Source organism: Petromyzon marinus, chromosome 21 (genome assembly GCF_048934315.1).
Source record: "Petromyzon marinus isolate PM22_M1 ecotype Great Lakes invasive population chromosome 21, UKy_Petmar_22M1.pri1.0, whole genome shotgun sequence".
NCBI lineage: Eukaryota > Metazoa > Chordata > Hyperoartia > Petromyzontiformes > Petromyzontidae > Petromyzon > Petromyzon marinus.
Genome location: NC_133687.1, coordinates 8,829,409 through 8,901,497, shown reverse-complemented (window position 1 = coordinate 8,901,497; position 72,089 = coordinate 8,829,409). Strand labels below are relative to the sequence as shown.

The 72,089-nt window shown below is 48.7% G+C and overlaps 2 protein-coding genes across 5 annotated transcripts in view; one reads left to right on the top strand and one right to left on the bottom strand.

Annotated features, from left to right (window-relative positions):
- Nucleotides 1-18,289: 18,289 nt before the first annotated feature.
- LOC116944463 (tumor protein p53-inducible protein 11-like) lies at nucleotides 18,290-54,192 on the bottom strand. Its single transcript, XM_032958090.2, has 7 exons — nucleotides 53,845-54,192; nucleotides 34,548-34,737; nucleotides 29,485-29,543; nucleotides 28,265-28,313; nucleotides 24,803-24,899; nucleotides 23,928-24,029; nucleotides 18,290-20,299 (listed from the first exon to the last, which is right to left on the bottom strand). Exons 2-7 carry the CDS (start codon nucleotides 34,734-34,736, stop codon nucleotides 20,163-20,165), a joined length of 633 nt encoding a protein of 210 aa, XP_032813981.1. The 5' UTR covers nucleotide 34,737; nucleotides 53,845-54,192; the 3' UTR covers nucleotides 18,290-20,162.
- Nucleotides 54,193-68,241: 14,049 nt separating this feature from the next.
- Nucleotides 68,242-72,089, top strand: part of LOC116944438 (CUGBP Elav-like family member 2) — a 56,786-nt gene continuing 52,938 nt past the window's right edge. For 3 of the 4 annotated variants that reach the window (XM_032958053.2, XM_032958052.2, XM_032958049.2), the window contains exon 1: nucleotides 68,242-68,683. The gene's annotated coding sequence lies outside the window, so the exon portion shown is untranslated. Of the gene's footprint in view, nucleotides 68,684-69,595; nucleotides 69,724-72,089 lie in introns of all 4 variants that reach the window. The other variant, XM_032958050.2, reaches the window with a different exon arrangement.

Below are 72,089 nucleotides of genomic sequence, written 5' to 3'. Positions count from 1 at the left end.
TGAGCTGTCGCTTGTGATGGCCAGGTCGCTTCTGAAAAAAAGAGCCATATAGCTCAGTGGGCCTTCCCTGGTAAAATAAAGAATAGTTTTAGCAGGAGTGGGATGACCTCCACGCACGGCCCACGGCGATGTGGTGGAGGCACACTCGAACTGTGTTGAACGGATACTCTTATTTCCATGTCCTGCTTCAGAAGTTAAGTCACGTTAAGTTACTGAGAAGCGGTGAATTCCGGCAGAATGAACGCCAGAACGCAATCGTGTAAATCGTTTATAGTTTTCGATTGGCCCGGGGCGATTCGACAAAACTTCCATTCATCCCGCAGCCACGTGGCGGCGGATTTGGTCGTGCAAGCGGTGTAGGGCCCAGGATGGTAATGTGGAATGGGAGGTAGTAGCTCTTACTGCTAGAACGTCGGACGTACCGGCACAGTGGAGCTGGCCTGTGCACTTGAGAGGGCCAGCGTCCTTCCCATTCATTTATCGGTCCATGCATTCATTAATGCACTCACAAATTCATTAATTCGTGCATTTATACATTCATCAACGTATCGATGCATTTATTCATGAGTTAATTAATCCAGTCGTGCGTGCATTGATGTATGAATTAGTAAGCAAGCTATATAATTCATACATGCATTAATGCATCGATGCACCAATGCATTGTAGCAATGTAGAAACGCGTGATAATTGTTCAACTTACCGGGGGAGTTGAAACGACAAAAAACGGCGTGCTAATGTTTGACGCGTGTATACCGCGTGACAATTTGATTCGTGTGGCTGTGTCGGGTGGCGGAGGCTTCTTAAACGACACCAGCTCATAACGGTGGCCCAACCCAAAACACATCAATTGGAATTGCAACATTGGCTGCGAAAAACCTACGTGTTAAGTTAGCGTGATGGTGGGTAACCATGATGGTGATGATAGCAGCGAGGGTGGTGATGGCACAGTAGGGGGCGCTGCTGGTTGCATCTGCCGGTGATCTCAGTCAAGTCAACCCATGGCACCTGGGTCTGCCCCGTGACCTCCTGCCAGCAGAGAGCCTTTGACACTTTTCACGTGGCCTCAACGTGCACCTGGTCCGGCACAGGCGATTGTCGGTTGTTGTTGAGGGTGGTGATGGTGGTGGGTGCTACGGTGGCGAAATGTTAACTCCCTCCTCTGACATACAGGAGGTTGTGGGTTCCATCCTCACCATGACGCCGGTATATTTGGAGTTTGGCTTGTCTCTCTCGCCGTGGTCACGTGGATTTTTCTCCGGGTCCTCCGGTTTTCTCCCTCCACGTTTAGAATCAACATCGTGCGTTGGCAGCATTTGGCTGCTTGTAAATTTCCACACAATGCCATTTTGTTGAGCTATCATTTGCGACAGCCAGGCCGCTTCTGAGAAAGGTTTATGAAGCTCAGTGGGCATTACCTGGTATAATAATAATTTAAAAAAAGTTTTCGTTGAAAGTTTAGATGGCACCGATGGTAATAATGGTGGACAGCAACAGGAATCACCTCTCGTTGGGAAAGGGCTCACCTCACATCCCGGACACACGGGTAGATACTAACTGACACGCAATACAAGACTCAAACCAACTTTTACTGGCACAAATCACTTTCCAATAAACAAGAACAGGACTGGCGATTTTTTTAAGTAGTTTTTTTTTTCTTGGGTAAACACACAACTCGCACAGTGAAATTTCACCAATTTGTCATCAAACATCTTTGAAAGAGACCCCCATTCTTTTCGTTGTCAAGCAGGCGAAGAGGTCACACGAAGGGCAGTCACATCGTTTTGAGAAACCGCTAATGTCGTTGTCGCCGTTGTTTGACGGTGCCTACAGCGAGTCTGTACGATTAGAAGCACGTGAGATGTCTTCTTCAGCTCGTGTTCGGGATCCACCCCCGAGCCTGAGCCCGTTCTGCAACAGACTCCAAAAGCGGCGTCGTCGTCGTTTCAGGGAGCCTACTTCGGACGTACCGTTGATGCCACACTCGCGATGGACTGCTACTCATACGGGCGCGCAATGACAGACGTCTTTACTTACTAACTTAGCTTGTCAAACAAATGTACCTTCACCGCCGCGTGCTATGAGTGGCGACAGCCTGTTTTTTTTTGTGCTCAAATCGATCGCCAACATTTTCCTCAACTTGAAATGCAACCTGATGGCAAAACTGCGTGACGATGACTGTCGCAAGTTAGCCATGTTCCACCATGTTCCATCATGTTCCATCGTCGTTTCTTCATTTGCAAAAAAAAAACCCCACAGGAACGCCCGAACTATCAGCAGACTCTCGCTTGATTTAAGGGACCCAAAACGACAACAACAACAACACGACACAGTGAATAATGATAATTGGGTTTGTTCGTTAAATCGAACATCTGGCGAGATGTGACGGTTCAAGGATTTGTCGCGTCCAGCTCTCAAAGCCCTTTTTTGACCGGTTCGTAATTCTCTCTGGTGAAAATGTTTTTTTTGGACAAAGCTATAAATGCGAACCTTGTAGCCTTACGTCCCACCGGGGATGAAGAGGAGTCCCTTAAAGCGTTACAAATGCGCCCGGGAGCTGCTGTCAATTATACTGCACGCACATGAATGGAGCACAATATTGTGTGTGTGTCTCTCTCTCTCTCTCTTCGTCGTTGTAACGGCCATTCCTGTCAACCCATATGGTTTACCCCGTATTCTTGTACAGGGGAATTTAGTTGTCAGGTCCATACGGCGTACAGCCGTTTCAATACGGGCACAAAAATGTCTTTGTGTTTCTCCCTTGTGATGGGACTTTGTAGGATGAACGTTGAGATGTATAAGGGCACGGGGGTGGCCAATAAGGTCTTAATTGGTCTGTAATAAGGTAGGGCACTGATAAGGGGTTGACAGGTATGTTACGGTACAATGACGATTCGCGGCACGTCCCAAAAACAGGCGCGAATCTTTCCCCTCCCTATACCCGACACTCGAAATAAGTAAAGTCTACAAATGCACGTGCTAAAATGTAAATAAAAAAATAAGGTGGACAGAGTTTGAGCCTCAAGTGACATTGGGATTTTTTTTAAATGGAACGCAAACGTCGAGTGGAATAAACCGGTTCGCGGTGGCTCGGTGATTGTCACCGTCTTGAAAAATCACCGAGCCACTTAGCGGGCGACGGTTGGGGTTTGATTTCTGCCAATGCCCTCCACTGATTTATTGTCAAGCGATACCAAATAAAAAAACACGTTGCCATCTGCTGTAAAGAGAGAGAGAGGGCGCGTTCGTGACACCGTAACGTTACACCGTCGCAATCACGATGTACCGTGCGTGCCGGTGTCCACGGCAGGGAGGCTGGGTGGATGCGGAGGTGATGCTTCGTGGCCCGCAGCAAAAAAAAAAGGGCCCTGGGTTTTATTCCCGGCATGGATATTCTCTCCCCTGTTATGCACGAGGTCTCACTTGGGTTCTCCGGGCTCTGCTCCCATCGCTAACCTCCCCTCCCCCATACATTGCAAACTGGCATTGGTCAAAACATCCCCAAATATGAAAAATGAAAACGCAGATTACTAAGTTGGGATTGAACGTCGCAGACTTGGCAAGCCGCTCCTGCGCTTCACTGGGGTTCTCCTGGGTCAATAATTGTCAGAATGAATATTTGCCCGCAAGTTTATTTCTGGAGGACAGACGTATGACATTTAGCGTTCTATATTCGCACAAAACCATCGATCGAGAAACACACTGTCATAACAGCCTCTTCCTTGGGTGAAGGTAACCTGCTTAAATATTGGACCCATTAATGAAACAAAGAGTACCCTCATGATAGGTTACCGGGCCTGTACTATTCCCTGGGCAGATGAAACCCACCCTAACCTAACCCCCACGATTGTTCTGAGGCCTAGGGCACAGCCTTCAAACAAACAAAAAAAATACTGGGCACGTCCGCTGAACGCAAATGAACGTGCGGAAGAAGATTTTTTTGTTGTTGTTGTTGTCGTCGACAAAAGCCCCCTCTGATTCAACCTGCACAGCAGCCAGTACAGCCAAGCAGTCAGCGTGTGCGCTACAGGCAACCAACAGCAGTTCGCAGACTCGCGGACGCAATGCGGCAGCGTGGCAAGACGGCAAGTTTTTCTGCAACACCGCTGCGCCGTCTCTCGCCTCTGGCCCTCTCTCTCAAACACACACACACACGCGCGCCCCGCAGCGCAGGCACGCGGGCTAATCTCCTTTGTTCTGCCACCTGTGCTCAAAATGCGACACCAGGGGGTGTAGGCCACATAGGCACCATCGCAACAACAACAATAACAATACGGTCACCGCATCGCGCACTTTCAGATGCGCCTTCTGTGACCGCTCGCAACGTCGCTCATCCTTCGCATGCGAGGAAGCCACTGGAGCTATGCACTTTCCAATCTAAATGGAAAACTCATTTCCTTAGAACTGCCGTTTTGCGTTCAGTTTGTTGTACTTCCACCCCCCCCACCACCACCCCTCACCTCCGATTAGCAACCGTTGGCTACGTACGGTGAGAAAGGAGTGCAAAATACATGCGTACCGTGTGTCGTGGTGTGTGCAGGACGGCCCATCTTACCATCTATCTCCCACGTACACCCACCATCCCACACCCACCCCCCACTGGTGTTAATGCATTTAAAATGTTGTTGTTGTTTGGGTAGGGGGGGGGGATATCTGCTGCTCAAGCTAATTATCTGCAACAGCAGTCCCATCCTTTCATCCAAAACCGCAGATAGCAGAAGTGTCAACGGCATTTGTTCCATTAGATGCAAATTGAAAACGAGAGACATTGGATCTGTTGCTCGTGAGAAATCTCACGTCGGCGAGATTTGCTTTTTTTTTTGTTTAAACGCGAGATGGAAATGCACTTTACTTTAACTTAATTTCCTATGGTCCCACGAAGCAGCAACAGGATGACCTAAAACCAAATATCACAACATCTGAAACCCACCACCACCGTTTGCAAAAAAAAAACAACAACTAAGGTGTGGCTTCTTTTTTGTTGTTTCAAACGTTGGAATAGTTCTGTTGTATTCCTGCGTGCGGCGGCAATGTGGTTCCGAAGCTGAATGCCCACTGTCGAAGTCTGCTTCTGCTGCTGCTGCTGGCCCCGTTTGCTATCGCGCCTACTCCTCCTCCTCCTCCAGCGCAGACCACGGTGGGTTTGCGATACGGTCCAATAGTGTGTGTTGCATGGCCACACGCTGTGGTAAAACGCAAGATGCTTAAAAGTTGCGCCAGTTTTTGTTTTTGCCTTCGTTAGGTCTCCTGCTCGCACTGCCGCAAGGTCAGGCCACTACGCCACAATTCGCTCGCACATCGAGGGGCGTATGATTTGTGGAGGTCAAATCGTGCGTCGATCCTGTCGCACGGAACGGCCTTAGCCCACAACAGCTTGAGCGCTGTGAGAACGGGAGCCGATTTTTTTTTTGTTGCGTCGCGAGACAACACCAACAACGTCTTCCGCCAAATTTCTTCACGCGGTAAAATAAAAAGGAGAGGGGAGGTCACTCACGACACTGGGGGGGGGGTCACAAAGCCCGCTGAGTCTCACGCGAGCTGCGGAAAGTTGGTGAGAGGGGCGGGGGGGGGGGGCCGTCAGGGCGCCTACAATATAGGGAATAAATATTGGACAACGAAAGCAATAATTGTGGATACGCATCTTGATTACACGTCAGTAAAAAAAGAAAATACACATTGGTTGGTCACGTGTGTGGTAAGGCTGGCTTGGATTAACATACGTTTATTGTAGTTTTGTACTGTAACCTAAGCAAGGTCTGAAAGAAAAACAATGTACAGTATGATACAAGAAAGGGCTTTTTTATCTGTCGTACTTCCGCCTCTAATAACCCGTTAAGCAAATTATAAAAAAATTGCCAGTGAAGTAAACATTGTAAACGTGCTGCTGCCATGGCCTTTGACGCAAGCAACGGTGACAGTATAAATAACAGCAGTATCTTACACTGTTATATGCAATTCCCATTCTGTTACGTATTTTTTAAGGGGGGGGGGGGAGAAATGAAAGCCCCGTTCCAATTTATATATGACGCATAAGCAGGCTTAAACTACTGTTCGCGAAACGTATTAAAATGCGATTAAACGGGCGTAGAAACGGCTTCATATTGTTGTACGTTTTAAGAACGGGATTCTAGCCGCAGTGAATTGTCAACTCAGATCTTCTTGGTTCGCTCGTCTTAAAAACAAAAATGTTCTACACTTCCGAATTGATCAACTTTTAGCGAATTCAGTAAACGGCTTTCAGCAAATATTTTACCGTGTCGAGTGGCCTGTTGCTGCCCTGTCGCGTACCCTCTGCTTTGAGATCCCTGATTCAAGGCGCTTTATAAATGTTGAATTACAAGTATCCCTCGATTGACGAAAGGGGGGACGCGTTCTTCAATAAACGGGCGTAAAACGAAAATGTCGTAAATGGGAATGCCCTTTCCCATTGAGTTAATGCAAATAAATAAGGGATATGTTCTTTCGGACGAGTCGTTGCAACTCTACACCCAAAAATATACACACACCTAGATCGCTTAAGCGCGACACCGAAACGAATTTTAAAATAGAAAACATGAATATTCAAACGATCGAATACTAATTGATTTAAAACAAACAGACGCATTGACCTTTTCCAAACAACGGCACCAAAGATCCTTCTGCTGCTGCTGCTGAATGTTGGAATGGCTGGCGAGGTGACGTGGAGAGGCTTTGACTCTGCTGCCTCTGCATGGACAACACCGCGACGCGGATCTTATCTTGTCTTGGATTTAGTTTTCAAATATATATAAAGCGCTTTTGTGAAAGCGCTTTACAAGAATTATAAATTGTGCATTGGTTGATAGGGAAAAGGGATGATGGGCCTTGAGTGTCGGGGAGGGTGAAGTGATGCCAAGGGACGGTGATGGTAGGGAGAGGGAAGGGCTGGTAAGGTTATGAAGGGGAAGGTGGATGATGGTTAAGGTTTTAAGGATGCGGACAGCAAGTAGGAGAGCGAAGTTCCCTGTTTGATGTGGGGTGGGAGTTTATTCCAATGAAGAGCAGCCAGGGAGGGAAAGGAGCTGAAAAGTGATAGAGCACAGGGAGGGCGGGGGTGGGGGGTGGAGTGAAATTTCGTTCGATTTCGTTCACCGAAAAAGTGTCCGTAATTTGTCAACTTGCGTTAACGGGAACGTCCGTAAATCGAGGCGCGCCTGTCTTATTGTTATTACTGTGCCAAGAGCCAGCGACCGGTTCCGTCGTCACGTTTGACTCAATTGCCCTTCCTCCACCTCCTCCTCCTGGCGTGTCCACAATAGCCACGTCCCTAAAGAAGGGATGGAGATTTCGATTTAAAGCTTTCGTGACTGCAAGGATTCATCTTCTTTGGTTCTTTCGGTAAAGTCACGTAGAATGAGAATAAAATAAAATTTTTTATAAAATAAAATATTATTGCCTTATTTTATTTTATCAATTTCTTATTTTATTCTCATTCTACGTGACTTCACCGAAAGAACCAAAGAAGAAGGGATGGAGAGTTCAGACAACATCTTTCCCGATGAAGATCTTGAGCTGGGCACTCAGATATGTGTGTGTCTATTCCCACGTGGCGGGAAACAGACACGGAAATGTAAGTGCGACTTCTGAGAGGGCGTGTTTATTGTTCGCGTAGCGTGAGCGGGACCACGTTTATCTTTCACACAAAAGAATGACCCGTGGCTTATTTCGCAACGTGAACGTCGTAAGCCGTAATTGTTGCAGAGCGTGTGGCTAACTCGCGCAGGTTTCCCCGTTGTGTGGTTTGCCACTAGCTCGCCGTGTGTGCGATATAAAACGAACTCCACACAAGAGGGTTTTGGGTTAAGATCGCGTGAACATGAATGTGTCGTTAAACCCGCCACCACCTGACACAACCCAATCAGTAAGGTTTGTGACGTGAACCAGAACGTGCCGGATTCGTTATTAGCACAGCACACCGGTGCGTTGGAGAGTAAACCCCACAACATTTACACCCCAAAAAACCTCGTATTATGGATATTGGTCGCGAAAGCCTACGTGATAAAAATGAATTGTTATCGCGCCAGTTCCAATGAGGAACCGCGTTAGCGTCCACCGACTAAAATAACAAGGTTGTCCTTTACACTCTCTAGCCGTCTAGCGGATATAAAATCGACTGCGCCAACCCACTCCCCTGCATCTAGAATGCAACAAACAAGAGGGGTTGGTGGAGACTCGGGGGGGGGGGGTGGATGGGGGGGTGGGGGTTATGGCCGTCTATCCCACCACGTTTTGAGCAGTTAGTCAGCCGATTTTAAACACACAATCTGGACCAACGTCCAGATTGCTGGCCACATTTATTTCCCTCCAACCGAAGACCCGCGTACAAGCCTTGTGGCCTCATCCTCCTGGCCGATTCGGTCCGAGTGCAGGTGGTGCTAGGGCGGGATGGGGGGGTTGAGGTGGGTGGGGGGTGGGGGTGGGGTGAATCTGGGATGGAGTATTTCAGAACGTGGCCTCTCGTACTGTGGCGCGCTCGTGGCGCAAGGAAGGTGCCGGGAACTCCACCTTGACGGCAGCTACACAACCTGCCGGAATTCGTCTCTCCTCTGTGCGGGTGGCAGCGTGGTGAGAACATCCCAACAATTGTTTTAGTTTTATATTTTTGGCGGGATAGTTCTGCGCGTTTCCTGCAAAGTGCAGAGTGGTGCTGTAGGCCACCCACCCCCTCGTGCACCGTGCCGGCCTTCAAAGGCGCTACCCGCTAACAGCACTTGCCCCAACAGTCTGTTAAGGCTAGACGGGGGATCTTTGTCTTTACAGTCGACACACGCACACACTTGTATATATGCACTCATAGCATACATGCACACTCCAACCCAAACACAAGTAACCCCCGTATAGCCCTAACAGACTGTAGGGGCAAGTGCTGTTAGCGAGCACCTATAAAGGCCGGCACGGCACACGAAGGGGGTGGGTGGCCAGCACCACGGCCGGCCGCCTTTGTCTCCCTAGTGGCGATGTTTACACACCGCACCGGGTACTCATTTGAGGCTGAGTAGACCTAGAGGAGGCCCAGGACCGGTTCAGATATTCATCACTGGTGTTGGCCGTGAGCAAGACTCAAACTTGGGTCGCCGGGTTTGTAGGGCAATGCGCCAACCGCTGCACCACCGCTCCCCACGCACACTACAAAAGACAAAAATCTCTCGTAATAGCCTGTAACAGACTGCTGGGGCAAGTGCTGTTAGCGAGCAGCACCTACGAAGGCCGGCACGGCACACGAGAGGGTGGGTGGCCAGCACCATGCACGCTGCACCACACACACACACATCTACACAATCCATATTACATACAACGCATACATAAAACACACTCGTACACACAGGCACACACAAATTCTCACAAAGTGGCTTTTTTTCGCGAGCATCTGCTACAGCCAGAAAGACACGCGTGATAGAAGGGAATGGCAGGGCCAGCGACATTTCTGACCGTCCACCGATGATGGTTCATGACTACCACCACCATCACCCACCACTACCACCATCGCGACACGGGGCTCACAATGATGATGATCGTGTTGGAGTGCACCGAGCCAACACCGCAAGCGTCCTGGGTTCCAAGCCCTAAGCTGTCCACTCTCCTGGTACAATAATTCCCCACTCCAGCGCTGTCCTCCAGACAGTCTCGTCCCTTCACCTGATGAAGGCCGCTTGTGTTGTGGCCGAAACGTCGTGATTTTTTGTTATTTTATTTTCACCTACGTGACTTTACCCAATAGAACCAAAGAGTAATAATTCCCCTGTTTTGCGTGGGGGTTTCTCCAGAAACTCGCGGTGTCTCTCACAGCCGAACATTTACAAACGTACCAAGCGTGACCCCCGTGACATGCGAGTGTCGAGACTCGTCGGGACAGGCTTTCCTGGCCGGACATGGAAGGCCCAATTGGTTATTGTATTTTGCAGTGTGGTCAGAGTGCTTCACTTAAAACAAAAACTGTTTGTGTTACCAGGCAAGGCCCACGAAGCTGTGTAGCTCTTTTTCAGAAGGGACCTGGCCACAAATGATAGCTCAACGAAGTGGCTGTAGTAGAGTATTATAATATCCGAATACTCGAAGCGCGCGATGTTGACTCTAAATGTTGTGGGGAAAAAAACCGGAGGGGCCGGAGAAGAATTCCAAACTCAATTGTACAGGCGTCAGGGTCGGGATCGAACCCACGACCTCCTGTATACCGGGCGAGCTAGTTAACATCTCCTAGCCACCGTGGCGAGATGTTAACTTGCAAACACAATCCCGTGTCGGGCCAAATTGCGCGAGAGCGGCACAATCCGGCAGAAGAAACGAGGGAATGTTGAGGAGTGGTGGCATTTGGCTGTGTTTACCTCTTAACTGTGATACGTACACACCACGTGTGTGCGCGCGCACATCTTTCTCTGTGTATACGGTTGCCATACATGGTGTGTGGTGACCGGCTCGTGAGCGACGGCTCCCCGGAGGCAGTCACCCTCCAACGACGACGACAACAACTGTTGGAGGGTGCAGGTGCGATGCTCGCAACAACAACAACAACAGCAAAACCGCGGCAAGACAGCACAGTGGGCAGCAACAGCTGGTGGGTATCTGCCAGTCATCATCTCAAGTCGGTCAACCCGCAACACCCGGGTCTGTCCCGCGACCTCCTGCCCGCAGCGAGCCTTCGGCACTTCGCGTGGCCTCGAGGTGCACCTAGCCTGGCACAAACGCCGTGGTGATGTCACCCCGACTTAGTGGTGGATTGGTGGCTATTGTTATTGTTGGGCGTGCATGATAGCAGGGTACCTGCGGCACCCCAGACCTCTCATGCACAATGTGCAGAAGTGTTTTTTTTTGGCAACGTTTAAAAAGCCACACAGAGCGCAGGAGATTGGCCCAGCACATTAAATAACAGCTCCACAGGGGGAGGCAAAAAAAAACATTTATTACGATTCATTTCTAATTTTAAATATAGCATCATTCATGCCAATTGAAACCCACACCTGTCAACCCCTTATCAGTGCCCTACCTTATTACAGTCCAATTCAGACCTTATTGGTCACACCGTGCCCTTATTAATCTCAACGTTCATCCTACAAAGTCACGTTCACAAGGGAAAAATACAAACAAATTGACAAAAAAATGTTGCCCGTTTTGAAACGGCTGTACGCCGTATGGACTTAAAAACTCAATTTCCCTATCGAAGAATAGGGGTAAACCGTATGGTTTGACAGGTATAGAAACCTCAAAACCACTGTCGCATTTGTAAACGTGCACTGTTTATTTCTTCTTCCTGGAGGCGTGGGATCACCACAAATATCCAGAACCGGTGCTACCAACAATTCCCAAAGTTCTGGTGGTCCTATATCGTGTCAAATGGCTCAGGTCCGCTTGCTTGGGCCGGTCGGTGGGGCGGAGATCACACCGCTGTGTCCGTTGCACCGCGGAGGAATTTCTGGACACCCCCAACAACCCTAAACTTGTGATCGGCTGCCGTCTGGAGGGCAGATACGCTGGCTCCACTGATTCCTCCCCCTGGCAAATCGGTGGCACAACTCGCAATGAATCAACATCTGAACGCGTCGAGCACATTTTGGAACCTCGCGCCTGCGGATGGATTTGGGGCTGTATTGCCACTGGCTGTGCGAGCCACCGAGTTTGTGGTTGAAAGAGCATGAACGTCGCCTTTGCTAAGAGGTCAAAAAGCAGCCCCCCCTCGCGCAAATCGTCGAAGCTTCCTTTACAGTTCGCCGGATAAATATTCACAAAAATATTTTCTTTTACAAACCCAATACAGAGGTAGTTTAGTACGAGTACAAATGACTTACGCAAAAACGTACACACGTACACACGCACGCACGCGCACAACCTGTTTACTTAAAAAATATTTTCACTCGAGATGTGAACTCAGGTGAGGTAGGCGAGGAGGAGGAGGCAGGTGTTACCTGACAGCGGGGTGGCATTGCCCAACAACCGAACAAAGTAAACCCCTAACCCCACCTGGGCCCAAGCACGGCTTATGCCACTTGGAGAGGGAAACGCTCTCATCTCTCCGCAACACGCACACACACACACAAAAAGCATTTTTTTCACATTACTAGGCTTCTTTTGAGGCCTTGACGACATTGGCATTTGGGCCGACGGCCCGCAACGCATTGGACCGCGGTTACACCAAAAGGATCGTTGCTCTGGCAGAGGCTCGTCGGATTCCTCCCGTCGAAATGAAAGATGAAGATAATAAAGACTCTGAATCACATTTCGCTGATAGCGTTCCATGCGCGCGCGCGCACACACACACACACACAATGGTGCCTTTTCACATTACTAGGCTTCGTTTGAGGCCTTGGCGCCATTGGCATTTTGGGCTGACGGCCTCGTGTAGTGAAATCACGGTTAGACTGAAAGGATTATCGCTCTGGCAGAAGCAGAAGCAGCAGCAGCAGGAGCAAATTGATAATGGGGTTACCAGATCTAATAGTTCAACGTTAATGTGCCATTTTATCGAGGGACTGCTTTGTGTTATCTTGAGGTGGTCTGGGATTGTTTTTGCTTCTGCTGCCCAAGCTTGGGAATTGGTGTACTTACTGACAATTTGAACTTAAATACTTTATCTATTTTACATGTTTTTGTGATTTGCTTACCTTTCCTATACTTTGCACTCCTATCGTGTTTTTTGTACTGTTGTTGTAACGTTCTGACCCACCCCTGCATTGAACAAAGTTTTTTCAAGACCTTGGGAAAAAGAGATGCTGGAAGGAAATTCCGAAGTGGAGCAGGGTGGTAAAGATGCCCAGCCAGCAGCCAGCCAGGAAACTCGAGACATTGATTATGTTTTAATAGTAGTGTGATTAATCCACCACCACTGCACGTGGATAAATACCTGCCTGGGGTTCTGTCATCTTGCTTAAATGACGTGGCTTAATCATCCAGAACGCATCTGATCTCGGATGCATTCGACTGCTGGAGAGACTCAAATATATTATGTAAGAAATTATAATGGGATTACAGAACCAGAATAATAATAATAATAACACAGATAATGCAGGGAGTTTAAGATGGCAGGCAGCCTTCCCGCGGCCCAATACCGACAGGTGAGAAATCACGGCCGATGCCATCGTTACCATGATCGCCCCGGCGAGCGAACGTCGATCATCGATCGACGTTCTGCCGCTCTCCAGAGCGCCAACTACCCGGGCCACCATGACGCCCCCCCCCCCCCGCTTCCCCAGGGCCAAAAACAACACCCACTCGGACAATGCAATAATGACAATAATTACCGCACAAGTCTTGTTTCTAATTAAAAGAATAACAAAGCCAAAAAAAAACCCACATTAATGTTGCCATTCGTCATTATAATACTATACCACTTTTTTATTTTATAGGTGCCTTCACTACACTAACTCAATGAATGCCAAAGTGTTGGCAGAAGGAGCGGTCCCGGGTTGTTGTTGTTATTGTTGTTATTGTTAACCCTTTATCCATTTCGATGAAGTACATATACGTCATCAATCAGTGTTTCGTCTAAAAGGCCACGCCGGTGGGCGTGTGGCACAGTTTGTGCACCAGCTGTTGTGGAGTGGCAGTCGTGTTGCGGTGAGTAACAAAGTCTTTTTTAAAAACAAGCGGCGCTGCTGCGTCTCTCTAAATAAAATTAACGCCGAGCCGTTTTCGCCTTCCGTGATTCGGCGGTGAACGGAACCACCCCCCCCACCCCCCGCCACCACCACCCTGAAAACTTGCAGACGCATCACGGAACGGGAAAGGGGTTAACTGAATGACGTGCGGTGCTCACTGACGGTTACGAAACAAGTTCAACATAGAGACAAAAACATTGTCATAGCGGCCGGCGCTATGACAAGAACAAGGACAACGACACATCCCGTAGCCCAACAGAGGAAGCAATGACTGGCCTCACCGTGAAGTGAACTGAACTCGGTACATGGACGTGCCAATGCCTGCGATTCCTATCCAAAAGATCTCGCCCACCTCCCTCCTCGTACGCCGCTCTTCCAATGCCGCGAGAAATATTGATTTCGGCTACAAATTTGATTCTTTGACTTTGAAAACGCGTGACGGCCACCGGTGTACGTGGCAGGCGATTGACCAATTTAACTCCGGCTTGGCGAATGAATGGTAGCCATGACAACTTGGGACTCGTGAGCCTGAGCACTCTGCTGGTCAGGCGGTGCACCGCGTCTCTACCATCCTCCTTCCCAGCTCTCCCTCTCTCTTGCCATGATTGCACCGAGCACACGCTGTGATTGGGCCCCATGTAATCTCGCTCTGCGATGGGGCCTCACTGTTCCAAACAATCCCTACGATGCCATTTAAATCCAGGGGAAAAAATAACTGAGTTCGTCGCTTTGCAGCGGCGATTGAAGGGCGCAGTAAAGAGGGCACCGAAAGGGGGGCACCACGTAATTTGAGGGGGGGGGGGAGGGGGGGTGGTGGTAGATGGGAGTCGGGTCGCCGCCTATTCCACCGCAGACCGAACCCGGACATCTTTCTCAAGTCAGCCTCGGTCTCTTTCGCACCTCCGACGAGCACGGTTGGCTACGTACGGCGCGAAAGAAGTTCAGCGTACGTACGTACACACGTACACACGTTCGCACGTACGTACGTACACACGTACACACGTTCGCACGTACGTACACACGTACACACGTTCGCACGTACGTACGTACACACGTACGTACGTTCGCACGTACGTACACACACGTAACGTGCGTACACACGGGCATTGTGAAAACTGTGGAGTGAAACTGAAATGAAGTTCAACAACAAACGACGGCCGCAGATCTCGGGGACAATTCAATTCCTGCCACCTGAAGGCCCGGCGACAGGTCTCCCGGACTGCTCACGTCAAGTTTGGACAGGGCACGATCCTGGACAGGAAACCAGTAATAATTTGCCTGCATTTCAAAATCAATAACTCGAATATGTTTACCGTTAGGTCCCGTTAGCCTGTTAGGAAGTGACTATACTGACCACCGACTGATGGCGAAGACAAAAATTGACAATATTTTGGATGAGTTTTTGACAAGGAACATTCATAATTAGAATATGAGAGATATATACAAGGATAGTAGATACAACTAAAGCTGTACTTAACTAGGATACATGCTGTAAGTGGTGTTTGTGGAATAAATATCTAAAGTATGTCATGAATGCGGACGATTTAATGGAACAAATGAGATAAGGGGTCGCCGCCAAAATACGGAAATGGATCATTTTACTCGCATCGTGTAAGCTGAATTTTTAATATCCAATTTTTTATATATAGAGGATGCAATTCGGTGGAAATAATAATGCACTTATACAAAATAAAGAGATTACAATTGAATTGTTGCTATCTTGTTTCACTGACAAAGGTGGGGTTCTGGAAGCCAAGAGCAAGTTGGGGGGGGGGGGAGATGTGAATCAATGCCCATAGATTGCCGCGGGAAGCCAGCCAGCTTCGTTTGGGAAACGTGCAACGATAATTATTACGTGGAATTTGAAAGTTAGTTAGTTTTTTTTTCTTGCACTGCAGGTTCACGGTGATATCTTCACCGCTGTTCGGTGGTGAATGGCGGATGCACATGCGCGTGTTATTATTGCTGAGTTTTTTTTCCTGTAATTGTTGCTCGTGGTGCAAGAGCTCTATGCGTGGACTTGCACGAAGGCAATTGTTGAGCGTGTTAACGGTGTCCTGCACTTGCATCTCGCGCGAATTTGTTTTTGGGCGAAAGTCAGCTGTTCTGGGATTTTTGTTCCTTGATAACCTTCACGGGCAGTCCTCAAAGAAATCAACGTTGCCGTTCAGCACGCACGGCCGACAGCTCTGGCGGTGAGAAAAAAAATTCACAAACATCTCGTGGTGTCTCGGCGCTGGTGGAAATGTTGTCGGTGTCTCCTGCAGGCAAAATTGGTCGCTCTTCTCGAGCGCACACGTTATTGCATGTAAACAATCATGCGATTCATAAGTTTTGGCAGAAGGCGATTGAAACATGGCAGAGTGCTTTGTTTGGGCACAATATAACAACAAAAAGCAGGATTGGCATTGGGACTAGATTCCCACGAGGTCGATTTAAGCCCCAAATCGCACGGTGGGGTCCTATAATTAAGCCACATTCACACAACTGGACAAAGCCACCAGTGGAGGCAAGATTTGTGATCTGCCAGACGAAAGCAAAGCATGAGAACGCGTCTTCAATACGCCCATTTCGTGTTCCCAAGTTGACACTCATAAATCTGTGGGTTTTTTTTTTGGAATGCAAAAAGCATCGCGATGCTAAATAATTGGCACCTCCCTATGCAGGGCGATGGAACGTTGTGATTCACAACCTGAAAATCTGCCAGCCAAAAGCTGACAGATCCAGGGGTGGAGGACTGAATTCCCGCTTAATTAGTGGGGCATAGCTCACTATTCGGAAGAAGAGAGGCCAAGTTAGACTATAGTAGGCAAGAGGAGAGCAGAGAAGGCGCTGAACGTTTGTTGCCGGCGTAAGCAAAATAAAATCAATCGCAAGAGAGGACGGAGCACAGAGGGAGACCCAGCGGGTAAGCGTGCACACTGAAAACAGTGAGATCAGAGAGAGAGCAAGGGGAGAGAGAGAGAGAGCAGTAGCTCCGGAATCAGAGTGACAGCAGACCGGAACAGAGGCTGAGAGAATACAGAGACAACTGTTACCAAGAAATAGAGAAGCAGAGAAGTTGTTAAGGGTGTGGAGACGAAATTCACGATGGTCACATTAGTAATAGTAATAATGCCTTTTCCTTGTTGAGTCTCATAGAGCCAAACTAAGGCACCATTAGGATCCGTAGGATAATATGCAAAACATTTCATAAAAAGGAATTGGCCAAACATCCCAATGTTGGACTCTCCTTGAGACTCGGCAAGGTTTTCCTGGACAAACGCGAACTCCGGGTCATCCCCGCAGCAGCGGCTTTGGGCTAACGGATCGAGCAAAGACGGTCACCTTGCATCGAGCGCTTTCAAATGGCGCTTCTGCGGCCGTCTGGAACGCTCTTCTCTTCCAATATTAGGAAGCCACTGGGAGCTCTGCACTTTTAAATCATCATCTAGATTAAAAATCTATTTCTTTAGAAGGGCTTTTTGCGCTTAGTTCGTTGTCCTTCCGCCGCACCTCCGATTAGCACGGTTGGCTACGTACGGTGCGAAAGAAGTTCTACATACGTACATACATTATTATTATTATTATTACTACTGCGACTAATCAGGAAGCTTCCGGGGTGCAGTGGACTCCCAGAAGTCGCCGGTCTGGTGCAAGTTTACGATATCCCCCCCCCACCCCCACCGTTTCGCCTGCGTCCACCCAACAGACAAAGACAAAGATCCCCCATATAGCCTTAACAGACTGTAGGGGCAAGTGCTGTTAGCGAGCACCTATGAAGGCCGGAACGGTACACGAGGGGGTGGGTGGCCAGCACCACGCCCGACCGCCTTTGTCTCCCTAGTGGCAATGTTTATACACCGCACCAGGTACTCATTTGAGGCTGAGTCGACCTAGGGGAGGCCCGGGACCGGTTCAGATAATCGTCACTGGTGTTGGCCGTGAGCGGGAATCGAACCCGGGTCGCCAGGTTCATAGCGCAGCGCGCTAACCGCTACACTATCGCACCCCATTAGAGTAAATGGGTACACACACAACGCAGTCAGTCGATCGCCAGGCACGCCCGCCCGCTCTTTATCCTCCAACACGTCTGGTTCCGCGTGGAAGAGCAGGCCAAGTGCCCCCCTCCCCCCCCACCCCACACCCCCCCCCCCCCCCCCCGAGAATTCGCTCCCACTTCACATTTTAAAACCGTTCTGATAATATTCGTGCCAAGTGACACTGGGCCCTGCTGGGACCGTGGGAACCTCTCTGGATGCGTCGCTGCGCTGTGATTGGCTCACGGCACAGGGACGTGCCGGCGTCAAACGACGCTGACAAGTGGCCACGGTCCCCCGAAAATTGTTCTTGCGCCGATTTATCTTTTCCGTTTCATGTAATGGCACTTTGACTTTTTTTCGTAGCTTTTGGCATTTCCGTGACCCGGGGTTTTAGTCTCGTGAAATGAGGCTCCCTATCCTGGACGTCTGCGAAAAAAAAAAAGCTCTTCATAGCTCGTCGGATTCCTCCAGTCGAAGTAAAGTTTACCGATTCTTCGGGGGGGTTCTCACTAGGTTGAACAACATTTAACTGGAGGCATGAACGTGGTCCCTAGGTTTGGTTTACAGACACCCGGGCGGGTACCTCCAGTTGGATCGGCTAAAGTTTGGCCCCTAGACGCGCGATGTGCTTGGAAGGAAGCAACAGACCTGGCAGAAGTCCCCCACTTTATGGCCGGCATTATTATTAATAACGAAGGTTTTATTGTTGGGTTAGATCCCGTCAGTTGAAATGTGTCGTTAAACCCGCCACTGCTCCGACACACAGCCAATTCGTAAGGTTTGTCACGTAAACAAAAGGTGCCAAAACGTTACTAGTTCAGCACACCGGTGTGCTGGAGGGTAAACCCGCAACAATAACAATTCGAGTACGGTGTTTCGCTGGTGATTACAACATCCAGCTCCATCAGGCGATCGCCAGTATTGTGAAAGAAAGTCCTCGTAATTCAGTGGGCGGATTTAACGGCACATTTATATTTACGCGATCGAACCTAAAATGACATTTATGTTATGTATATTATTGGTCGCGAAAGCCTACGTGTGAAACCGGCATTATTATTATTATTAAGAAATCTGCAAAAAATCCACCCAAAGATATGAGCCGTCTGAATCGCAATATATCTTTGTGTTTTCAGGTTGGCAAATAAATAACGGAATACACCATTACTTTGTGTAATTACCGGTCAACCAAAACGAGTCGTTTCTGTTTTCGTGCAGAGGAATAGTTTTGTGATAGCTAAGTTAGTTTTAATGTAAAGGTCATGATATCATGGCCAGGAAGAACGTAGCCTCTATCTCATTTGTGTTGAGTCTCAAAAAAAAAAAACAGAGGCAGGTTAAAACTGGTTAGTGCAGTCGATTGTACAACAAATTTCAGCGTATTAACGACGTCGCGAAGAACGGAACGTAACCTTTTTTTTACGTTGTTGCGAATTTTATCCAACGTGCGCTGGACCTAACGTGTGCATGGAACCCCCAAACACGTGCGTGCGTGCCTGCGTGTGTGCTCCCACGTGAAACCAGACTGGAGTGGCGGCTACAGCAGACCAAAGCACAACGGTGACTTCAAAACTCAAAACGGACTTTCGTAAAAAAAGAAAAGTAATATAAAATCGTGGGGCAGGATTGCGGTCGTTTTTGTGGTTTGTGTGCACGAGCTTGCGACCTGCGGTCGATCCTATCGATGCACGCACGCACGTGTGCGTGCGTGCGCACAGTCTTACGGATTCACGTCTGTGTGCGCGTCCTAGCGTGCGAGTGTGTGTGTGGTGCGTGTGTGTGTGGTGCGTGTGTGTGGTGTGCGTGTGTGTGTGTGTGGTGCGTGTGTGTGTGTGTGGTGCGTGTGTGTGTGTGTGTGGTGCGTGTGTGTGTGTGTGGTGCGTGTGTGTGTGTGTGGTGCGTGTGTGTGGTGCGTGCGAGTGTGTGTGTGGTGCGTGCGTGTGTGTGTGGTGCGAGTGTGTGTGTGTGGTGCGTGTGTGTGTGGTGCGTGTGTGTGTGTGTGTGGTGCGTGTGTGTGTGTGGTGCGTGTGTGTGTGTGTGTGGTGCGTGTGTGTGTGTGGTGCGTGTGTGTGTGTGGTGCGTGTGTGTGTGTGTGTGGTGCGTGTGTGTGTGTGGTGCGTGTGTGTGTGTGGTGCGTGTGTGTGTGTGTGTGGTGGGTGTGTGTGTGTGTGTGGTGCGTGTGTGTGTGTGTGTGGTGCGTGTGTGTGTGTGGTGCGTGTGTGTGTGTGTGTGGTGCGTGTGTGTGTGTGGTGCGTGTGTGTGTGTGGTGCGTGCATTTCCCTAGCAGTGCGTGTCCGTGTGCGCGTCCTCCTCTGCTGGCCCTATCCGACGCACGAGCTGCGTCGCTCGACGTGGACTTCCCCACTCGGGGGGGGGGGGGGGGGCTGGGGGGGGCTGGGGGGGGGCGTGAAGCTCGCGTGATGCTGCTGCTGCTGGCTGCGTGAGGGGTCCGTGTGTTCGTGCGTGCGCGTGTACGCCGTCATACGCGTGCGTCGCCGTCGCGGGTCCGTGCACGCGCTCGCCCCGAGGAGCCGCCCCGCCCCTAGTGCTGCTTCTTGGTGCGCCGCCCGACGCTGCGGTGGTAGAAGCAGGCGACGAGCGTGAAGAGGGCGCGCGAGGTCAGCAGCAGGGCCAGGTTTTCCGGAGCGGTGCCCCGCTCCCACACGGCAAACACCGTCACTGCCCGGGTGGGACGACGACGGCGGCGGCGGCGGCGGCGAGAGAGAGCGGGAGAGAGAGAGCGGGAGAGAGAGAGCGGGAGAGAGAGGGGGAGAGAGAGTGGGAGAGAGAGAAGGGGAGAGAGAGGGGGAGAGCGGGAGAGAGAGGGGGAGAGAGAGCGGGAGAGAGAGTGGGAGAGAGGGGGAGAGAGAGAGCGGGAGAGAGAGCGGGAGAGAGAGGGGGAGAGAGAGGGGGAGAGAGAGCGGGAGAGAGAGGCGAGAGAGAGGGGGAGAGAGGGGGGAGAGAGAAGGGGAGAGATAGCGGGAGAGAGAGCGGGAGAGAGAGTGGGAGAGAGAGCGGGAGAGAGAGGGGGAGAGAGAGGGGGAGAGTGAGTGGGAGAGTGAGCGGGAGAGAGAGCGGGAGAGAGAGGGGAGAGAGAGGGGGAGAGAGAGAGAGCGGGAGAGAGAGGGGAGAGAGAGGGGGAGAGAGTGGAAGAGAGGGGGGAGAGAGAGTGGGAGAGAGAGGGGGAGAGAGAGCGGGAGAGAGAGGGGGAGAGAGAGGGGGAGAGAGAGCGGGAGAGAGAGGCGAGAGAGAGGGGGAGAGAGAGGGGGAGAGAGAAGGGGAGAGATAGCGGGAGAGAGAGCGGGAGAGAGAGTGGGAGAGAGAGCGGGAGAGAGAGGGGGAGAGAGAGGGGGAGAGTGAGTGGGAGAGTGAGCGGGAGAGAGAGCGGGAGAGAGAGGGGAGAGAGAGGGGGAGAGAGAGAGAGCGGGAGAGAGAGGGGAGAGAGAGGGGGAGAGAGAGTGGAAGAGAGGGGGGAGAGAGAGTGGGAGAGAGAGGGGGAGAGAGAGCGGGAGAGAGAGGGGGAGAGAGAGGGGGAGAGAGAGCGGGAGAGAGAGGCGAGAGAGAGGGGGAGAGAGAGGGGGAGAGAGAAGGGGAGAGATAGCGGGAGAGAGAGCGGGAGAGAGAGTGGGAGAGAGAGCGGGAGAGAGAGGGGGAGAGAGAGGGGGAGAGTGAGTGGGAGAGTGAGCGGGAGAGAGAGCGGGAGAGAGAGGGGAGAGAGAGGGGGAGAGAGAGAGAGCGGGAGAGAGAGGGGAGAGAGAGGGGGAGAGAGAGTGGAAGAGAGGGGGGAGAGAGAGTGGGAGAGAGAGGGGGAGAGAGAGCGGGAGAGAGAGGGGGAGAGAGAGCGGGAGAGAGAGCGGGAGAGATAGTGGGAGAGAGAGGGGGAGAGAGAGCGGGAGTGAGAGTGGGAGAGAGAGGGGGAGAGAGAGCGGGAGAGAGAGCGGGAGAGTGAGCGGGAGAGAGAGGGGGAGAGAGAGCGGGAGAGAGAGGGGGAGAGAGAGCGGGAGAGAGAGGGGGAGAGAGAGCGGGAGAGAGAGCGGGAGAGAGAGCGGGAGAGAGAGGGGGAGAGAGAGCGGGAGAGAGAGGGGGAGAGAGAGGGGGAGAGAGAGAGCGGGAGAGAGAGGGGAGAGAGAGGGGGAGAGAGAGAGCGGGAGAGAGAGGGGAGAGAGAGGGGGAGAGAGAGAGCGGGAGAGAGAGGGGAGAGAGAGGGGGAGAGAGAGCGGGAGAGAGGGCGGGAGAGAGGGCGGGAGAGAGAGGCGAGAGAGAGTGGGAGAGAGAGTGGGAGAGAGAGCGGGAGAGAGAGCGGGAGAGGGCGTGATACACGCACAACCCAAATATACAGTGTGCTTCAAAAAAATGTTTTCAATAGTAACAATAAACGGATAATAATACACTACTCATTGGTTTTTTCGGTAAAGTCACATATGTAGAAATACAATAAAATTATATTAAAACAAAAAACAATCACGACGTTTCGATCACAACGCAAGCGATCTTCATCAGGTGTCAAGAACAAATCACAGAGGCAAATACAACAAAAAGATGAGAGACGAGAATTCAACAAACCTGAAAAAACATTACGTGAAGCACATCCAGTCAGCCCAACAACACAGTTAGACACCCCCCAGGTGAGGGGCTAGGGCACCCAGCCCCCCCGCACTTCTCTGGCCGCCCGTTTGCACGCAGCGAGGTGCGCACGCAGCGAGCTGTGCACGCAGCGAGCTGTGCACGCAGCGAGGTGCGCACGCAGCGAGCTGCGCACGCAGCGAGCTGTGCACGCAGCGAGCTGTGCACGCAGCGAGCTGTGCACGCAGCGAGGTGCGCACGCAGCGAGGTGCGCACGCAGCGAGCTGTGCACGCAGCGAGCTGTGCACGCAGCGAGGCGCGCACGCAGCGAGCTGTGCACGCAGCAAGCTGTGCACACAGCGAGCTGTGCACACAGCGAGCTGTGCACGCAGCGAGCTGTGCACGCAGCGAGGCGCGCACGCAGCGAGCTGTGCACGCAGCGAGGTGCGCACGCAGGGTGAACACAGCCAGAGGCCCTCGCGCGTTTTGCCAGTGAGATGTCAGAGTCACATCTCGTTTTTGTTTCAGTGTAAAACAACCGAGTTGAAGGTTATTTCGTCTCAATTCTTTACGTCATGGAGGGTTTCACGTAGCGCTTTACAAGAATTATAAATGGTACATTCGTGTCGGCTGATGGGGGAAAGGGATGGGGTTTTGAGTGTTGGGGAGGGGGATGGCAAGGGAGGGTGATGGTAGGGAAAGTGAGGGGCTGGTGAGGTTATGAAGTGCACGGTTAAATTTTGATTTAAAGCTTTCGTGACTGCAGTGATTCATATGTTTGGTTCTTTCGGTAAAGTCACGTTGAAGGGAAGCAATAAAATAATAAAATATATTTCATTGTTTCCCTTCAACGTGACTTTACCGAAAGAACCAAAAATATAAGTGTAAGGTTGTTTTAAGGTTTTAATGATGAGGGAAGGAAGCGGTCGAGCGATACGCCGTTGAGCAGAGCCTTAAATGTTCACGTCTGGCTTCGAGAGCCCCGCGTTCTTCGACACTTGGCAAGCGCGAGGAAGCTCCAGCAAGCCTTCTGACCCGCCGTCAAAAGGGGATGCCTGCATGCTCCTGCGAGGTTAAATACACCTGACTGACCGTGAGCTCCACTTAAAAATAAAAGTTACTTTTTAAACGTGCCCCCATCGGCCCCGCCGGCATCCCCCGTGAGTGCGTCAACCTCGGTGAGCAAACTCTGCGTCGGCTTCCTCGGCAGAGTCCGCCTCGACCCGAATCGATGCCGGCGAACCTGTCAGACGCGTGAACGTGCACACGCGCTTTGGAACTTCTTTCGCACCGTACGCAGCCAACCGTGCTGATCGAGGGCTGCGGGTGGAAGGACATCAAACTCGAGGCGAGCTGGCGGGAGGCCCCGGACGCTTCGGGTGCGATTTCGCTTCGCGTCCAGCCCTGGATTGCCACGCATCGCTACCGTACCGCACGTTCGTACGGTACCGCGCGTTCGTACGGTACCGCGCGTTCGTACGGTACCGCGCGTTGAACTTCTTCCGCACCGTACGTAGCCAATCGGTCGGAGGCGGTGGGCGGGCGGTTGCAGTTTCTAGAACAAATGCTTTCTTTTTTCGATCCACATTTAACCGCCTGGGGTTAGGGGGGCCTGCCCCGACTCACTACTCCGTCCGCCCAGCGACGGCGTCAAGAGGCCGAACGGCGACGGCGATCCCGGCCGGCCACGAACGCCGAGCGGTGGTTGGGGGCCCGAGAAATGTCACGACGGAGTTCTCCTCACCTCCCATCTGCACGATAAAGTAAGATGCCTGCAGGGCCAGGCTCCATCGGATGATGGCCTTGTCTGCCGTGTAGAAGGCGTTCCACAGCACCAGCGAGATGCCTGCAGCAAAGGGGGGGGGGGGTGGGGGGGGGCGTGGACGTGGGGACAAGGCAAGCGACGGCCAATGCTGTGACCGTGGATTTGCGTATGCACATGTACACACATGTCTGTACATGTATGTGGGGAGCGGTGGTGTAGCAGTTCGCGCGCTGCGCTACGCACCCGGCGACCCTAGTTCGATTCCCGCTCACGGCCAACACCGGTGTGACGATTATCTGAACCGGTCCTGGACCTCCCCTAGGTCGGCTCAAATTAGTACCTGGTGCGGTGTGTAAAAACATCGCCACTGGGGAGACAAAGGCGGCCGGGCGTGGTGCTGGCCACCCACCCCCTCGTGTGCCGTGCCAGCTTTCATAGGTGCTCACTAACAGCACTTGCCCCAACAGTCTGTTAAGACTATACAGGGGATCTTCGTCTGCATATGTACACGTATGTACCGTGTGTTTGTGTGTGTGGGGCACGGCAGCACAATGGCCAGCGCGCTGCGTTACGAAACCCGGCGACCCGAGTTCGATTCCCGCTCATGGCCAACAACAGCGGCGAATATTTGAACCGGCCCTGGGGGTCTACCCCTAGGTCGACTCAGCCTCAAGTGAGTACCTCGCGCGATGTGTAAACGAAGGCGACCGGGCGTGGTGCTGACCACGTGCCGGCCTTCACAGGCGCTGCTACTCGCTGACGGCACTTCCCAGCAACAGTCCGTTGAAGGCTACACGGGAGATCTTTTAACGCGCGTGTGTGTGTGTATGAGTGTGTGCATGCCTGTGACTCACACAGCAAAGTTCCTCCATACAGCCTCATGGACAGAGAGCCCTGGGTGCTCCTTTCCTCGAACAGCACTTCGTAAAGCTTGTCCGGGATTACCAGCGCCTGGAAAACGTAACCCACCCCCCCCTCACTCACATCGTCGTCGTCACGTTCCGCAGTTACATCACTCCGCATGAGTCCCTGCCCCACTAGGTCGTTGCCCACACTGGCTGCAGGGAAATTTCGGAAAACTCAGAACACATTCAAGGGATTCGCCAAACTCAGGCGGCGGTGCGTACCGGTTCAACCAAGTATTTTGTTTAACAGAATATTTTGATTAAATCGGATAATCCGCGTGGGAATGGCTCTAAACTACGAGATGGATTTGAACATTTTAATCACGGTTTGCTTTGGACCAGGTGACACACACTCGTTCAAGTTTTCTTTAATTCTTTCAGATGCTAAATTTTGATTTAAAGCTTTCGTGACTGCAGGGATTCATATTCTTGGTTCTTTCGGTAAAGTCACGTAGAAGGGATTATTTCGATTTGATGTGTCGGAATCAGAGTCGTTATTCATCCCGGAGGTGGAATCCGATGAGCCATAAAGCTCCTTCTCTAAAAGATGCCCAGAAGGGGCACGTGGGTCAGAAAAGTTACAACGAGAAACGATACAGAAACATGACACGAGTGCAAAGTGTAGGGACCAAGTGAGAATTCAATGAGACCGGGGTGGTTCTCATTTGCACGGGAACTGGGTTGCACAAAGACTCTGCAAAATGACGTTTTTGCCAAATTCTATTTAGGGTTCTTCTTCTTTTTAATCTTATTCTTCTTAATCTTCTTCTTCTTAATCTTCTTCTTAATCTTCTTCTTCTTAATCTTCTTCTTAATCTTCTTCTTTCTTCTTCTTCTTCTTCTTTTTCTTCTTCTTCTTCTTAATCTTCTTCTTAATCTTCTTCTTCTTTCTTCTTCTTCTTCTTCTTAATCTTCTTCTTCTTAATCTTCTTCTTCTTAATCTTCTTCTTCTTCTTTCTTCTTCTTAATCTTCTTCTTCTTAATCTTCTTCTTCTCTTTAATCTTCTTCTTTCGTATGGCTGGTTGTAGATGCAGAGCCATACACTATGAGACCTCCTTTGCCAGTAGCAAGATATAGTAATAGGTTTTTACCCTTTTATCTGGCACCAAAACTGACAGATAAAGGCGTACGCCTTTTGGCGTCATTTGGTCCAACACCAGTGGAGACTAAAGGGCTCTAAGAATAGCCGTCTCGGGTGTGGACCAATCAATTTCAAGGACAGTGCATATTATTATCAGTGGTCTCTTTTTGCTTGCATTTTGACTGCTTGTGTTGTGGTTGTTGCAATCATTATCCCTTGTATAAAGGTGTCAGTTTTGGTGCCAGATAAAAGGGTAAAAACCTATTACTATATGCAGAGAAATAACCACAATTTCACGTCCAAGTGGATCAAGCTGGATAATTAACTGCGTCAGGAGCAGCGGAGTGCATCATCATCATCATCGCCGCCGTGTCTCCTTCGTCGTTATACGTTGCATGGGTCTGTTCTTGATGACCACAGTCGCACACTACTGGAGAGTTTTTTTTTCCATTTGTGCATCAGGTATCTGCATCTGCCATGATGCGTTTTAGGGTGGACCATGAGCTTTGTGGAAGATCAAATCCAGGGATCTTGTGCGTTGCGTCTTTCACGAGGTGTTTTGTTTGTGAGTTCATTTGTGCGTGGGAGGAAACGGCGTGGCCTGGACTAGGGCTTGCGTGCAAAGATAGAATGCTCAAATTTCACAAAAAAACAACCCATCAGAAATATTACTGCATGGCAACATAAAGGTAACTAGTTTGCTCAGATCATCACGGTTCCCTCACTGTTTGATACACCAAGCCTGCCTCCAAGTTGCCAGGTTAACCAGATGCAGAGCAATACACTATGAGACCTCCTTTGCCAGTAGCAAGATATAGTAATAGGTTTTTACCCTTTTATCTGGCACCAAAACTGACAGATAAAGGCGTACGCCTTTTGGCGTCATTTGGTCCAACACCAGTGGAGACTAAAGGGCTCTAAGAATAGCCGTCTCGGGTGTGGACCAATCAATTTCAAGGACAGTGCATATTATTATCAGTGGTCTCTTTTTGCTTGCATTTTGACTGCTTGTGTTGTGGTTGTTGCAATCATTATCCCTTGTATAAAGGTGTCAGTTTTGGTGCCAGATAAAAGGGTAAAAACCTATTACTATATGCAGAGAAATAACCACAATTTCACGTCCAAGTGGATCAAGCTGGATAATTAACTGCGTCAGGAGCAGCGGAGTGCATCATCATCATCATCGCCGCCGTGTCTCCTTCGTCGTTATACGTTGCATGGGTCTGTTCTTGATGACCACAGTCGCACACTACTGGAGAGTTTTTTTTCCATTTGTGCATCAGGTATCTGCATCTGCCATGATGCGTTTTAGGGTGGACCATGAGCTTTGTGGAAGATCAAATCCAGGGATCTTGTGCGTTGCGTCTTTCACGAGGTGTTTTGTTTGTGAGTTCATTTGTGCGTGGGAGGAAACGGCGTGGCCTGGACTAGGGCTTGCGTGCAAAGATAGAATGCTCAAATTTCACAAAAAAACAACCCATCAGAAATATTACTGCATGGCAACATAAAGGTAACTAGTTTGCTCAGATCATCACGGTTCCCTCACTGTTTGATACACCAAGCCTGCCTCCAAGTTGCCAGGTTAACCAGGACATTTGCTAGGCCCGGGGTTAATCGCGGCCAAGAGATGGGACATGTGTGACGCTATGCCACTGTGTCCTGACCCCAGGACAATGGGTAAGTTCGATTGCGATAATTCTTCTCAAACTCGCCGTTGAGCTGAAAATTATAACAATAATCGTGACGTTAAACGCTTAAACTGTACATGCCATGATTTAATTCATATGGATATTAACTATTTTAACTTACTATTTTTACTTTTACAGGTAAGGCCCACTGAGCTATATAAGCTCTTTTTCAGAAGTGACCTGGCCACAAAATGATAGCTCAACGAAGTGGCTTATCATCATGTGGAAATTTACAGCAGCCAAATACTCTAAAGGCGTGATGTTGATTCTAACTGTGGAGGGAAAAACAGGAGAACCCAGATAAAAATCCAGGTAACCACGGAGAGGGAGACATGCAAACTCTAAATAAGCAACAGCCGTCAGGGTTGGGATTGAACCCACGACCTCCTGCATACCAGGCGAGGGAGTTAACATCTCACCACCGCGGTGGCCCATGTTGGGTGGTGGAGGGCTCTTAACGACACAAATGTGCCCAAGTAAAATTAGGTGGCCTAACCCAAAAAAATAAATACATGAATCGGATTGTTCCAATCGTTGGCAGAACGGAGAAATCATTGCACGCTGCTTCTGCGCAAAGGGAGGAAAAGTGAATAATTCCGTCGAAATCGCTTTCTCAAAGACACTGAAAATCGAAAACTCACCATGCCCGCGATGACTGTGAACATCGTGGCCGATACGAGTTGCCACAACCTGCGGTGGGGGCAGAGGTGCGTCACAACGGGGTATCGTTAAAACGGATGATCAGCGAGGAAATGGCTCAAAACTACGAGGTGGATTTAAAATTTGTAAAAGCAAGGTTTGCTCTGCACAGACCCCCCTAACGCCAAAGGCCAAAACATTTTCTTAGTCAATATATAATCTTCTTTGGTTCATGGTCCAGGTGATATCCACTCATTAAAAGTTTTCTTTCATTCTTTCGGGCGCGTTGAGTTTCGAGATTATTCGATTCGATGAGCCAGAACGTTTATTTTGTACTGCAGGAGGAATCCGATGAGCTATGAAGCTCTTTGTTCACAGATATCCAGCAGGGACATGGCGTCAGAACGTTACGACAACGAACAGTGACAAAAACACGATATGAGTGCAAAGTAGATGATAGGAAATGGAAGGCAAACCACAAAACAAACACAAAAACTAAACGTATTTTTTTTTATTTTACCGGCAAAGCCCACTGAGCTATGAGCTTCTTTTTCAGAAGCGACCCGGCCACATGATTGCCCAACGAATAAATATTCAATTGGAATCGACTACAGGGAGCGCTGGTGCACAGCGATGATCCAGTGATTTGGAGGCAAAAGAGGGAACTGTGGAGGGTATTTGGCCTACTCGTCCACGTTGACCTGAGCCGCCAAATGAAGTGTGGTGAACACGTTTATCCCGTCGTCTAGACGTTCCCGTTCGTTTAGACGTTCCCGTTCGTTTAGACGTTCCAGGAGATGGAATCGAATCCCTGCGCACTTAACCAGTTCGACACACGGGAGTCTGTTTATTTTCAATTGAAATAGTTTCTTTTTTGCAACAAAACAAGAGCCCAGTACAAGGCACAGCCTGCAACAAGGGGGGGGGGGCGGGGGGTGGTGCACGGGGGGGGGGGGGGTTTACAAAAAACTCCGCGGACTGAGGCCCTGGCCTCAATACTCCTGGGCCCGTAGATGGGGCAACTCGGGAGTGCGTTGCCGGACCGTGCGTCACACAACGCAAGGTCATTCCGACCGCATGCCGCGCGATCAAGAATTGCCATGGGCGCCGTCGCTGTGCGAAGGTGTCGCACGGCGGGAACATAAGTGTTGGGTCACGTTGAGGTTCGTGTGAATGAGAGCACGCACGCGCGGCGGTGAACGAGAGACGTGTGGCAACTTGCCTGAGCCCCAGCGGTTCCCGTAGCCCAAACTTTGACTCGTTCCCCAACACCTGGCTTATCTGAGGGAGCGGGAATGTAAAGGTGGGGGGGGGGGGGGAAAGCAGCAACAACGACAACAACAACAATCTGAAAATTCAAATCAACTTGCAAAAAAAATAACAACAACGTACGGACGGGTGAAAGTGCGACGCGTTAACATTTTTTTTTTGTTTTCATGGCTTGCCGCAACCACGAATGCAAGTCCACGGAACGCTCGATACGGAATCGCGATCCTCCGCTGGCAGTGGCGTACAAGCACGAAGAACGACGATGAGTAATAAAGAGCAGTAATAATGATACCACAAAATGCGACACGTTCGACAGAAACGCCGCCCTAAATGGATGCGCATCGATTGTGACGGGCGTCGCTTCGCGGCAATGGCCCTCCCGCATGGTGGTGACATCGCCCGAAACGTTGCCGATTGCATTCGCGTCATTTCTGTTTTTTGCGCGGTGAGAAGGGTGCGGCGAATCGTGCGGAACGTAAGCGCAAGACACAACGTAAACACACGCAGAAGGGGAGGCGCACACAATGTCCCAGCGGGGCAGAAGAAGCAACACAAAACGCCGAAAACACACAACGAATCGATTACACTTCCTACAATTCATTCTAACCGTTTGTTGATTATCCGAGTGGTTATTGGGAAATATCTTCTTTGGTTCTTTCGGTAAAGTCACGTAGAATGAGAATAAAATAATAAATTGATAAAATAAAATAACACAATATTATTGTGTTATTATTGTGTATTATTGTGTTATTTTATTTTATCAATTTATTATTTTATTCTCATTCCACGTGACTTTACCGAAAGAACCAAAGAAGATGAATCATTGCAGTCACGAAAGCTTTAAATCGAAAAAATATTGGGAAATAATTAGACATGACCGGTGGGTCGCCACTGTGTGTAATCCAACCACCACCGTACAGGTACGCAATATTCCGTCGTGCTATCTGCTATGGAGAATTAACCCCCGCTCTTGTCTTCACATCTGATGGGCTCACAACGATGACATCACCTTTACTCTGTTTAAAGACCGAAACAGGATGGACTTTAAATTTTGATTTAAAGCTTTCGTGACTGCAGTAATTCATATTCTTAGTTTTTTTTCGGTAAAGTCACGTTGAAGAGAAACAACAAAATAATATAATATATATAAAACAATAAAAATTCTCACGACGTTTCGACCATAACTCAAACGGTCACCTGAAGATAACCCCACCATGCTAATGGGTTTCACTCAAACGGTCACCTGAAGATGACCGTTTGAGTTATGGTCGAAACGTCGTGAGAATTTTTATTGTTTTATATATATTATATTATTTTGTTGTTTCTCTTCAACGTGACTTTACCGAAAAAAAAACTAAGAATAGGATGGACTTTCTTCAGAGTTCTGGCTAATTCGCCTGACGAAGCTGGTTGTTGTATTCAATTCGTACTCGAATTGTAAATGCTGTGGGTTTACTCTCCAACGCACCGGTGCGCTAAAGCAGTCGCTAATTGGCAAGTTTTGTTTACGTGACAAACCTTATTCTCATTCCACGTGACTTTACCGAAAGAACCAAAGAAGATGAATCATTGCAGTCACGAAAGCTTTAAATCGAAAAAATATTGGGAAATAATTAGACATGACCGGTGGGTCGCCACTGTGTGTAATCCAACCACCACCGTACAGGTACGCAATATTCCGTCGTGCTATCTGCTATGGAGAATTAACCCCCGCTCTTGTCTTCACATCTGATGGGCTCACAACGATGACATCACCTTTACTCTGTTTAAAGACCGAAACAGGATGGACTTTAAATTTTGATTTAAAGCTTTCGTGACTGCAGTAATTCATATTCTTAGTTTTTTTCGGTAAAGTCACGTTGAAGAGAAACAACAAAATAATATAATATATAAAACAATAAAAATTCTCACGACGTTTCGACCATAACTCAAACGGTCACCTGAAGATAACCCCACCATGCTAATGGGTTTCACTCAAACGGTCACCTGAAGATGACCGTTTGAGTTATGGTCGAAACGTCGTGAGAATTTTTATTGTTTTATATATATTATATTATTTTGTTGTTTCTCTTCAACGTGACTTTACCGAAAAAAAAACTAAGAATAGGATGGACTTTCTTCAGAGTTCTGGCTAATTCGCCTGACGAAGCTGGTTGTTGTATTCAATTCGTACTCGAATTGTAAATGCTGTGGGTTTACTCTCCAACGCACCGGTGCGCTAAAGCAGTCGCTAATTGGCAAGTTTTGTTTACGTGACAAACCTTGCTATTTTGACACGATATAACCCCCCCCCAAAAAACCCTCTATTATACTCTAGAGAATGTGCGTCGCTGAAAATGTCCTTCGGCTTTTGTGGTGGTTGTTGTCGTTGTTGTTGTTGCCGGCTACTAATACGACGGCGGTGCTGGTGGTTGTCACTGAAGTATTTCCAGCCTGTGGTGCCTTCATTCTTCCCTTCATCAACGAACGACAGTGCGGCCCTGCAGCTTACGGACAGCCGGGGGACACGGTCTTAGGACAAACAACACAAACACTAAAAAAAAACCCCACCATGCTAATGGGTTTCACAACCCGCTCTCATCTCTGGGTTGAAATTACGGCTCATTGAAAACACGTTCGATTTTTTTGTTGCCGTGCTGCACTCAAAATCCTTTAATTCAACGGGCTATTTACACTTCTGAGAGAGGTACACACGTGGGTGGGCGGGCGGGTGGGCGGGCACCTGCGTGGGTGCGTGTCGGGGGTCCACGTGCACTCGTCTATTGAGCGAGGCCGTGAATAGGCGACGTTCATGGAACGGATGGAAACCCGTTCTAGCGGGGCCGTGGAGGTCGTGGTGAGGTCGTGGAGGGTGAGGACGTGGAGGGTGAGGACGTGGAGGGTGAGGACGTGGAGGAAGTGGTGAGGACGTGGAGGGTGAGGACGTGGAGCGTGAAAACGTGGAGGGTGAGGATGTGGATGTAGTGGTGAGGACGTGGAGGGTGACGACGTGGAGCGTGAGGACGTGGAGGGTGAGGACATGGAGGAAGTGGTGAGGACGTGGAGGGTGAGGACGTGGAAGGGTGAGGATGTGGAGGTAGTGGTTGAGGATGTGGAGGGCGAGGACGTGGAGCGTGAGGACGTGGAGGGTGAGGATGTGGTTGTAGTGGTGAGGACGTGGACGTTGTGTGGAGGAAGTGGAGGGTGAGGACGTGTAGGGTGAGGACGTGGAGGGTGAGGACGTGGAGGTAGTGGTGAGGACGTGGACGTTGTGTGGAGGAAGTGGAGGGTGAGGACGTGGAGGTAGTGGTGAGGATGTAGAGGTAGTGGCGAGGGCTTGGAGAGTGAGGATGTGGAGGGTGAGGATTTGAAATCAATGTTAATCAATAAATACCCTGCAGCTTGGACAGAATTTTTTTTCGACTGACGACAGTACAATTACACCACCGCTGTCGGCTCGTGGAGGGCCTCAACAACACATGCGGCCCAACCCCACGATTGATCACGAATCATACTATTGGCTGCATTTCATTCCCTGAACGTGAACGCAGTGAATCTATGAAAAAGGAAGCGAAGCATCAATCCGAAAACTTAAAACCCCCCAAAAAAAACAACTGAAAACGGTCAAAGTAAACGCGAGGCCCCCCTTTTTTTTCTCTTTCAAAAAATGGAAATAATAAAATAAAATGTTCCCCCGTTTCGCTGCGGCATTGAGCAACAAACGGAGAAGTCGCCGATCCTTTGAAGTGCCCTTTGATCCAATTCCCCCCACTCGACGTCTCACGACGTTCTTCCCCACTCACATGGGAGACGTACGCACCCGCGTTCGGGACTGTACGGGCCCGCTAACGGGAACGTAACAATCCTTGCATTGAACGTTACATTGCGACTGTGGTGGAACGAAAACGTCTCAAAGGGGACATTTTGTCGTTGTTGTTGTTGTTGCTCGGCCTAGGGGACCCACCGATAGCAAGCTTGTCGCTCGATGTGTCCCACAAAGTAAACGCGGCGCTCGCCTGCAACTGGGCATTTCGGTTGTCCTTCCCACACGCCCCTCCGCACCTTTCACAGATGTTCAGCGTGGGCGGATCAGCAAGTTACAACAGCAAAACAAAACAAGAACAACAACAACAACGACAACAGAAAAAAAACCCCATTGGGAGTGCAAAATAGAGAAAAAGCTAAGCAAATCACTGAAATATAAATAAGTAATACGTTAATGCTATGAATCCGATTTATCGAGATGAGGCAAGGCAGGAAGAAAAAAAACAACAACGAAAACCAGTCACAGGCCACACCAAGATAACGCCACGTAGACAGTCCCACAATAGAATGGCACCTGATGGCAAAGTCATCGATGCGAGTGAACGACGGAAGCGGTGCAAAACATTTGAGAGGAGAAAAAAAAAACACCTGAACAGCTCACGAAAATAAACGACGGGCGCTTCGTCGCGTCCCATCCATCGAGCTGGGCCACGGGCCTTGCTCACCTGCCTGTCTCCGTGCCCTTAACTGGCTACCCCCCATCGCCAGCAGGGTCACATACAAGATCGCCTGCCTCTGCCACCGCGCCCTCACATCTGCCTGCCCGCCGTGCCTCTCTTCACTATTGACGACTTGCAGCTCGGCACACGGCAGACAGATGCCTGCGTCGCGCGACTCACGACCTCCTCTTGATACCAAGATCCGGGATGGTCATTGTCTACGCGCCGCTTCTCGGTGGCAGCCCCAACAGTCTGGAACGCCGTCCCTCTGCACATTCGCAGCATCACCTCAATCGTCTCCTTCAAGAGACACTTTAGAACTCACCTCTACAACCACGCTTTCGAGTGACTCTGAGCTTCGCTCCGGGGCCTCTGAGTTGCGGCCGTTAACGCCTGCAAATTTGCGCGTGTTATAAATTGCATTATTGTTGTTGTTATTATTATTATTATTGGTACGCACGCATGTTGAACTTGTTTCGCGCCGTACATTAGCCAAACCCGTGCTTGACCCCGGGGGGGCTGGGGGCGCGCGCCGAGCCCCATCGCCGCTCACCTTGGAGCGGTGCGCCTCTCCCTCGTCGTCCTCGCCGCCGACGCCCAGCACCTTGCGCGTCTTGAGGCGGCTCAGCAGGTCCGTTTGGCTGTTCTTCTTGAGCAGGGGGCACGGCGCCTTGGGGGGGGTGGGGCTCGAGCCCGTCGCCTCGATGCAGCCTCCTCCGCCATTGCTGTCCGAGTCGGCCATCCTGGCGGGTGGTGGTGGTGGTGGTGGTGGCGGAAGGAAGATGGGGAAGCGTCGGGACGAGACGCGGGTCGTTAATAACAAAAGTTAGAATTAATGCGGTTGATGATGAGGATGGCGGCGGCGGCGGCGGCGGCAATGACGGTGCAATTTCGTAAACGCGCTGCAAATATTTCGCGAGCGTAAAATGACCGCGATGCCGAGGCACGGCGAGCTGAGGTCGGTGGTCCCTCGAAAGCCACGGCGAGAGAGGTCGTGGGGGCCTTCAAGCGTCTCCTGGAAGGAGTGGGTGTGGCTGAAACCGCCGCTCCGAATGTGCCTCGGGGCGATGAAGGCTGCGTTCCAGGTGGAGGTAGCGTCCACCATGGATGAAAATCTTCACGTACATGCCCTCTGCTTTCATAGGCACTCCTACCTACTTATTTCATATTCCGTGGATGGTTCATTGCACGTTCGTTTTTTTTTTGCCCCCAACAAAATCATATTCTCCATCATAATACATAATACGTACCGCCTCCAACGACATTATTCTCATAAGCAGCTACCAGTGTGAGCTTGCTAATGCACATATTTGTGATCTTGAGATGAAATATTTTGATAAAACCGTTGTTAGCAATTGCCACCCTGGGTGATACCGGCAAGCCATTGTTGTTGGGCCCATGGCTGAAGGATCATATATGGTATACTGTACAGGAATATATGCCTTTTCCCCTTAACTCTGGCCAATCTTTTTTTCAACCAATCTCCCGCTCGACACAGTTTTTTCAGCATGTCGGCCACCTTCTTTCGACCAATAGCACTTTTTGTTGTCGAAGAGGACAATTTTTACACACAGCCATGCCAATATATATTACAGGCCATAATCAAATGATAATACGTAGCAAGAAGGAGGAAAAAAACCCCCCAAGAATCCCAGCATTTACTTTGCATGTCAAGACAACCTCACCACTCGCGTTTGCACACACACGACCTTGCGGCAAAGCCTGCCAGCTCAAGAACTGGTGCAAGTTTTTATTTTATTTTACTTTAGGCAGCAGACTGTCGGACAGGAGGGTCCTGAAAGGCTTTCAAGGTGGCACGCAACAAAAACATAACAATGCAACCTCATACCTGTCAACCCATACGGTTTAAGGAAATGAAGTTGAGTTTTCAGGTCCACACGGCAAAAAAAAAAAAAAAAGTTTTCTCCATTTGTTCGTGTTTCTTCCTTGTGGTGGGACTTTGTAGGATGAACGTTGAGATTTAAAAGGGGGCACGGGGTGACCAAATAAGGTCTGAATTGGATCTGTAATAAAGGTAGGGCACTGATAAGGGGGTTGACAGCATTGCAACCTCCTCGAAACTCCCAGGACAAGGACTGTAGTTGCTTCTCGTCGCTTCTCCGTCGCAGCCCCCACCGTCATCTGCAACGCCATCCCCATTCGCATCCGCGACGATCAAAAACCATCGACAGGCGCATCTCTTCAGCTCGACATTGGACTGCCGAGCCTCCCTGGAACCGCGCGACGTGATCTGACACTGAGGGCGCGTTATGAATTGTTTTATTATATAACAGGTCCCTGCAGGGTGGGCTGGTAGGAACATTGGCAAAGTAACGTCACGGTGCCTTCGAACTTCGCCTCACAAATGGTATTCGGCTGTGGGTTGTCTGTGAATTTGCCACATCCCCAAAAGCGAAGTTCGCAAATGAGATAATGTGACTTCCAAATTTTGGGTGCAATAAGACATATCAAGTCTCTGCGCTGTCTATTGCTGATTTTACACCCAACAGCACGAGATTTCACTTCGTTAAAGTATTGAAAGGGGACGGACGGACGGACACATTAATCTATTGCAGGCTGGTACACTCAGTTTACAACTTCGTTCCTACCAGTATTATTATTATTAGATCGTCTATTGTCGGTCGGTTTTTCATGGGGGGGAGGGAAGGGGGCCACCGGATTTTTAAGAACGTCGGAAAATCACTGATAATTAAAAAAAATAGCTTATGTTTGCACATTCTTGTACAACGCGCGTTTAGGCGCTGTGTATTTTTTTTGTAGTTTTACTATATGAAATTTCCGTAAATAATCTTAACTAATAGACAAAAATAAATGTTTGTAAAAAAGTTACTATATTTACTGTTCCATACTTAACCACTCCAATCTCGAAGATTCTGCATGGGGTGATGTGCCAAGAACCACTACCGCTCTTGTTTCAACACAACCAAGTGTTTCACGATGGCCGGACTGTTTTACAGCCTTTGGAGCGGGTTTTCCGGTTTCGGAACCTTCCATATAACACTGTGTAATAAAAAAACATTTTCCTGGGTAGTAAAGTGTTATTTCCTAATTGCTTATGCCTCAAAAGTACAGAAAATTGCTATTATTTCCCACAAACTTTGCTTTTGTGATGTACCTATTTTCCAGAAGAACATTCCAGATAGATTCAGTGCTGAGTAAACTTGGAGTAACTTCTAGAACATTCTAGAGCTTTCCAGTAATATAAATAGTAGCATAAATACAGGGGCCTTAAGCCCACCAGTTCAGTTTAGTTCCAGCTGCCTAAGTGGATCGATTATAATCGATGATCACATGTAATGGTCACAATGCAATTCGTAACCAGGACAATAAAATCCGCAGACACACGGATGACCGTACAAAAGTCTTGAGACGCGGAGGCAAAGCTGAGCATCGCTCGAAAGTCGGGCGAAAGAAGTCGGGGAACTTGAAGATGTCTCTTTAAAAGTCCATGTGGGCTGAATGCTGCTCCCGCTGCTTCTTCTGCTACTGCTGCTGTGAATATTCAGCAGCAGCAGCGGGATTATGGTGATGACGATGATCGCGTTCCAGACGGCGGAGTGCTGCCCCGGAAAAACGACGCCGGGCACTGACCACGGCCATGCTCCTTGGTGTAGAGAGGAAGAGGAGGGGGAGGATGCTGCTGTGAGTCGCTCTGCTGCTACTGCAACTCTGGAGGAGAGTTCCACCGTGAGCTGTCGTGCAGGGCAACCAGAATGACTCTGGAGAGACGCGGGGTGCTCCGACAGAGAAATGACGCCTGACAGTGTTGGCAGGGCTCCTTGGTGTAGAGAGGAGGAGGAGGATGCTGCTGTGAGTCGCTCTGCTGCTACTGCAACATTGGAGGAAACTTCCACTGTGAGATGTCGTGCAGGGCAACCAGAATGAAGAGAGATACGCGGACTGCCACGGAAAAAAACAACGATGCCTGGCAGTGCCGGCCCTGGTCCCAAGTGTAAAGATTAGGAGGTTGTGAGTCGCTCTGCTGCTGCTGTGGAGAGTTCCACCCTGAGCTGTGGTGCAGGATGGTGGAGCTGTTCGAGATACCTTCTGGCAAATAGAACGATTCGTTTCCAAGCCCGCGTGTATTGTTTTGTTGGCGGCTGAATTCCACCGTCGGGTAAATGGCTTCAAATTAGTTTTTTTTTAACACCGATGGGTCCCCACCAGTGTAAGAGAAGAGGCCTGCTCAAATATAGGTTCCTCAGGCACCAAACAACTACACGAGGAAATAAACTATAAACCAAAATAAATAAATTTGCCAGGATATATATCCTCGTTCGGTTTCAAGGCACGCGTTAACTCTTAATCCAATAAAAATAAAACTTTAATTGTGCCGTTTGTTGGCATTTTGGGCCGTCGGGCCTGTGCTTAGCGAACGTATAAATATATAAAATATACACGTATCTCTATCGTGGGACCTTGTTTTGCCGGTATCAAAGTGTGAAAAATTAGAATAGGTTTTTACCCTTTCTGGAAATAAAACAGGAGGTGTTAAGATGTTCCAACACCAAACAGAAGCCTTCTGCAAGCAATCAGGTCTGCAGTAACCACACGCACACACACACAGTACTTGTGGCGAACATGCGGACCAACAGAAGGAAGAGTGTTCCAGACGGCCGCAAGAGCACGATGCGGCGACCGCCTTTTGTTTCCCGAGAGCTGATGACTCTCCCACACAGCTCCAAAACTCGAACGATGGAGCAGGTTTCTATTGCTCATTGGTTCTCTCGGTAAAGTCGCGGATTAAAAAATAATAATAATAGCATACGACGTTTCGTTTGCAACACAAGCAACCATCATCAGGTACAAATGAAAGCGAACACAAACCTAGTAAACTTACCAATATAATGCAATACAATACAGAGAGTCGGCGAACATAACAGCCAACGCCCTACCTGGTTGATGAACGTTCTTCCAAAGATTGAGAGAGAGAGACAAAACACAGACACGGAGACACACAGACAGACACATAAGCAGAGAGAGACACGCGCATCGGCACACAGAGAAACAACGCCTCTGTGTCGAGGCCTTAAATACAGAGAGAGGGGGGGGGGGGGTAGAGAGGTTTCTATTGCTCGCACGATGGAGCAGGTTTCTCAATTTCGCACCCAGCGGCAAAATGAGTCCACCCAAGTTAAAACGATCAGCAAGTCGCGTGTGGTGGGGAAAAGTGCGGGTACGCCCAACCCTTCACAACGCGTCCGGTCAACGTATAAAGAAGAGGATACCAACAATATTAGGGGTTTTCCCCACTTTTTTCTGGCAACAAAACTGAAACCTTTTTACAAGGAATCGTGTGTGCATTAACCACAATGCTTGTGGTCAAAATGCAAACAAAAAAAACACACTGATAATATATGCATTGTCCTTGAAACTGATTGGTCCACACCAGAGACGGCTTTCTTTTGAGCCTAGTCTTCAAATGATGTCGTGGGCAAAACAATAAATACATATTTTGCACCTCTCCAAAGCAATTCTCTGGTAATAACACTGTCAAATGTGAGCATGTTATCTATCCATCATGGTATTTACGTGAGCCATTTTATGCATGCATCACGAAGAATCGTCCGTGAAATCGGGTTAAAATCCATTGAAGCAAAGTGCGCTCGTAAATTATTGTCGGCGGTGCCCCTCGAGAGAGAGTTTTGCGCCCCGGGCAGCCACCCTGATTGCCACACCCTCGGTGACCAGGCCTGGGCCAATCACTCGATCGCTGCAGGTGCTGCTGCCGTTAGTAAATCAGATCCCCCGCACCCGACTGGGCTGTCCTCGCGAGGGCCTAGAAACGGCTTGATTCCTACCCCCAGTGTTGTCCAGAGGGGCACGTGGCCCCGTGTGCTTCCTGCCGCTCTCACCCCCCCCACCTCGCCACCACCATCCATAAGCTCCAGTTACCACCGTAGTATCGAAAGGAAGAACGTTCCAGACGGCCGCAGAAGTGCATCTGAAAGCGCCAACCGTGCCTAATCGGAGGTGTAAGGGAAGGACAACAAACTAAGCACAAAAAGCAGTTTAAAATTAATTTTTCAATCGCTGTCATTTAAAATAGTTGGAGACTGCACTTTAACACCACGGGGCCTGATACGCGTTTGGTGTTGTGAGAAGTGACTGTGTGGCCACACAAAGTGCTTGCCACCATCATCACGCAATCTTCGGTCATCCTCGCAAGCAGCAGCAGCTTTTGGCTAAGCCATCGAACAAAGGTGGTGGTCACCGCATCGCGGCGATGCTTTCAGATGCGCTTCTGCGGCCGTCTGGAACGCTCTTCCTTCCGACATTAGGAAGCCACTGGAGCTGTTAAATCATCCGGACTGAAAACTCGCTTCTTTAGAACTGGCTTTTTTTCTCATTCATTCGTTGCACTTTCCCCCGCACCTCCGATTAGCACGGTTGGCTACGTACGGTGCGAAAGAAGTTCAACGTGCACACATATATTGCATCGTAGCACCTTCCCATTGCCACCACTGGCGATATAACCTTTGGTGGAGGCGGTGCTGTACCCTCACCTATCTTCTCCGTGGAGCAGTCTGCAGCTGTCACCATGAATACCCCTCCTCGCTCTCACCCACGTAGGGTGGAGAAAGAGGCCAGGAGAGGGTGAGGGGAAGGGTCAATATGAGATCAATGCACGGCTGGGAGGGAATTGTGCGCCGATCTTAATTAGTTATTAGCGCTACACAAGAAGCGGTTAAAACAACCGGATTTTGTCCCATTTTTTTGGCAAATAAAAAAACATTTTCGTTTAACCACTCGTTCGGCCTGTTTTTATTTATTTCGATTTCAGATTTTTAAAAAATCCCATTTGACAGTTTATATTTCCGTTGGAAGGATTAATTAACCATGAATGCAATGAAACGTTGCAATTTCGGTTCAGTGGTAAAACCACGATAAAATATATTTTTTCTTACTAAATACACTGCAATGCGGCACAACACAATGATTATATAATAATACATTTCTAACGATGGTGTAAAATAAATAAAAATGTACAATTGTAAGAGAGCACGATACAATACGGTATGATATTATTACTGCACGTGCATCGGTGAAGCATGTCAGTGGAGGCCGTAATTAAACACTTTTTTGGTCGACACGGTTGAGGGATCACGTGGGTTTTATTATCGCGTGTGCGAGATTTCTGGGCCGCCACCTTTGCCTCTGTAGGCCAAGCACTCGCACGTAACTCTCAAGTCAGCACTTGGGCCTATTACAGTGCAGTTCCGCTGCAATGACATTTCAACCCACTACCGGCATCAGATCTCTGGCACAATTCAATATCCTGCGGTCACCTGAGTACGGACGCCAGTTCTTCCGAAGTGTCCGGGTCTTGCCACCCGGACTGGTGGCATCCCAAATAGAATGAGTTCCCCCCCTACCCCTCCCCCCCCGAACGGGATTTGTACTTGCAGATTTCCTAATGTGAGACTCGCACTCATAGTGTGACCGTATGTTTGCACTTCTATTCCGCGTGGTTCCATGCTTCGTTAATTTGTGGGCCAGGTCGCTTCTGAAAAATAAGTTGGGGTTTGCCTTGTAAGAGAAAACAATATAGTTTAGTTTACTTTTTATATTTTGAAGGTATTTTTTTTTCATTTCCTACACTTGGCACTCCTATCGTGTTTTTGTTATTGCTTGTTGTTGTAAACTTCTGACCCCGTGCCCCCGACTGGACATCTGTAAAAAAAAAAGAGCTTTATAGCTCATCGGATTCCTTCAGCATAAATAAATAAATATTCTGGTTCTGAATTCATTTACATTTTACACGGCGACATGCGTGGAAACTGCATCTCAATACACTGCAAACTTTGTCGGGCGTTCACAGCGGGTTTTTTTATTTATTTATTTTGTATTTCTTTTCACACGGAGGAAAAACATTCACGGCCCGAGCGTCCGTTGCAGCCGCATCGTGTGGCGTTCGGCCCGGCTCCAAACACCCCCCCCGAAGCCATTGGCTCGGCGAAGACGGCGTAATCGGTGGCGGATGACAAACGGGCGACTTCCGCTCACATTCACATTTTCTAACCTCGAACCGCCACCAGCCCAGCGGCGGCGTCGTCATCAATATGCGGCGCCAATTTTTTTTTTTAAAAAGTGCCCAAATCGAGTGCGGGCACACTCGCTGCGAATGCGTTTTGAGTAGGCGGAGGCGTGTCCACGGCTCCGGCATGCGTTGGGCTACCGGTAACTCGCATATCCACATTGAGCCCTGCTGCAATGTGGATATGCGGGCATTGATTATCGGTGCAATGACGCCAATTCAAATCGATGATAGAGATATCGCTTTTTTTTTATTTTGACAACAAGCCCGGTATGAGGAATATGACGGGCTGGGGCAGCACATGAATGCTGGGGACAGAAGAGCCAAAAAGCAGTGCTCACGAGTTGGAGGGGGGGGGGAAGATAAATGATAAACTATTGAACTAAACTATTTTATTTTTTTATTTTGCCAGGTAAGGCCCACTGAGCTCTATAGCTCTTTTTTTCAGAAACCACCTGGCCACAGATGATAGCTCAACGAAGTGGGCTTATCACGTGGACATTTGTGGCAGCCAAATGCTCTCAACGCGCGACGTCCATTCTAAATGTGGAGGGGCAAAAACCGGAGGACCCGGAGAAAAATCCACGCGACCACGGGGAGTGAGACACGCAAACTCCAAATATGCAGTAGAACCCCTCTTAACGGTGGTAATTGGTTCCACGAAATCGGTCGTTAAGTGATTTGGTCGCTAAGCGAGGATAGGAAATATAGTACACGTTAAAGGCTTCATTCGTTCAGATAGCATCCACAGTTACCCTTTTTCACCCAAAAAACGTACTTTATCATATTGAAACAATGGATATTAATGCATAAAGATACTAACAACGTTATAAACACATCATATTAACAGAAACATGGTAAATCAATGCATTAATTCATATTTACTGAACCTACAATAACCCATCGTTAACAGGGGAATGGTCGGTAAGCGAACACATTGGGCTCTATGCGGGCCCTATACTACTATACACTACACTATACACTACTATACACTACACTATATACTACACTACTATACACTACACTACTATACACTACACTACTATACATCACACTACTATACACTACACTATACACTACACTATACACTACACTATACACTACACTACTATACACTACACTACTATACACTACACAACTATACACTGCACTATATACTACACTACTATACACGACACTATACACTACACTACTATACACTACACTACTACACTATACACTACAATACACTACTATACACTACACTATATACTACACTACTATTCACTACACTACTATACACTAAACTACTATACACTACACTACTATACACTACACTATACACTACACTACTATACACTACACTACTATACACTACACTACTATACACTACACTATACACTACACTATACACTACAATACACTACTATACACTACAATACACTACTATACACTACACTATATACTACACTACTATACACTACACTACTATACACTGCACTACTATACACTACACTATATACTACACTACTATTCACTACACTACTATACACTACACTACTATACACTACACTACTATACACTACACTACTATACACTACACTATACACTACACTATACACTACAATACACTACAATACTATACACTACACTATATACTACACTACCATACACTACACTACTATACACTACACTACTATTCACTACACTACTATACACTACACTATACACTACACTATACACTACACCACTATACACTACACTATACACTACTATACTACTATACACTACACTACTATACTACACTACTATACACTACACCACTATACACTACACTATACACTACACCACTATACACTACACCACTATACACTACACTACTATACACTACACTACTATACACTACACTATACACTACACTATACACTACACTACTATACACTACACATTGGGCTCTATGGAGGCCCGTCGTTAAGCGATTCGTCGTTAACCGGGGTGGTCGTTAAGAGGGGTTTTACTGTACAGGCGTCAGGGTCGGCATTGAACCCACGACCTCCTGCATACCAGGCGAGACAGATAACGCCACGCCACGCCACAGCACGAACGGGCAGCAGAGGGACACAGACAATGAAGCGGCACTCCGGGAGGGGGTGGTGGTGGTGGTGGTGGGGGCGCATAACGAGTCACGACGCAGCCTTCCTACTAAACGCGTTCACCGCTGTTTTTGTTTGTTGCGCGTGTCTTTTTGCCTCCCTAACCTTCCCCGCCGCTCTATTGAAATCAAAAGGCGTGCTGCACCAGAAGCCGGCGGTGGGCTAATGGTTTCTCATCATTAACTTCTTCCACATTTTCGTGCGATGCTCGCGATGCTCGCCGAGCCGCGAGCTGAGATTTTTCGCCAACCGGTGGAGAGATGCCATCCTCGTGCCCCCCCCCCCCAAGCCCCCTACAAACCCGCCCCCCGCCACTCCCCACCGCCTGGCACTGCCCCCACCAAAATAATTGATCCGCGAGCCACCACTGCTTGCTCCGTTTCCACCCGGGGTCGGGAAACCTGCGGACTGCGGGAGCAGCATGCGGTCTCTGCAAGGTCGGCTCCGTGATCGTTGTTTATTACGAACCCACCACCGTCTCGCATTCGCGTGCATTGTACGGCTCTTGGGATATCGAGGTTTTTTTTTTCTCTCACCGAAATACACCCGCCCCCCCCCCCCCCCCCACAAAAAAAAAAGATAAATTGGCTCTTCTTCTTGTTGTCACGTCGGTTGGCGAGACACCCCTGGTTTCCATATCAATCAGTCACCCTTCGGAGTGGGGCAGCCACGCCAGACGCCCTGCCTGACGCCAACCTTCCTACAGCCACTGAACACTCACGCTAACTCACGCTAACTCGCTCGCTCGCTCCCTTTCCTCAGTGATCGTCAACGACAAATTCTAGCCAGAGGCTCTCACCTCTTTTATTCACCGAGCAAGCGGCAGCCGGCGGATGGCGGTATTTCTTTTTTTTTTGACCAGGTAAGGCCCACTAAGCCATATAGATATTTTTTTCAGAAGCGCACCTACGCCACGTTCATCGAAGTGGCTGCACGCGTGAAAATGTACCGCAGCCAACTACTCTAAAGGCGTGATGTTGATTCTAAATGTGGTGGGGAAAAAAACGGAGGACCCGGCGAAAAACCCACACGACCGCCGGGAGAGAGACATGCAAACTCCAAATATACAGGTGTCAGCATCAGAATCAAACCCATGAACCTCCCGTATACCAGGCGAGGTAGGTAACGTCTCGCCACTGCGGAGCCCTCGCCTTGCCTCTGAGTGCCAACTCGAACCCAAACGTGAACCTGATTGTCAGAATTCACAGACTGAGAAACCTTGGTCTACCCCGCTGTGTCTGCACGCGCCTCGTGTCACGGATCACACCTCCGAAATATTTTACCGGTAGGAACGAAGTTGTAAACTGAGTGTACCAGCCTGCAATAGATGAATGTGTCCGTCCGTCCGTCCCCTTTCAATACTTTAACGAAGTGAAATCTCGTGCTGTTGGGGTGTAAAATCAGCAATAGACAGCGCAGAGACTTGTCCTACCAGCCCACCCTGCAGGGACCTGTTTTTGTTTGCTATGGACTACCATCATGTGGTCCACCGGGGGGCAGCACAAGTCAGCGGCAGCGAGTGGGAAATTGTTGCCGGAATACGGACCGGAGGGATGGCACTTCTGCTTAGAAACGTTAAACGTGTCTCTGGCCCCCTTGGTATGAAGTCTCCACCTCTGCATCCACCTCGAATCCCGACTCAGAATAAGAATGTTTATTTAGACTGGAAGAATCCGATGAGCCACAAAGCTCTTCTTGTTTTTTTTAACAGATGTCCAACAGGACCTGAGTACAGTACAACTCCTGCTTAACGACGGTGATTGGTTTCCACGAGAACAGTCGTGAAGCGATTTGGTCGTTGAGCGAGTATAGGAAATCGACGTTAAAGGCTTAATTCGTTCCGAAACCATTCACCCAAAAAACGTACTTTCTAATATTTAAACAATGGATATTAATACATAAAGATACTAACAAGATTGTGAACACATACAATTAAAATAAACATGGTTAATCGATGCATTAATTAAAAGCCCGTGGAAATGGTCGGTAAGCGAACACAATGGGCTCTATGGAAGCCCAATCTGTTCACTGCACTATACACTACACTATACACTACACTATACACTACTATACACTACACTATACACTACACTACTATACACTCTACTATACACTACACTACTATACACTCTACTATACACTACACTATACACTGCTATACACTCTACTATACACTACTATACACTGCACTATACACTACACTATACACTACTATACACTACACTATACACTACACTATACACTACTATACATTACTATACACTACACTATACACTACACTATACACTACTATACTTTACTATACACTATACACTACACTATGCACTGCACTATACACTACACTATACACTACTATACACTCTACTAAACACTACTATACACTACACTTTACACTACACTTTACACTGATATACACTGCTATACACTCTACTATACACTACTATACAGTACACTATACACTACACACTACTATACACCACACTATACACTATTTTCCACTACGCTATACACTACTATACACTACACTATACACTACTATACACTACACATTGGGCTCTATGGAGGCCCGTCGTTAAGCGATTCGTCGTTAACAGGGGTGGTCGTTCAGAGCGGTTCTACTGTATAATAAGCCAGAATTTGTGAGGAGGGTAAGCTCGGAAAGATACCGATTTAAATAATTATTAATTATGCTTTTCAAAATAACTCCCCACACCCCCCCCCACCCCCCAAATTAATTTAAACTCGGACCAGAACACGTTTCGTGCGCTAATTAAAACCTCCCGCGCCAGGATACGGAGCGCGGATTAATGATCACTTAGCACCCAAAGTGTTGATGAGATAATTACATTAACAAAAAATATATATATTCGTACGATCATTTGTGACGGTAATGACGCTGCAACAACGCTCGCCGGGAACGCAATGCACGGGGTGAGATGTGAGACGAGGGAGGTGTTGGCTCGAGGGTTTGGTGTTATCATTTATTTATGTAGTTTATTGTAAAAAAAATTCGGTCACAGTCCCTATGATCACTGTTACATTGCATTTGTGGCTTTTATTTTGGTGATTTCGAAAACGTTTTTTTTGCTTTGGCCATGTTTTTGTTTATTGTAGTACGGAGTTAGACTGATGGCCTTAATCTTAGTTGTCTTGTGGTTGTTGTTGTTGTTTGACTTGCATCCCATTGGGATTTTTTTGCACACAGCGTTGGTGTACGGTGCTATTTCAGGAATATTTTGATGTTTTTTTTTCCTGGATTTTCTGTTTGCACTGTCACACATAGTCACTTTAAGAAGTTTTTTTCTTGTTCATGTTTTTGTTTTTTTGTTCGTTGCGGTTGCACCCGATTCAAGAGCCGAATGGCTCACAGGGCTATACCAAATAAATAGAACTATGAAACTAACTATGAACTATGTTCACGTGTTGGGATGTCGTCGTCATCGTTCCGCTCTCTGGTTCACCTGCAAGAGCTGCCCGAGGTGCCCTGATTCTCCAATCAACCACGCAAAAGTAGCAGCACGTGTGACCTTTCTTCATCTCGCATGTCATCCTGAGCTGAACTTTGCAGTCACCTCTGCTGCGTGAGACGTTTTTGATAAATCGTGGCAAACCGATAATCAATTTTTTCTATATATGTGTGCTAAAAAAAATTGCACGTAATAAATCGATAATGGCAACAAACAACAAAAAAACGATATTAACAACACGATTTACCACTTTCGAACAGACCACGTGGCAGTCAGTGAACCCATCCCCTTTTAAGTATGCTGAACTTATTTTGCACAATACGTAGCCCACCGTGCTAATTGGACGACACCTCATGCGGAAATGATCGCAGAACCCTGCTGTTCGGCTGATGGGTTTTGTACAAGAAACACCCTTTTATTATTGTGAGGAGAGACAGGTATATGGAGCAGATATATTGTCCACTAATGGGATTCATCTATAACTCACCAAATCCCAAATGTGGGAAAAATTTACATCCCATGGTTGCAATATCTCTAACGACGCATCTTACACAACAAAGGAACCTTTACATGGCAATCACAACGAAGAAAACTATATTTTCCCCCAAAACAAGGAATAAAGACGTCATCAACGCTCTGGTGATCAAGATTTTAAGACAAACTAAAAGTAATCTATTTTTTGTATTTTACCAGGTAAGGCCCACTGAGCGATATAGCTCTTTTTCATAAGTGACCTGGCTCTCATAAATGATAGCTCAACAAAGTGGTTTATCGTGTGGACATGTATAGTGGCAGCCAAATAATCTAAATCCACGTTGATTCTAAATGTGGAGGGCCAAAACCGGCGGACTCGGAGAAAAATCCACGCGACCACGGCGAGCACATGCAGGCGTCAGGGTCGGGATTGAAACCCATCACCTCCTGTATACACAGACGAGGTAGTTAACATCTCGCCACCGTGGCACCCTTCCTTATATGAATATACAAAACACTTATTGTACAACGCATTCTCGTGATAAGAAGGCGACTGACAACCAGTGAGCGAGCCCAGCGACTGGAGTGAATTATTAAGCAACCTGACCGCCTAAAATATAACCAGAAATTCCATTCTGTGTCTCCACGTGAAAACATACTTTTTTCTTTACTTAAAGTATGTTTCAATCCATCAGCCTATTGGCTTTCCAGACCAATATTAGGGAGCACAAATTGGGTTAAGGGAACAATTCTTGAGCCACTATTCTTAGCTCACTAAAACCAGTCACTCAACATTGGATATCGGCTAGGACATGACCTCCGTGACATGACAGGCACGCGCTCTGTTTTCCAACATTTTTTTTTCCTGTTGTCCCGATTAATTTTCCAGCATACAAGCAGAGGAGTGAGTCGTGTTAACGGCGGAACAAAACATAGGCAATGTGGCCTTAATTCAAGATGTGACCCTTTGATAATTGCCCGTTCCCATTTGAGGTTTGTTACGGACGTAAATAATAACCGTCCGGGTTCTAAATAAATATCTGTGCGGTGGTCAGAACTGTGAGCGAATTGAGATATGCCAAAATGGGATGATGTTGTTTCTGTAACTCGTACGTGGGGCTATGCATGGTGAAACTATAAACTATGATTTTTACTTAACGAGGTAAGGCTCACTAAGCTATACAGCTCTTGTTCAGAAGCGACCTGGTCACAAATGATAGCTCAAAAAAGTGGCCCAACATTTAGACATTATTGGCACCAAAATGATCTCAATAATCTCAATGGATGTTTCTAAATGTGGAGGGAAAAACCAGAGGACCCGGAGAAAAAAATCCAGGTGACCACGGGGAGAAAAACATGCAAACTCCAAATATACAGCAGGCGTCAGGGTTGGGATCGAACCCATCACCTCCTGTATACCAGGCGAGGTAGTCAACATCTCGCCACCGCAGCACCCATGCAATAACAGCACTCACTGCAAGGGTCATGGCAATCGTTAACAATAATTAACTAAATTTTGCTTACGGCACATTTCTTTTGCATTATCCATGAATATTTTTTAAAAGGTATTTATATTACGCACGGATGGTGGTCCACTCATATGTTGTAACATTGCCACCCGATCTAGCGACACCCACTTCAGGATTCAGTTCAAATCCCCGCGGCCGCCATGATAATAACTGCCAATGTAAAATAACCAGAAAAATACTTTGAACCATCTGCTTCACAGTGAGTGGATGTTAAAGATCCCCTGACGTCATAAACAAGAGTAGGTAATTGTGTGCCAGCAGCACGATCCAAATATATATATAAAAATTGCACCGCAAATGAATTACTCAATTGGGATCGTACATAGCATCCATCGCCCCCTACTGGCAGACCAATGCCTCGGGTACCTCTTGCCAATAAGACTCATCCTGCTCTCTGCAGCTCTCATCCAGTTACACGAAATCAATTTGAACTCACTCATCCACTCACCCACCGCTCCAGCCACCATCTCACGCACTATTTCACCAACTATCTCATTCACCCGCTCGTGCCCATGAGACTCACCGCTTACAAACATTTTAAACTTTAAACCTGAACCGACAATTCTGCACTTACAATCAGTTTTTGCATCGATGCAGCGCCACTCACACTACTACTACTACTAATAATAATCACTTATTTATTTAGACAAGCCGCACTAAGTCCGGAGACTCTTCTTTAGGACGGTCCTACATGAGGACGTTTGGCAATTACCAAGGAAATTGGTAATGGGAGCCCATGCAAAACAGGGGGAGAACATACAAACTCCACACGGAGAGGCGCCATAGTTGGGAATTGAACCCAGGGCCCTCTTGCTGCGAGGGACGAGCGTAACCACCACGCTGCCCCTTCCGCCTCAGCCTTTCTCCTACAATTCATCTCAATATTTAAAAATATATATATATAACAAAAAAGTCTGTCGGTTGACCAAAAGCTCAAATCGGTACAAAAAAAAAACCAAGTACCCGGCTATTAATTTAATTTCAATATTCATAACCACAACCATCATCAGCATTATCATATTAATTAAATTATTTTAATATGAGCAAACCGTATATCATCACAAAAGTGCAGACTGAAATATTGATCAAATAATGAAATTCCAGAGATGGATTGCCCTTTATTTTCATTACGTGAAAAACAAACAGCAATTATACCTCGGTTGCCTATCTCTATGTGTGGCAGGAGCGGTGGTGCAGCAGTTAACGCGCTGCGCGACGAACCCGGCGACCAGAGTTCGAACCGGTCCTAGGCCTCCTCCCCTAGATCGACTCAGCCTCAAATGAGCACCTGGTGCGGTGTTTAAAATCATCGTCACTGGGGAGACAAAGGCGGCCGGGCGTGGTGCTGGCCACTCACCCCCCTCGTGTACCGCACCGGCCTTGATAGGTGCTTGCTAAGAGCACTTGCTCCAACAGTCTGTTAAGGCTATACGGGGAATATTTGTCTTTGTTTACATAACCGGGTCAAAATTGTGTTAGCCGTGTTCTCTCCTTTGTTGTCCAATGTTTTCCACTGGGCATATCTGTGTGTCTGTGTGTCAGGAGCGGTGCTGTAGCGGTGGTGTAGCGGTTAGCGCGCTGTGCTACGAACCCCGGCGACCCGAGTTCAACTCCCGCTCATGGCCAACACCGGTGACGATGATCTGAACCGGTCCTGGGCCTCCCCTAGGTCGACTCAGCCTCAAACGAGTACCTGGGTGCGGTGTGTAAACATCGCCACTGGGGAGACAAAGGCGGCCGCGCATTGGTGCTGGCCACTCACCCCGTCGCGTGCCGTGTCGGCCTTGATAGGTGCCACTCGCTAACACCACTTGCCCCAACAATCCGTTAAAGGCCATACGGGGGCTCTTTGTCTTTGTGTGTGTGTGTCTCGCTCTGTTGTCTACGGTGACTGATTGCTTCGTGGTTAACCTAGGGCCGCGTTCCTTCCTCTCACCGGTCCAACCCCGTACAGCGCGTCCCTTCCACAGCCGCTTCCAACATTTTGCACGATTGGACTTGATTCAAATTCACGGTGACCCAGGTGACAGCACCCGATATAGCTCGACTCAACAAACGCCTCTTTGCTCCCTCTGAAACCAATGTTCGTCCGCTAACGGCACAACATCAAATCCCACGAGCGGCATTTTACATTGGGGAAATTTGAATTTCACCGGTGACCATCTTCAGCCGGCCAACAATGCCTTTGACGGAGGCTCAACTACCGTAAATGCCACCCCGAATGAAAACGAAGCATTTGGCAGTATTTTAAAAAATCATTATTATTATTATTACTACATAATTCCAATTAATGCAGGACAAAGCCCCCACCCACCCACACCTCCCTCTCTCTCCGTACGCAAAACAAAAATTGCAACGACCGACAATTATAATTTCTATTAACGCGCGCCCTTTATGCAGCGCCAGCGGCGTCGCCGCCTATGCAATAACAACAACAACCGAATGCAACGCATTCGAAGCCTTGGTCAGGTAGTCGCATCGTCCCCCCCCTCCCCCCCCGGTATCGACATCGGCCCGGTGACACTTGGCGCGCACTCGCACGGGGTGCAAGGGACGCTGACTCCTTGCCACGCGGTCGTGTCGCGTGCGAGCGTCGGCACCACCCCCCCCCCCCCCCAAGCTCTTTCCCCCACCGCTTGCCTTTAAAACGGGCGAACGTTGTCGGAGTCTACCATTCGCTTTCACATCGAGTGGTGCAGTCCCAAACGAATGCTATTTTTACTCAGCCTACCCCGGAGGGGAGGGGGGTGGTGGTGATGTGTGGGGGGGGGGGGGCGGGGGGGATGACGGCAGGGCCGAGTCAATCGTGATCACGATGAGAGGAACTCGCAGATCTTACGACCGATGCCGTATTTCACGACAACTACGCGCACATTTTGCCCCAGCGTAGCGCTACCGTTGTCGTACTAGTCTATGCACCGCAACTAAAGAGAGAGATATATATTTACAACAACAACAAAACATACACGATATTAATCTAATCGCTGCAACCATCCCCCCCCCGTACGCATTGCATCCAATATTGTGTATCGCTAATGGGGAGAAAATCGTGTATTCGTGTATTCTGTTACCGCAATACAATTCCCAGCCATCGCCTTTATCATCGCAAACTCTCATCATTTTTTTCCCCACGATGTATTGAAATTGCTCGTCACGTGTGTGTGTATTTTTAAAAAATAATATATCATCATTATTCCATTGTCACCTTCCCGAGCCCTCCCACATCGTCACCATTACTTCCATGTGCTAATATGCAACGTCTAGCGCATCATCCACGTTCATCATGAACCGTTCTCGCGTAATCAGCATTCCGCAATCCTCTCAGTTATATTACCGAGAGTAAATAATAATAATGATGCTCATTCATTATTCATAACCTCAATCGTTGCCGAGTAAGTACACCATGCCGCAAACGCCGTGAACATCGTCATCATATCGGTTAACTACCGTCTATCATTAACACCATTCGTATGCTTGCAAATTATCCACATGGAATACACAATGCACCATCATTATCTGCGGTATACCAAGCAACGTTGCAATTTTACATTTGCATATCATTCGGAGGGCATTTCCCCCATTCCTAATCATTACGCCCGCGATACCAGCATTTTCAGAATCCTCAAATATCATCCGAAATCAAATCACATTGTGTCCACTCGAATCATATCGGTTATTCATCTGAATCGTCGCAATGAAACAACCACCACCACCATCATCATCCCCACCACCACCACCGTCGCCTCCATCACATACGAGCCCTGCCCCTGTGGTTGCCGTTATGGGGAAGGAAGGGAGCTCTTTGCCTGTGTTCGCCGTTAAAGGTGAGAAAACAAGACGCAATCCGCCCCTAAGCTCTCCCTAGCACCAGCAGCAGCACCAGCCAGCAGGCAGTAGCAGAATTATTCATTAGTATTTTTCTCTTGAACTTAAATATCTCGGGCAGATACAGCAGCCTTCTTCGTATGCCAAGTCATCAACGGGTAAAATAAAAAAAACCCACACTCTACCGTTAGTAGAACAAAACAACAAAAACACACCACGCAGATGTGACGTTTTATTTTAAATGTCTTTTTTTTCCAATCCCAGGCACAATCCCGTATCACTTATTTATTTATTTACGGGTAATTTTTCTTCTTCTTTTTTGCGACCACAAACAACAACAAAAATCGTCTTGAAGCGCTCTCACCTGCAAGCGAAGATCAGCCTCGTCGCGAGTGATGACGAGATGACGCCGATGCTGGGTTTACTGTAAGATCGCGTTTGTATATTTGCGGTCGCTGCTGCTGCTGCTATTACCGCTGGCTGCTGTGATGGTGTGGTGTGCGCGCGCGCGCGTGTTAACCCACGACAGCGTTGTGCGTAATCTCCTCGGCGTGCAGGCGTCGCGGATGACGCTTCGCTCGGTGGCTCCGTCGCCTGCGTGCGCGGCGCGCGCGCGCGCGGCCACCGGCGATCGAGTTTTACCGTAAATTCTCGACTAAAGGAGGCCGCCCTAAAATTTCACTTCATTTGTTTATGTCCCATCCTCCACCACCCCCCTTTTACCCCTCCTCCCCTCCCCCACCAGATGCCCCCCTACCCCGCCCCCCCGCCAATATTATTCGTTCTTCTCTCCGTTCTATCGTAATGGAGATCGGAGGCGACAAGCGGTGGGGGGAGGGGGGAGCTGTTCGTTGTCTCTGTCTTTTGTTGTCGTTCGCTCTGGCCGCGTGACGGGGGAACTGCTTTGCGCCACCCCTCCCCTCCCCCCGCGGTCGTTTTAACGCAGCCGGCTGCCGTATATTCTGTAAGCGAGGCGTACCGACCCGAACAAAAATACGGACAAAAGACTCCCTTCCCAGTCGATCATTATTGAGGGCGAGTTAAAACTGGGTGTTCGGAATTGGATGTCCGTCGGAGGTTGGGTCGAGGGGGGTATTGATGTTGAATCGGGGATCATGCCTCAATCATCATCGTCGTGATGGATGGATAATCATTGACATGGACACGTGGTCTTTAACGTCGACGTCGCCAGAATCATCATTGTTCGGAGTGTCAAAGCGAGATGTCTGTCTCAACAAATGAGCGTCCTTGGAGGCTGCTGCGCTCATTTCCGATATAGGCCCCCGTGCCAGTGGTCAGTGGCGGAATTACACATTTATATCATGGGAGGTAGGCTATCCATTTGGGGCAACCACTGTTGACTCATGCACAAAGTGGTACTCGTTTTATCGACCCAAGAAGGAGTCAACGCCGAACCAGGATTTTAACTCGCAACCTTCCGATTTCCAGCCGATTGCTCTATCGCTGAGCCATCTGGCCAGCCATCGTCATTGTTTAATACCATGAACAACAGCATAGCAACACCGGCACTCTTATGACTGTCATAATGACTCTGTGTCTATGACTGAAAGCAATATTGACCATGTCAATGTAATTAAAGTAACGCTGTCTTCCCCTTAAAGACCAGAAGAAAAAAAAACATGCGTATGGAATTATGAATGGACCTTGTTACACTTTCCAACACGTGCGTTTGTACTCACAAGAATTGTACAATACATACTTTATCTATATTTGTAGACTCTCGATTGTCACGGATAATCCAAACACATCGATTTTCCCCAGAAGACTCGGCTCACTAAGTGGATAGCAGAGCCACGCCAATTAAAATCAAATAAAACTCCGCCCACTGTTGTAAAGATATTGCAACTACTGTACTGTAGAGTTTTTATTCGTGTGCTCGTGCCTTGAGCGTCACTGCCAACCCAGCAGCAGCACCGGAAAATATTTTTTCTCAGCTCAGAAGAGCAAGTGTCCTTGCCACGGGACACGACACAACACAGCTACAAGGGGGTGTGATGATGCCCCCCCCCCCCCCCATTGTCAAGAGTAACGGTGGAGTGACAATCAAGGCAGGAGTCCCACCCACCTGAGCGAGACGGGGTGACACTGGTCACCCGCATCGCGCGACGCTTTCCGATGCGCCTATGGCGGCCGTCTGGAACGCTCTTCTTTCCGATATCGGGAAGCCACTCGGAGCTTTGCACTTTTAAAATCTGGATTGAAAACTCATTTATTTAGAAGTGATGTTTGTGTTTGGTTTGTTGTCCTATCCCCACCACCTACAATCAGCACGGTTGGCTACGTACGATGGGAAAGAAGTTCAACGAACATACGTGATGGTGTAAAATATATATATAAAACGCTAAAAATTCTCACGACGTTTCGACCATAACACAAACGGTCGTCATCAGGTGTGTCGGTTTTCATAAATGTATTTATTTTTAAACGGTGTATTTATTTATTTAAAACCTGCCACATTTATTTTATTCTTTTATTGTTTCCCTTCAACGTGACTTTACCGAAAGAACTAAGAATATGAATTACTGCAGTCACGAAAGCTTTAAATAAAAATTTATACGTGATGGTGGTGATGATGTTCATGGTGGTGATGATGAGGAAGTGGGGGATGTTGACATTGATGGTGGTGGTGATGATGTTAATGATGCGGCCTTCTGGAACGCTCTTCCTTCCCAATATTAGGAAGCCACTGGAAGCTATGCATTGTTAAATCTAGATTTAAATAAAACTTAGTTTATAAAATATGACGTTTTAGATATTTAAATTGAGGGTCACAAGACACCTGGAACACTCCTGTACATTTATACACCGAGCAGATGGAGTGACGCTCAGTACTGTACTCGGCTGGCCAGACTCCGGCTCCGGGCCCTGGGACCAGAACAGAGTTTGCCGATTGTCTGCACGGAGCTCCAGAGCCCTGGATCCAAAACAGAGTTTGCCGATTGTCTGCACGGAGCTCCAGAGCCCTGGATCCAGAACAGAGTTTGCCGATTGTCTGCACGGAGCTCCAGAGCCCTGGATCCAGAACAGAGTTTGCCGATTGTCTGCACGGAGCTCCAGAGCCCTGGATCCAGAACAGAGTTTGCCGATTGTCTGCACGGAGCTCCAGAGCCCTGGATCCAGAACAGAGTTTGCCGATTGTCTGCACGGAGCTCCAGAGCCCTGGATCCAGAACAGAGTTTGCCGATTGTCTGCACGGAGCTCCAGAGCCCTGGATCCAGAACAGAGTTTGCGGATTGTCTGCACGGAGCTCCAGAGCCCTGGATCCAAAACAGAGTTTGCCGATTGTCTGCACGGAGCTCCAGAGCCCTGGATCCAGAACAGAGTTTGCCGATTGTCTGCACGGAGCTCCAGAGCCCTGGATCCAGAACAGAGTTTGCCGATTGTCTGCACGGAGCTCCAGAGCCCTGGATCCAGAACAGAGTTTGCGGATTGTCTGCACGGAGCTCCAGAGCCCTGGATCCAGAACAGAGTTTGCCGATTTTCTGTTCTGGGCTCTAACGATCGAGGGTTTATCCATTAGAGTCAAGTCAATCTCGTTCCTAAATTCCCATTTTAGTCTCCTCCACATCCACTTACTGGATGCTTCCTTATTTGAAAACGGGTGTTCGCATCATCATCACGAGTCTGCTGGCTACGGACTCGTTGTAGAAGACATTCACCGATGCCCAATGACCGATGACGTATGGTCAAACTACCTCCCCGCCCTCCCCGCCCTCCCCCCCATGATCTACATGGTGTGAGCAGCCCTTCATTCAGCAGTGGCTTTACAAAGGCCGTAACGCTGTTACAGTCTTGTAGCTCGGAGCAGGGCTCGTAAGACGTACATTCTGAATTGTATATATTTACCTAAGTGGAGTTCAATTGCGTTCTTAGCGTGAATCAATGTCGCTTTGATTATTAAAATAAAATAGCATCCAATGGATTTGCTTTTTAGGTCGAGCTGTCCTTTAATCTTCAGCAAATTTGTTCGCGCAGACGGAAGGAGGTGAGCCCCGTCCCCTCCCATGCCGAGGATCTCGTACCAGAAACTGAACGCTGGAGTTCGTGATTACAACCTCCGTGCCAACGGAGAGGCATCGGCATGCTCAGCCACATCGGCAAAACTCACGACGAGAATGTGCATTCATCCTGGAGAAAATCCGATGAGCTAAGAAGCTCTTATTTTTTTCACGGATGTCCAGTAGGGGCGCCTTGACGGAGTTACAACCAACAAACGAGCAATTTCCCCCCCCCCCAAAAAAAAATAACACGATAGGAGTGAAAGGTAAGCAAATCGCTAAAAATAAATCCGTTAAATAGATGAAGTGTATCAGTTAAAATTGCATCAGTACACAAATTCCCAAAGCTTGGGTAAGGCAGCACAACAAGAGCAACAAACAGCCCCCGGACGAAGCCAAGGCAACAGACAGTAGTCCCTCAGTAAAAAAAATGTGCGCGTTGACATCGCACTACTGCGTCGATACGTACGTATAGGGGATGCACGTTACAAAATCGAATTTGCGAATGCAGATGCAAGTGCATTGTGTTGCACACGTGCGAAGCGTGACCTGATATAGACGGCAGAACCCGCGAAGGAGTCACGCCATCTGGCGCTGGCTGCATTGCAAAATCAGTTCTCGGTTGAGCAAAATAAATGAAATCCGCTTGCAGGGAGAGAAAGCATCCGCGGTGTTTGGTGTTGCGGTCCCATCCTTCCGCTCTGGAGTCTCTCTACATTGAACTATTTAACTTTATATTTACATTTCGATTTAAAGCTTTCGTGACTGCAATGATTCATCTTCTTTGGTTCTTTCGGTAAAGTCACGTAGAATGAGAATAAAATAATAAATTGATAAAATAAAATAACACAATAATATTCTCACGACGTTTCGGCCACAACACAAGCGGCCTTCATCAGGTGACAGCGCTGTCCTACCAGACAGTCTCGTCCCTTCACCTGATGAAGGCCGCTTGTGTTGTGGCCGAAACGTCGTGAGAATATTATTGTGTTATTTTATTTTATCAATTTAGTATTTTATATTTACAGTCGTTTACCAGGTACGGCCTACTGAGATAGATAGCTTTCATTTCAGAAACGACCTGGCCACAAATCATAGCTCACCGAGGTGGCTTATCATCCCGTGGAGATTTATAGCAGCCAAAGACTCCAAACGCGTGTTTTCTAAATGTAGAGGGTAAAGATATATTTTTTATTTCACCGGGTAAGGCCCACTGACCTACATAGTAGCTCTTTTTCAGAAGTAACCTGGCCACAAAACATCGCTTAAACGAAGTGGCTTTTCATCGTGTGTAAATGCATAGCAGCCAAATACTCTAAACGCGTGTTTCTGAATGTGGAGGGGAAAAACTGGAGGATCATGAGAAAAATCCACGTGACCACGGGGAGAGAGAGAGAGACACGCGACACTCATATACAGGCATCGTCGGGGTCGGGTTCGAACCCACGACCATCCTGTATACCAGGCGACGTAGTTAACACCTCGCCACCGTGGCATGCAGCTCTGCTGGCTCCTGCAATGTCTTGGTCCTCCAAGAGAGGGGTTTCTGGCTCAACAAGCCGCTGCACGCCGGTGATTCTCAACCCCCGCCTCCACAATGAGCACGTGCGCATTTGACTCTTATGTTGGTACCCCGGGTACCCCGGGGTACCAACATAATACAAAATGGGTCGAGGCCATTAAATATTTTATTTCTGCAACACTATTTTTTGTCCAGGGGTGTTACTTAACTCCGCGAGTGGGGTAACCAATCAATCCGAAATCACTGCCACACTCCGCGATGTCGAAACGCAGAAGAGGGCGATCGCGCCGAAACCCTGAACGCTCGCGGTACGCACCGTAGCGGTGCACCCTGCGCAGCTCGTCGAGATGAGTCGATTGCCGCATCGCCGACCATCAGCAGACTAAAAATGACCGCATCACGGACATTGTGCGAGCGCCGGGGCACTATGGACACCTCGGGGTACCGCCATAAGGTTCATATAGACACCGCAATTAATTCGTGTTGCATTCGTGTTTTCACGCAACAAAAACAATAACAGCCGTCAGTCGCCAATAACTGACGTTGACGCCACCCCTACGAGTGAGCCAGGCCTGGGGGCACTCTGAGGCCACATCAAGTGTGGAAGGTTCACTGACAGGAGTTCATGGGACAAAGACAAGGATCCCCCGTATAGCCTTAACAGACTGTAGGGGCAAGTGCTGTTAGCGAGTAGCACTCTATGAAGGCCCGCACGGCACACGAGGGAGTGGGTCAGGCCAGCACCACGCCCGGCCGCCTTTGTCTCCCGAGTGGCGATGTTTACACACCAGGTACTCATTTGAGGCTGAGTCGACCCAGGGGAGGCCTAGAACCGATTTAGATAAGCGTCACTGGTGTTGGCGGTGAGCAGGAATCGAACTCGGGTCACCGGATTAATAGCACAGCGCGCAAACGGCGACACAGGAGTTTACGGGACACACACACAAAAACAACAACAACAACCGCCATTCGCCACTAAGTGGCGGTGACGTCACCACGACGCTTGTGCCAGGCTATGTGCACCTTGAGGCCACGTGAAGTGTCGAACGCTGGCAGGTCACGGGGCAGAACCAGATGCCACGGTTCGACTGACTGAGATGACTGAGATGACCGGCTGATGCACCACCTGTGCCCCACACAAACACATGCACCCACACGCGTGGGCGCGCGTTAACACTTTCGAGATGAGTTGGACATCGTCGGTACGCTTGTTCACAGCATTCTGCAGGGGAAGTAATAATGTCTGGAGAGGAAATCAGGGTGACATTTCCCGTAAAGTGTTCCGCTGTTTTTTTGCAGCAGAGAGCTTGTGCGAGAATTCCACACTCTCAAAGGTCAAGTATTGACTCCCCCCTGCTGCTGTCCCAACACTCATTCCGTTTCCCACTTAATCTGAAAAAATCATGGGAAGCCACCAATAGGATTACTGAAACGGAAGACAAAGCGAACCTTAAAGGGAAGTGTCCCGATAAGACGGTAAGGTCATAGCTATCTATAATAGAACGAGCCTTTTGCCCGTCCAAGAACGGGTGTAATGCAGTAAATCTGAAACTTGCTATTTGCGTGTGCAATTTGGAAGTGCGCGGTGACACAGACTTATTTCATTTAAAGGTTATAATCCCTTGTTCATCGTGACGTCCTTTTTACTTTGATGTCTCAACAGCGTTAGGGAGATCACGTGACGTGAGGGTTCTGCCTTTGTAGTGAGGGTTGTCAGTTGACGCCGAGGAGGGGGGAGGAGGCGCCTCGCCCCCCCCCTGCCCATGTGGAGTGACGTCAGCCGCTAATTATTATGAATGGGGGGGGGGGGGTCCATTTGGAGGACGTCACCTTATCATGATTATTAATGAGGGGGGAGGGTGCTCCATGTGAAGTGACGTCATCTGCTCATGAATATTAATGAGGGGGGCTGGTCTATGTGGAGGGACGTCACGAACGTTAAGGACAGACATTCCTGGGTGATTATAGCAAGTATAGTTTAAAACAATTACAATTATTTTCTGCTCAAATGAGCTTTGAGGCATTCATCCGGGCTCGTCTCCTTGTTTACAGCCCTGTCGAGCCAGTGGTGAACATTCCACATTTCTATGGCGGGTAGGACAATCTCTACTGACCTTTCTCACAAAGTGGTGTTCGCTTTATCGACCCTGCAGCGATGACCAGTTGAGTCAACCCTCAACCAGGATTGGATCTCCACAACGTTCCGATTGTGAGCCGCTTGCTCCATACCGCTGAGACACCTGGCCGGCTAAACATAGAATATTTGAAAAAACTAATCAACTGTCAGGTACAGTGCTCATAATAATAATATAATTTAAGGACTAGTGTAATCAGTGAAAGATGGATAGGCTCGTGTACGTATGAGACATGCACTCCTTTAGAATGGTGAGTGGAAGGATGGGTAGCAGGAGAATAGATTATTAAACCCAAGAAAGCTGAAATGTCCATTTAATTGCCTTTTAACTATCCCTAGAACACAAATTGGAATCGGTGACAAAGCTCCCTTAACCTTGTAAATCTTCCTGAAAGAAATAACATCCTGAAACAGTCGATTAGTGCCAGATACAGCCATGTAATTTTGAATAATTTGCGGGTAAATTTTTCGATTTTGGCAAAATTGGACCATGACGCCGGCACACGATGTCCTACTCTGGAGAAAAACACCACGGGATCTTTAGCGTCCACCGTGACGCAGATGGTGCATAGTGTTTCTGTAAAAGACGACTTGACACACTTCTCTTGAGATGGCATTTTATTGAAGACACGTTCACTTGACGCAGGCGGAGACCCCCACTGCGACAGCTCCGAGTCTCCCGCGCATCTCCCTTATATACGGACCAAGGCCACGCCCCCCTTCTCCATTCATTTATTTCCATTTATTTTATTTATTTTGGTATAGCCCTGTGAGCCATTCGGCTCTTGAATCGGGTGGAACCGCAACAAACAAAAAACTCTGGACGCTCCCTCCACCCGCAGACTCCACCGTTCCCTTCCGGCACCTGACCGCGCTCTCTTCTCGATCATTGCCGTAGCCACCAGTCCCTCCACACTCACAGCTGACACCCCAGTCATTACCTCCCGTGGCCACTAGTGAATTCGCACTGTCGGCTGACTCCCATGTCATTAGCTCCCGTGGCCACTAGTGAATTCGCACTGTAGGCTGACTCTCCTGTCTTTAGCTCCCGTGGCCACTAGTCCACTCACACCGCATGTAGACTCTACTGTCATTACATTTGTACCGTAAATGCACTAGCAGGAGTAATCAGGGTGGCCGCTGGATTCGATAAGTGATTCTTTGCAACGGGCGGAAGACTCTTAGTGCCAATACACAGAGGGTTTTTTTAGCTGGCCATCGAACAAAGGCGGTCACCGCATCGCGTGCTTTCAGATGCCGTTCCACGGCCGTCTGGAACGCTCTTCCTTCCGATATTAGGAGCTATGCACTTTTAACTCATCATCTAGATTAAAAACTCATTTCCTTCGAACTGCTTCTTGCGTTTAGTTCGTTGATCTCGCCGCGCACCTCCGATTATCACGATTGGCTACGTACGGTGCGAAAGAAGTTCCAGCCCGATTATGCTGGAAGTATTTACCAGCGAAACGTCGTACTCAAACTGTAAATGTGGATTAACTCTTCAACACACCGGTGGGCTGAAGTAGTGAATTATTTGTCTTTTGTCAACGTGACACTTTTTTTGCTGATTGGCCGTGTCGGGTGGTGGAGGGTTACGACACATTTATAAATAAACGCGATCTAACCCAACAACCTTTATTATGAATGCATGAATGTGCTGGAAGCTGTCGTACTTCCATGAAAGATGCCCGTTCGTGATTTATTTGTGTTTTGGGGAAGCTGTTGCACGGCAGCCTCCAACACAGTTCTTGACAGAACGGGATTATGAATGCAGTGGAAAGGAGATCGAGACGATTGGAAATATTGTTCTGCTGCAGCCTTCGCACGCCTTTCACAGCTCTCAGCGCCTTCTTCTTCCGCCTGCTCCGCCGTTGAGGACTAGTTAACCCATGGCTGGCGGCAGGTCGGCTTCGTATAATGCTGACCTTTACTCGCCGTGCCACAGCATCGTCAAAGGGTATACATGTGGCTTTTCAAGAGCAAAATCATTGCCAGCTGCAGTACTGACCACACCCTGGTGGTGCTGTCGCTGTTGGGCCCACGACTGCACAATTCGTCAGGGTTGCACCCCCCCCACTCCCATCCCCCCCTTGCTTATTTCGCAGCTAAACCTTCACAGAAGGTATTTCCACTATACCCCACCTGCGTAGCAGCGCTGGGTAGCAGTGCGGCTCTGCTTCCAGTACACACATGTGCCGTGCCAGCAGCTACTATACTCCCTAAGCGCACGCATGTGCTGCACTAAAAAAAAAACCCAGATACAACCCTGGATGCAAAACGAAAGGAGATATGGTCGTTTGCATTTCGCAGTAAGAGCTGCCTGCCTATCACGTGCGGAGCACATCCACGGTGCTTTTAAATTAAACAAATTATTCGGTGATACTGCTACTGCTGGGTTGGCAGTGGTGCACAATTCACAAAAGATAAAACCACTCCTCAACACATTCCTCCATACCGCTGTGGCCTTACAAGGACACATTCATACATGACGTTTCAGGTAATGGTCCATCTTCATGATGCGTGTGCTACGATGTGTGTGCTAGCGGTTAGCGCGCTGCGCTAAGAATCCGGCGACCCGGGTTCGATTCCCGCTCACAGCCATCCCCAGTGACGGTTATCTGAACCGGTGATTGACATCCCCTAGGTTTGCTCGGAGGCAAATGAGTACCTGGTGCGATGTGTAAAGATCGCCGCTTGGGAGACAAAGGCGGCCGGGCCTGTTGTTGGTCACCCACTCTTCTCGTGTGTCGTGCCGGCCTTCATAGGTGCTCGCTAACAGCACTTGCTCCAACAGTCTGTTAAGGCTACATGAGCGATCCTCGTCTTTATTTTTGCGCTATGAAAAAGGACCGTTCCTATTCTAGGGCCTCTCAGTGTGTTATTTATGAATTTGTTTCATTTTAGTTTTCTCTGTTCACGGGGGCTTTTCGCGCAACCACATGCAACACTCACACGGTGTGCTGCGGACGGCAATTCACAAGCAGAGTGCATTCCATATTCTTTGGCTCTTTTGGTAAAGTTAGGTTCAAAGAAAATAATAAAAAAATATGTTTTAGTAATTTTTTTGGTTATTTTCTTTGAACCTATATACGTGACTTTCCCGAAAGACCCAAGAATATGAATTCTTGCAGTCACGAAAGCTTTAAGTCAAGAGTGCATTCCACTTGTTGACTTTAATCAGCTGCCTCTCCCAGGTGTAAGAACGAGAGTGCAGCTTTTGAACTTAAAATATACACCGTCGGCCAAAATTAACCCATCGCTGCTGACCTCCCTGTGAGTCATAGATTGCACTATATCAGCGCCGGATTCTCCTAGTAGCAAAAGTAGCTACATATGTAGCTACGGGCCCCGCACTGTCAAGGGCCCCGCGATAATTGCTTTCAAACGATCAATTCCGGTTCAGTGTGTCTGCACTTGCTTTTATTACTATAGTACTATACCGCCTTAGACTTTTATAAACGGCTGGGTGTTTAAGTTTAGCGATTTGTCGTATTATCTGGCTGTATAGCAAATGAAAAAAATACAATTACTTTACTATGCAAGTAAAAAAAATGTGTTTTAATATTTACGTGTTTCTTTTTATTTAGGGCCCCTTATAACATATCATACAGGCCCCGCACGAGCTTAATCCGGCACTGCCCTGCATGCATTTGTTTAAATCAGTCACCACTGTCAGACCGTGACCATATACGGTACTTCATATGTGTGTGTGTGTGTGCGTTGCGTCTTATATACATGGATATAATCTCGAGAGTAAAGTCCATCGCGGAAGATGGAGAGATCTAATCAGCCGCTGTGCAGGTGCTCGGGTGGAGAATGTGTGATCACGGTGGCAGGAGGCTTGGGGAGGCATTCATCCAGCAGTGGATTGTATCATGTCCGATGCGGACTGGGTTCACAGGACACATTGGTTAAACTCACGAGGACGGGATGTGGTTACAACGCAAAACGGGACGTGAACGTGACCGTATTCTCCGGATTATCAGACGCAACTTTTGCTTTTGAATACAGGTAAGGGGCTGGCTGGTTGGGGGATAGTGGAGTGAGGGGGGTGGGGGGGGGTAAGTGCGTCTTATAATCCGGAGCAATACGCCAAATGCTTCAAAGTTCACTGGACCCAAATAGGGCAGGAACACATTTGACCGGATAGGAACTCCTGTGAGTCTGTCTCTCGTTCTCTCTCTCCCTTTCTCTCTCTCGTGGCCAACCCGAAATAGTCGTTAAGCAATGCGGCTCGCCCCGATCACTCAGCGTGTCGCGGACAATCGCTTTTTGCACGGCGGAGCAAAAAAGCAAAACGCGCCTCGGTGTCCTCGAATGGCACCCTGGACCGAGGGGGTTAAAGGCGGCGCGCGATTTTGCAAATGCAACGCCACGTTTACTTTTAAACACCAAAAAAATGAAACAAAACAAAACGAATAAGCAAGCCCCACCAGCGTATGCATTGCGTCTCCGTTAAGCAATCTCCAGATTCATCGTCGAATGCACTCGTTTGATTCGTTTGATTTTGCCGCTCGCTATGGAATCGCTCGTGATGAACAGCGGATTCCTCCAAGAATTAAAATGAAAGGTGCTTCTGATTCTGAGCTGCAGTGCGCTTCCGCCCCCCCCCCTCGCCCCCTCCATTTAGACCACTCCCCCCCCCTCCTCATCGACCACTCGCCCCTCCCCCTCCATATAGACCACTCCCCCCTCCAAATCGGCCACTCGCCCCTCCCCCTCCATATAGACCACTCCCCCCTCATATCGACCACTCGCCCCTCCCCTCCATATAGACAACTCCCCCCCTCCATATCGACCACTCGCCCCTCCCCCTCCATATGGACCACTCCCCCCCCCTCCATATAGACCACTCCCCCCCCTCCTTATCGACCACTCGCCCCTCCCCCTCCATATGGACCACTCCCCCCCCCCCATATAGACCACTCCCCCCCCTCCTTATCGACCACTCGCCCCTCCCCCTCCATTTACACCACTCCCCCCCTCCATATCGACCATTCGCCCCTCCCCCTCCATATAGACCCCCCCTCCATATAGACCACTCGCCCCTCCACATAGACCACTCCCCCCCTCCATATCGACCATTCGCCCCTCCCCCTCCATATAGACCCCCCCTCCATATAGACCACTCCCCCCTCCCCATGTAGACCACTCCCCCCCTCCCCCTCCATATATACCACTCGCCCCCACCTCGCCACCCCCAGCCCCCTCCATCTAGACCATTTGTAATTCATATTTTTAGTGACTCGCTTACTTTATCTCTACTTTGCGCTCCTGTAGTAAAAAAAAAAATCGATTTTGCCATTGTTTGTTGTTGTAACTTGCTGACTCGCCCCGACTTGGACACCCGTGAAAAAGAGCTTCGCGACTCATCGGATTCCTTTAGATCATGACGGCTCTCTAAAGGACCATCATCTCTTAACCCCACATGCATTGGCGGCTCTTGAAACAATTGGATTTTCCTCTACCTAGGATTCTGATTCTGAAACTCGGGATTCCAGGACCTGTCCCACTCCTCCAGCAACGCGCCCCGTTTAACACATAGTAGCAGGGTTGTCGCGATCAACATTATTCATAATAAAGGGGTTTTTGGGGGTTTAGACGGCGTAAATCTAAATGTGTCTCTCTTTTTTTTTCCCTGATGATGAGTGCTTGTGTTGTGATCGAAACGTCGTAGTTTTTGTTTCTTCTATTTGTATTAATTTGAATTAATTTTAAACTATCTACGTGACTTTACCGAAAGACCCAAAGAATATAAGTGTGTCGTTGACCAGCCACCAGCCGACACCGGCAATTAGTAAGGGTTGTCACGTAAATAAAACGTGCCAATTAGTGTACTACTTCAGCACACCGGTTGTGCGTTGGAGAATAAACCCACAGCATTCACAATTTGAGTACTGAGAATATGTTTTTCCCCTTTTATCTGGAAACAAAACAGGTGTTAAGTTGTTAAAACACCAAACTGAAACCTTTTACAAGACAATGTCTGCATTAACCACAATACTTGTGGTCAAAATGCAAACAAAATGCATACTCTGATAATATATGCATTGTATTTGAAACTGATTGGTCCACACTAGAGACAGCTTTCTTTTGAGCCTCGTCTCAAACGGTGTTAGACCAGAGGACGTCAAAAGGTGTTTCGCTGGTGACTACAACCAGCCTCATCAGGCGGTATTCCAGAATTGTGAAGCAGTCTTTCCCCCTCCCCGCTGAGGCTCCATCCCCTCCCCTCCCCCACCTCAGGCCCTTCCCCACAGACCACGCCACACCCCCACCCAGCTGAGGCTCCACCCCCACCATCTCAGGCCCCTCCCCACTCCACAATGACCACGCCCCTTGTCCGCTGAGGCTCCACCGTCCCCCTCAGGCCCCTCCCCGTAGACCACGCTACGCCCCCTGCCCGCTAAGGCTCCACCCCCTCCCCGTCCGTTAGGCCTCGCCCCACAATCCACACCACGCCCCCACCGAGCTGAGGCTCCACCCATCCCCACAAACCACGCCCCCTTCCACTAAGGCTCCACCCCCTCCTCCCTCAGCCACCCTCCGGACTTCCCCACAAACCACGCTACGCCCCCTGCCCGCTGAGGTTCCACCCTCCCCCCAGCCACCCTCCCCACAGACCACGCCCACTCCACCTCCCCCCGCCTGTTCGGCCCCTCCCCACAGTTTCAGTTTCTTTATTTTGGTATAGCCCTGTGAGCCATTCGGCTATTGAATCGGGTGCAACCACAACTAACAAAAACACGAACAAGAAAACATCTTAAAGTGACTATGTGACCACTCCATGCCCCCACCCAGATGAGGCTCCATCCCCTCCCCATAAACCACGCCCCTCCCCGCTAAGGCTCCACCCCTCCCCCACCTCAAGCCCCTCCCCACAGACCACGCCACTCTCCCACCCAGCTGAGGCTCCACCCCCCTCCCCCACCTCAGGCCCTTCCCGGTATACTACGCCACTCCCCCACCCAGCCGAGGCGCCAACCCCAACCACCTCAAGCCCCGCCCCACAAACCACGTCACGCCCTTCCCCAACACAGCCGAGGCGCCACCCTTCCCCCCCGCCCCTTAAGGCCCCGCCCCCCGGTGCGTTCCCGCTCTCGGCACGTGCGCGCGCACCCCGGCCGCCATATTGGGAGGAGAGCGCGGCCCAGCGAGTTTGCGTTGAACACCCCCGACACCTGTTGCCGCCAAAAACCCCCCCCGCCACCAACCTCCTCTCTCTCTCTCTAACATCACACATCGCACGCAGGTCGCCTCAGACGAATTACACATACATTATTTGAGACGAAGGAGGGGGGGGGGGGGGGGGGGTAGGTTCAAGAGTAAAAAAAAAAACTCGAAAAATAATTTCACAGCGATCGAGCATCGTGAGGAGCTTTCGACCGATTCGACCACGGGGGTTTTTTTTATTGTTTTTTTTTTGCCCTCACACGCGGTCACCACCGTTGCGGCGTTTCTCGTTTCTCCGCGTCCCCCCGGGCTGCCGGGTCTTTCCGCAACGCGCCCGGCGTTCCCCGTGCTTTGGGTGAGTGAGATTCGCCCGGGCGAAGAGTGCGCAATTGTGTTTATTTTTTTATCTGTTAATTGGGTAAACGGTACCGTCTTGTAATGAATGTCGACCTTTGTTGCATGCTGCGGGGGTTTTTTTTGACGCGATCTGTGTATCCTGCGTGTGTGTGCGCGCGCCGATCTCGTTGGTTTTAAGAGGGTTATTTTTTTAATGGATCGTTCTGTCCCCGCGTGGTTCTAAAGCAACGTTTAAAATGCTCAATGAATCGACGTAAAGTGCGGCTCGATCGTTCCGTGTACTGCGATTATAGAAGACAAATTAAACACGGGGCCAGTCGAGCAAAAGACTTGTGCACAACGTGGCCCCTCCGATCCAATGTTGGCCTCAACATCGGGGGAGGGGTATGAAAAAGTAAGCCCTCTGTTGCATTTCACTTACACATAACAACCCCCCCATCCCTCCCCACCGCAGTACCGTAATCGCCAGGCGTGTGCTAAGAAACCATTCGGCATCGTGTTGTTAAAAGTTTACACGGGTCATCTTGGCCGGACGGGAAACGCGACCTTGCTTAATGCTGCCGCGCAGCCGCGTGTAATTTCGCAAGCGCCATGTGGAAAGCGAGCTTGAGCACACGTTTCTCGCCACTTCCTTATCGCGAAACTCGGCTTTGCTGGTCGCGGAAAATACTTTTACTGTAACTTCGACACATTCCCCCTACCAATCTCCCCCCCTCCTCCTTTGTTGCCGTGTCTAGCCACGTATTAACTTGCTACACGCACTCATTGTTGATGTGTCCAGCCACGTATTAACTACACTTGTGTACACACACACTTTTGTCGCTGTGTCTGGCTACGTATTCTTGACGCATTCCTTGTTGCTGTCTATAGAGACGTTACTAACACTTCTAACACATACTCCTTGTTGCAGTGACCAACCACATTACGTCTACACAACTCCCTGTTGCTGTGTCTAGCGACGTATTACTACACTTCTACACACGCTGCTTGTTGTGTCCAGAGAGCTTTTCTCCACGGACGTACTTACTGTTGTCCCAGGTACGTATTTACCACACTTTGACACATGTTGCTGTGTGTAGGCACGTCTTAGGTACACTTGTACACGTACTCCTTGCTGCTGTGTGTAGGCACATTAACTAAACGTTTCCACACATTGCTCCGTGCTGTCGTGTAGGCACACTTCCACACCTGCTCCATGCTGTTTTTAGGCACGTGTGGACCTTTGTATCCTGTTGTGTTTGAGTCTCATCCGAGGTGGCGGGTGGTGGTGCCTTCTTTGTTTTTTTTTCCCACATGTAAACCACTCCTTTTACCATGGGCAATTCGAACATCCCCAATGCACGAGCCCTCCTGAAATGGGCCATCTGCCTCGGCGAGACTTTTCAGGATAGCTAAATGGCTTCGCCTTGATACATTTTGTGAAAATGGGCCTGTACGATCCAATAAATATTCCCCTGGATTACAAGACCTTCCTGAAAGGAAAAATCACCCGAACGTGTGCCCGGTGTCAGGAAAGTATGTATTAAAAAAAATAGGTCACTAAAACTAAACAATTGTTTTTATTTTACTAGGTAAGGCCCACTAACCTATATTTAATAGCTCTTTTTCAGAAGCACCCTGTCCATAAATGATAGCTCAACGAGAAGGGGCTTATCATGTGGACATTTATCGCAGCCAAATACTCTAAACGCCCTCGCACCCACCGAATTATACGACGGACACCTTAACTTCAGTGGGAAATATATTCACTATCATCCACGTTTACTTCGTTTCTGCTGCCAACTCGAACAACATGTGCGATTGTATTATAGCAGTGAAGTAATACGCTTCACATCCTGTATCAGTGCTGTGCTCCATGGTGAAAATAACAGGCCGTGTAGAAACATAAGAACGTTTACGTCACGAGATGCAATTTTAATTTGCACGTTTACAACTAAAACCTTTTTTGGACCGGTCAATTTAAACTGAGTTATGCATTCCCAGAAGTCCATGGCGCTGATGGGTTGTGTAGGAATTACATTAATATTTTGTTTTATTTTGAGGCGGATTATGGATGCATTGTTTTGTTATTGATATTCTCCATAACGACGCTTATTATTTTGAGTGTGTAGGACTATATATTTTAGTTTGCCTCAAACTAGGACTCCATTATCGTAAAGATAGGGTGCTTCCCTTTAACAGAATCAGAATATTGATTTATACTGGAGGAATCCGATGAGCTATAAATCTCTTTTTGACAGATGTCCATAAAACACCAGGATTGATTCAATCAAACCTGACTGCCGATGAGACACGATGTCGACACCAGCTGAGTGTTTGTTTGTCTTGATTCAATGCCACTGGAATTACTACGCACTCCAAGAAATGCCGTGGGGATGATGGGTTGTGTGGAGAGACGGATAGGCGAAAGTCTTGAGACGTTGCTTATATCCGGTCTAGGTGGCTCGGCAGTCGAGCGAGACTACAAAGGGGTTTACACAGCCATATTGTTCCTTCTATTTTATCGAATGAGTAAAGTACCACTTGGAGGGAAAGTTAACGGTGGTTATCATGGATATACTCGTCCCCGTCGTGGGAACGCGGAACACCACTGTAATGTCTATTTGAGAAAGACATCCCATGATCCTCTTCTCTCGACCATTTTAGGAAGGAAAGCGATAGACCGACACGTTTTATTCTCTGTTGAAAAGCCCTGGTTTTATTGCCGATTGACGTATTAGCGAGATAACCAAAGGATTAAACAGGTCAATGCAGTGTGTAATGTTATCCGCACTGTACATTCATCACTCGGCACCGGAGCTCACGACTAATCCTCAGGCCGAAAAAGGCCCTTTTCTCTCGTCTAGTTTTGGTTCCTGCGAATAAAAAAAAGTAGAAAAGCCACGTTCTTCTCTCCATTAAAATAACTATTTACAACCCCATAATCCACAGTTGGATGGATGCCTCACAACTCCATTGGCAAGTGTTGCACCATACTTCGCTGCTCTGGTCACTGTAAGTTGTTGAAGGGAGACCCGGAAACTGTTTCAGATATTACCAGCCACTGATGTTAGCCATGGCCAGGATTCAAACGGCTATGGTGGCGAGTTGTTTAACTATCTCGCCTGGTATACAAAAGGCATTGGGTTCGATTCCGACCCTGACGCCTGCTGTATATTTGGAGTTTGCATGTTCTCCCCGTGGTCGCGTGGATTTTTTCCGGGTTCTCCGTTTTTTCCATCCACCTTTAGAAACAGAGTATTTAGCTGCTACAAATCTCCACGATTATAAGCCACTGCGTTGAGCTATCATTTGAGAGAGCCAGGTGGCTTCATAAAAATAGCGATATAGCCCAGTAGGCCTTTCCTGCTAAAATATAAAATAGTTTTAGCCTCAGCACAGTGCACTAACCACGGTGCCACCGC

Coding starts and splice junctions, on each gene's coding strand:
- LOC116944463 (XM_032958090.2), bottom strand. CDS start 34,736: ATGGCCGACTCGGACAGCAATGGCGGAGGAGGCTGCATCGAGGCGACG. Junction 29,544..34,547: donor GAGAGGCGCACCGCTCCAAG/GTGAGCGGCGAT, acceptor CCGCTCCCTCAG/ATAAGCCAGGTGTTGGGGAA. Junction 24,030..24,802: donor GTATGGAGGAACTTTGCTGT/GTGAGTCACAGG, acceptor CCTTTGCTGCAG/GCATCTCGCTGGTGCTGTGG.